A 72,089-nucleotide genomic window follows, 5' to 3' on the forward strand; every position below is an offset into this window, starting at 1 on the left:
GGCGGAAGAGTGGTGATGCGGGGGGGGGGGGGGCGGAGAGGGATATCATCTCTGCTTGCCCGCTCGCTTTTTCCCATCCACACAGCGCTCTCATGCCGGTGTTCTGCAGGCATTATGCGCCGGGGGACAATTCTCGGCAGGACACCGGCAGCCCAGCATCTCCCTTGACCGCCGCCCGCAACCGGGGCCCGGCTGCAAAACCGCCACGGATCGGTAGTGGGCCGGGGATCGGGGGTTGACGACCCCTGGTCTACATGACCGTGGTTTGGTTTCAATAGACCACCTCATTTTCCACTTCTTGATTAGTTTGAACACTGCTGCTTGGCTTTCTCAATACCTTGGATATCTTTTTATATCCCTTCCCTGTTGTATACAGTTCAAATACCTTTTCCCGTGGATCCTTTGACAATTTTTTTCACTTCCAAATGACTCAGAATCCAGAAACGTCAGTGCAGCACTGGATGAAAGATGCAAGGGTCTGTCAGGAGTCCAGAAACTGATAACTTATACACACACACACACACACACACACACACACAAATTATAAGCAAACAGATCACAGGTGAGGATGGTTACCTTTAATAGCCATTTTAACCCCCTTTGTGTCTGTTACGGAACCATGAACCAGACGTACAACAAGAGATAAGTGAAAATAAAAAGGCTTTATTGAAAATCAAGCTGTAAAGCAAAAGTCCAAACGGATGGTGAAACCGAAGCAGAGTCTTGCGAAGCCAGAGGTCAGGAACCAGAAGGGTAGTCAGACGAAGCCAGGATCAGGAACCAGCAGGGAAGTCAGACGAAGCCAGGATCAGGAACCAGCAGGGAAGTCAGACGAAGCCAGGATCGGAACCAGAAGCAGCAGCAGTCTTAGAAGCATGTGAACACAGGAGGACCAAGCAAGGAACTGAAGCCACAGACCTCCTATATATATGAGCCAGGCATCCAGCTCCTCCCAGTGGGAAGGAGAAGCCGCAGGGTGGGAGGCTACAAGAGACCCAGAAACCAAGATGGCCGCCAGCACATGTCAAACGAAGGAGACAGGAGAGAGGTAAGACCATGACAGTACCTCCCCCTCAAGGGCCCCTCCTCCGCGGTGCAAAAAACGGTTTCTGAGGGAAGCGTGCGTGGAAGGCTCGGAGCAAGGCAGGAGCATGGACATCTGCGGAGGGAACCCAGGAACGCTCCTCTGGACCATAACCACGCCAGTGGACCAAAAACTGCACCCGACCGCGGACCAGGCGTGAGTCCAGGATATTGCTCACCTCATACTCCTCATGATTGCCCACTTGGACCGGACGAGGCCGAGGAACCGAGGAAGTGAAGCGATTGCACACCAGTGGCTTCAATAGGGAGACATGAAACACGTTGGAGATCCGCATGCCAGGAGGAAGCGCAAGGGCATAGGCTACCGGGTTTACCCTGCGAAGCACTCGGAAGGGACCAACAAAGCGAGGAGCCAGCTTGGGAGTGGGCACTCGAAGGTTGAGGTTGCGAGTGGACAACCATACACGGTCTCCGACCTGGTAGGAAGGAGCAGGCGCTCGTCTGCGATCAGCCTGGAGTTTCTGGCGCTGCGCAGAGACCTCAAGGAACTTCTGGATCTGTACCCAAGAGGCGCGTAGGACGGAAAGGTGATCCTCCACAGCCGGAATATCCTGGGGAGAAAATGCCTCTGGTAACACGGCAGGTTGGAACCCATAATTGGCCATGAAGGGAGACGTCCCAGAGGAAGAGTTCACCGCCGTGTTCCTGGCAAACTCAGCCCAAGGCAGGAGGTCAACCCAATTGTCCTGGTGATCGGAGACATAGCAACGAAGGAATTGCTCCAAGGCCTGATTGGATCGTTCTGCGGCCCCATTGGACTGAGGGTGGTAGGCCGAGGAGAAGGAGAGATGAATCCCCAACTGGGAGCAAAAGGCGCGCCAGAACCTGGACACAAACTGACTCCCCCGATCCGACACTATCTCCTTGGGCAAACCGTGCAACCGGAAGACCTCCCAGGCAAAAATCGTGGCCAACTCTTGTGCAGAGGGTAACTTCTTGAGAGGAACACAGTGGCACATTTTGGAAAACCGATCCACAATCATGAGAATGACCGTATGGCCTCGGGATGCAGGGAGGTCCACAATGAAATCCATCCCCAGGTGTGACCATGGGCGCTCCCCGGTGGCTATGGGTTGCAGCAGGCCCAACGGAAGGTGCCGAGGGGACTTACTTTGGGCACAAACGGAGCATGCCGCTACATATGCGGCGATGTCGGAACGTAGGGAAGGCCACCAGAACAGACGTGAAACAGCCCAGGACAGCTGATTCTTACCAGGATGCCCCGCGGTCTTGGAGTTATGGTAGGTACGCAACAACCGAATGCGCAACTCCTCAGGCACAAAACATCTGCCGTTGGGTCTCCCAGAGGGAGCACCAGATTGAGCCGCCAAAATCTGCTCACCAAGGGGAGAGGTCAGGCTGGTGCGAATGGCGGCCAGGGTCTGATTCGGAGGTATGACCGAAGTCGGTGTAGATTCCTCCCTGGACAGCTCGGAGTACTGCCGTGATAAGGCATCCGCCCTGATGTTCTTGGAACCGGGTAGGTAGGAGACCACGTAATTAAAACGTGACAAGAACAGAGCCCATCTGGCCTGACGTGGTGTCAATCTCTTGGCCTCCGAAAGGTAGGTCAGATTCTTGTGGTCCGTCAGGATGAGAACCGGAACCACCGAGCCCTCGAGCAAGTGCCTCCACTCTTTGAGAGCCTGCACTATGGCCAATAACTCCCTGTCACCAATCTGATAGTTGCACTCCGCGGGTGACAGTTTCCGGGAGTAAAACCCACAAGGAAGCAGCGGACCCTCTGGTGTTCTACGCTGAGACAGAAGGGCGCCTACTCCCGTCTCAGACGCGTCCACCTCGAGGACAAAGGGCAACCCAGGGTTGGGATGAGACAGAATCGGAGCCGACACAAAGGCGGATTTTAGGGCCTCAAAAGCCCGGATGGCCTCGAGCGGCCAGACCTGGGAATTACTGCCCTTCCTGGTCAGATCCGTGAGAGGCTTAGCCAGCATGGAGAAGTCCCTGATGAACTTCCGATAATAATTGGCGAAGCCCAAAAAGCGTTGCAAGGAACGAAGACCACTGGGCTGAGGCCACTGTAAGACAGCCGAAACCTTCTCAGGGTCCATGGAGAACCCCTCAGCGGAAATGATGTAACCTAAGAAGGTTACCTGGGATCGGTGAAATTCGCATTTCTCAAGCTTACCGAACAGCTTGTTCTCTCGTAACCGTTGCAAAACTCGCTTGACATCCAGAATGTGGGCCTCCATGGATTCAGAGTATACCAAGATGTCATCCAAATAGACCACCACACACTGCTGCAACAGATCACGGAAAACATCATTGATGAATTCCTGAAAGACTGCGGGCGCATTGCACAACCCAAAGGGCATAACCAAGGATTCATAATGACCGGTCCTGGTGTTAAACGCGGTCTTCCACTCATCGCCCGCCTTGATCCTTACCAGGTTATATGCCGCCCTCAGGTCGAGTTTGGTAAAGACTGTGGCCCCCTTAAGACGATCGAACAGCTCGGAAATCAAGGGTATCGGGTAAGCGTTCTTGATCGTGATGCGATTAAGGCCCCTGTAATCGATGCAAGGCCTCAACTCACCGCCCTTCTTTTTCACAAAGAAAAATCCAGCCCCTGCCGGGGACGAGGATTTGCGAATGTGACCACGGGACAGCGCCTCCATCACGTACTCCTCCATGGCCTCACTCTCCGCAACCGACAGTGGATAGACCCTGCCGCGAGGAGGAACGGCACCAGGTTGTAACTCTATGGCACAATCGTATGGGCGGTGCGGAGGTAGGGCAACTGCGCGCACCTTATCGAATACATCCCGGTACTCCTCGTATTCAGGAGGCAACAGAGAGTCCGAGGAAGTACACAGCAACTTGACAGGCCCATGGATGCAACTAGCCCCACACTGTGGTGACCATGAGAGGATCAAGGCCGATCTCCAGTCGAAAGTCGGATTATGCTTCTGGAGCCAGGGGTACCCCAAGACCACCGAGTAGTGTGGAGACGAAATAACCTGGAAGCAGACCGACTCTCTGTGAACGGCACCAATGGCTATCCCCACTGGAAGGGTCTCATGAGTCACGTGTGACGGCTGGAGGGGTCTGCCGTCTATCGCCTCTAGAGCCAGCGGGGAACCTCGAGCCTGCAGGGAATGGAATTGGCGGCAGCGAACTCACTATCAATGAAAAAACCACCAGCACCAGAGTCCACCAACGCCTGGGTCGTCACCGAGCCCCCGACCCAGGAGAGGACAACAGTGATCAGTGGTTTATCAACACGGGAAACCGGGGACGAGGAGACTCCACCCAAGATCTGCCCCCGACAGGATCTCAGGTGCGAGCGTTTCCCGGACGGTTCGGACATGCCAACCGAAAATGCCCACCGAGACCACAATACATGCATCGGCCCTCGCGTCTCCGGAGTACCCTCTCACCCTCAGACAGGCGAGCAAACCCCAGCTGCGTGGGTTCACCCCCAGACAAGTCAACCCCAGGAGGCGTGGGAGGAGAGGGAGGCACGGGTGGGACAGCAAACGTAGGCGCCAAACTGTTAGGAGGCCTCCACAGGCTCTCCTTAAAGGAAGGTCTCTCCCTGAGTCTGGTGTCAATCAAAATCAGGAAAGAAATAAGAGCCTCGAGCTCCACTGGTAGGTCCTTAGCTGCAACCTCATCCTTCAAGGCATCCGAGAGACCATGAGAGAAAGCAGTGACCAGAGCCTCATTATTCCAGCCCACCTCTGCTGCCAGGGTACGAAACTCAATGGCGTATTCGGCTACGGATCGTGAACCCTGTCTGACGGACATAAGGAGCTTCGCAGCAGAGGCGGCGCGAGCCGGCACATCGAATACCTTCCGAAGAGAAGCAACAAAACCGGAAAACTCGGCAACCACCGGATTGTTGTTCTCCCATAAAGGGCTGGCCCAGGTCAAGGCCTTGTCCGAGAGCAGCGAGATCAAGAAGCCCACCTTTGATCTCTCAGTGGGAAAGGCAAGTGGCAGCAACTCGAAATAAATGCCCACTTGGTTAAGGAAACCTCGGCACTGAGTTGGCTCTCCCCCAAATCACTGTGGAAGGGGGGCAGAACCGGTCATACCCCGAAACACCGCAGGCGCAACAACAGGTGTCGGGGTAGACTCTGGCGCAACAACCGGAGCGGCAGTAGGAGCGGGCCCAGGAGCGACAACCGACCCATCGGCAACGGGAGCGAAATGAGCCGTGCGTTCAAGCAGGGTTTGCAACGCCACGGCGAACTGACCCAACAGGTGATCCTGCTGATCAAGTCTGGCAACCAGCGTGGGTAGCGAGGATGGCCCTGTACCGTCAAAATTCATGGCTTGGTCCTAATGTTACGGAACCATGAACCAGACGTACAACAAGAGATAAGTGAAAATAAGAAGGCTTTATTGAAAATCAAGCTGTAAAGCAAAAGTCCAAACGGATGGTGAAACCGAAGCAGAGTCTTGCGAAGCCAGAGGTCAGGAACCAGAAGGGTAGTCAGACGAAGCCAGGATCAGGAACCAGCAGGGAAGTCAGACGAAGCCAGGATCAGGAACCAGCAGGGAAGTCAGACGAAGCCAGGATCGGAACCAGAAGCAGCAGCAGTCTTAGAAGCATGTGAACACAGGAGGACCAAGCAAGGAACTGAAGCCACAGACCTCCTATATATATGAGCCAGGCATCCAGCTCCTCCCAGTGGGAAGGAGGAGCCGCAGGGTGGGAGGCTACAAGAGACCCAGAAACCAAGATGGCCGCCAGCACATGTCAAACGAAGGAGACAGGAGAGAGGTAAGACCATGACAGTGTCAACTTGTGTGCATATTATCAGGCCAAAATCACCAGGGTATGTAAACTTATGAGCAAAACTATATAATTGGATCCAGTGTGTTTCTTATATGTGTGATTGTAATCTTCATACTACAATAGGTAGATTCACAAAGAGTTAGGCCGGCTTATCAGTAGATAAGCCGACCTAACTCTGAATCTACGCCGGCGTTTGTTTAAGTGTATTCTCAAACAGAGATACACTTAAACAAAGCTAAAATAGGCCGGCTTGCGCCGTTCTATCTTAGCTTGCAATGTTTCTGTTGGCTGCTAGATGGCGCTTCCATTGCGGCCGGCGTAGATTATGTAAATGAGGGGATACGCCGATTCACGAACGTACGCCAGGCCTACACCGTCGCATTCCGTTGTTTCCGTAAGGGTTACGCTGCCTAAAGTTATTCCACCTATGAGGTGGAATAACAATGTTAAGTATGGACGCCGTTCCCGCCGCGAGGTTCGCATTTTTTACGTCGTTTGCGCAAGTCGTCCGCGAATCGGGATCTACGTCATTTACGTACACGTCAAAATCAATAGGCCCGTACGGCGTACTTAGCCGCAATGCGCACTGGGAAATGTAGTCGCCCTGCGCATGCGCAGTGTCAAAAAACGTCAAAAAACGTGAGGTCAAGCCTCATTTCCATACAACACGCCCCCCTCCTAGCAATTTGAATCAGGCGCCCTTACGCCCGCTCGTTTTAGGCTACGCCGCCGTAGATTAGCAGGTAAGTAGATTGTGAATCACTACTAGCCTAACTAATTTACGGCGGTGTAGCCTAAATAGGCTAGGCTAGGCCGCCCTAAAGTTAGGCCAATGTGTGTGAATCTACCCCCAAGTGTTTAAGTATTGTATATACAGTTTGTACAAGATTTTTTTCTCTGTGAAATATATATACTTTAGCGTGGATATTTGTACTGAAAAACAGTATGCTAATTGTCACTTGTCAAAATGTGGCCTACTCCAAGGGCCAGATTCTCAAAGGACTTACGACGGCGCAGCGCCATGTACGCCGTCGTAAGTCCTAATCTGACCCGTCGTATCTATGCGACTGATTCTTAGAATCAGTTACGCATAGATATCCATTAGATCCGACAGGCGTAAGTCTCTTACGCCGTCGGATCTAAACTGCAATTTATTTTGCCCGCTAGGTGGCGCTTCCGTCAAATTCCGCATCGAGTATGCAAATTAGCTAGATACACGAAATCCCGAACATACACGCGGCCGACGCAGTAAAGTTACGACGTTTACGATAGGCTTTTCCCGGCGTAATGTTGCCCCTGCTATATGGTGGCATAAGTGCGGCGCAACAATGTTAAGTATGGCCGTCGTTCCCGCGTCAAAATTTTAAAAAGTTACGTCGTTTGCGCAAGTCGTCCGTGAATGCGACGTCATTTGGAGCAATGCACACTGGGATATTTTACGGACGGCGCATGCGCAATTCGTTTGGCGCGGGGACGCGCTTGATTTAAATGATACACGCCCCCTACCCGCCAAATTTGAATTCCGCCGGGTGATTTACGCTACGCCGCCGCAACTTACGGAGCAAGTGCTTTGAGAATACAGCACTTGCCCGTGTAAGTTGCGGCGGCGTAACGTAAATCGGATACGTTACCCCGCCGCATAGATACGCCGATATACAAGAATCTGGGCCCAAGTGTTTGAGTACTGTCTATGGCATCTATACATTATTTCTTTATTTTTAGTTCTGAATTATATACACTGTGGTGTAAATTATTGGATAAAAAATTGCACATTGCGTGCACTTTTGCCCTCTGTCCCGTCCCTGTTTGCCCTAGTTTACAAAAAATACGTTGTCTAGCTTTCTCAATATATAGTTGCGTAACCGCACGGGCCTGTAGTTCCAATGAAGATTGGCACGTGAGGGGTGTGCATTGCACGTCTCTTCCAGCTCCTTCAGTTTAGTCGAGGTCAGTTATATCATTAGTTTGGATGATTGCTTGAACCTATTTATGCATGTGGACAAGATCCTGCGTGCGTGTAATTTAAATGTGTCCCATTGCACATCAAACGTAGACGAGTCACGGTTGTCAGTAGAACAGAACTGTAATTCCCTCACTATAGAATAGTGCTTAGGTAATACAGTCAGCCAATAGGGATTGAGTCTCCACACTTGCGTGGGGGAGGATACGAGCAAAGACGTTGTCATCCAGCATTGGGAGTGGTCAGACAGGGCCCTGGGTGTGAACCCTGATCCCGTGACTTTAGGTAGAAGTGTCTTGGAGACTAATACAAAATCTATTCTAGACATTGTGTCATGGCTAGTAGAGTGGCATGTATATGCTCTGGTGGTTGGATTTTGATATCTCCATACATCTATCAGTGAAAACTCAGTCAGTGTAGAGCATAGTCAAGTTTGTTGTGGTATGTTCATTTGCACCCCAGTTTGTACCGGGCGGTCCTGTGTAGGGGTCATGGTCATATTGAGATCTCCCATCCACATAACTGGGACCTTTGGGTTCTGAGCCATGTAGGCCAGGCCTTCTGCTACAACTTCCAGGCTGTATGGAGGAGGAATATAGCAGGCTAAAATCAACAAAGGTATACTGCCTATGACCGCATGAAGAAAAAAATACCTGCCCTGCTGGTCCGACACCATCGAGATCAGTTCAAAGGGGTAGATTTCGAGATAAGGATAGAGACCCCCCCTGGACAGGTTTGTGAACGTACTATGATACACCCATACGTTCCATGTCAGAAATGTAATTGAAGCCATGGAATCGGTAAACATATAGCATATAGATGGACCAGAAGGGCAGGATATAAGAGTATAGAAGATGACTATATTTAGAATGGTAAATTGAGATAATATAAAAATGTGAACATTATAATGGGAATATGAAAATTATAAAAAATAAAGAATTTATAAAAAAAAGAAGGGCAGTGTTATAACCCCATAAAGGGACCATCACCTGTATGCATACATCCATATAATGCATATTGTATCTATAGGAGTCTTGAAATGCATTCCAATAACATAACTTATACTCAAAGGTGCTGTGCAACCCAAAGCTCTGATGCATTGATCAAGTGTATTCCCGCCCACCCAAGTCCTCACCTCCCCAATATGGTGGGAGCATATGATGCCCAATAGCCATCATAAGAACAGTCATCCAGCATATCAAACCAGCTGGAGGTACATGGCTTAAAACGGGTAAATTGAAAAACACTGAAAAAACTAGAAACATCACTAAGGGGTGAATTCTCACTGCTCAGTGCATGGTAAGGTTGTGGAGGGAGAACAATTCTCCCTGAAGTTCCTTCTGTGTAGATCTCTTGCTTGGTAATTAAAGGTTTGTAGCATAGCATGCTATACAGCAGGGTTAGTTCCATATCAATAGTAAAGAAAGGAGTTCACCAGACCAGGGGCAGGCATGGTTAAAGTCCAGAAGGATGTTTCCTGGAGAGGGCTTGGGACAGGGACATGTAAGGCACATGTTCAGGTTCACCCCCCCCAGGGAAATTACATGGGCTGTGGCTGCGATACCTTGCAGGTTCCATAACAAGGAGAAGAAACAGTACAGGGTGCGGGGGGGCAGCAAGGGAGACAACCATCTCACAGAAACATAATGTGGTCGTACTAACTACGGTGTCTGGTCCATCTGTCTGCTAAGCCAGTCTTCAACACTGATCAAGCCAAGCCACGGTCGCAGGTCAAAGAATTGCACTCGGCCATCTTCCTCTACCCTCAATCTGGCAGGGAACAACAAGATGCAGGACGCTGAAGCGGCACTTGACATCTTGAAACTGGGCTCGCTACGCTACGTGGCCGTTGCCCATCTGGATGTTGCCTTTTTCCCCGGCTAGTCGCAGGATTTTATCTCTGTCACAGAAATGAAGGAACTTGGCAATAAATGTTATGGGGAGGTGCTCCTGCAGGTGGTGGTCTTGCCGGTATGCAGTGCACCCGCTCCACCACGAACATTCCCGAGAAAGCTTCCCTGCCATAAGTGTTGATGAGGAGCGTTTCCAAGTATTCGGCAGGATCTGTGCCCTCTGATCTTTCAGGGAGCCCTATGAACCGAAGATTACAGCTGCGTAGACGGTTCTCCATGTCGTCCTGGTGGGAGTGCAATTGCTGTAGTTGCCTCTGCATATCTTCTGCGGAGTGCTGCAGGGGATATAGGATGTCCTCTGCTGTGCTAATTTGGGTCTCGGTAACTCTGTCCTTGAGTTTTGAGAGATCTTGGCGGAGGAGGAAAATATCAATTTTAACCTCATCTATGTTTGTGGTGAGGGTACCCTACAGCGTTACAATAGCATGCAGTACCCTGGTAGTGTCAGCCATAGGCTGTTCCGTGTCGGGACACATGTCAGCGCCATCTTCGACCTGCTGGTCTTTATCTTGATGGCAATATTTCACCTGTTTTTCTGCCATCTCAGTGTTCCTTTTAGGTGGAGACATGTCTCCTTCAATTCCTTGGACCCTGTGGAAGCTGTGCATGTAATTATACCTTTGGATTCGTGCTCAGGATAGTAAGCATGATAAATGACAAGAGGATTTCACACTATCCAAGACCGACTCCATCACTCTACAGGCCACGCCCCTGCTGTTCGCCCTAGTGATGGAACCTGTGGCCACGGCTCTGAGACAAGTGGAACAGGTAGTGGGTATTACTGTAGATTCTATAGTTGAAAAATTTGCGTTATACCTAGATGACCCAATATTTTTTTTGCATGACCCTGGGTCATGACTCTGCAAGGCTTTACATATTTTGGACCACTATGCAGCTCTCTCGGGTGCTATTTTATTTATCGTTTTCCTGATGTGAGTATATTAACATTTTATAAATGTAGTGTCCACATGCGGCGCTGAACTAAAACTTTGGCAAGTATTTCAGAGGAAGGAAAGTTGAAATCCCGTTGTCAGCTTCAGTATGTAATATAAAGCACTTCACACCACTGTGTCAATCCACTCTCCTTACCAGAAGTATGTGAATAGCAGGCACAATAATAGACCTCAGCAATGGCTCCATAACCTTTGTCTCTGGTCAGATGGGTCTCCAAGAGCCAATAATCTTTGCATGTACCAGCATCTCCTGTTGCATTCTCTTTTAGCACAAAATCAATTAAAAGCTTGAGAGAAACTGTTGGAATTCCTGTTTATGTCCATAGAGGCCCAGGATCTCTAGCGCCTCAAGTGGTACTCGAGGTCCTGGGCCTCTAGGGACATAAACAAACAGGCAAAGATTATGGAGCCATTGCTGTGGTTTTTTATTATACCTGCTATTCACATACTTCTGGTAAGGAAATTGTATTGACACAGTGGTGTGGAGTGCTTTGTATTACACACTGAACCTGGTGAAGGGATTTCATCTTTCCTTCCTCTGAAAGACTGTTTGCCAAAGTTTTAGTTCAGTGCCACATGTGGACACTTATTTAGAACATTTACATAGTTACATTTTTGCTATCAAACAAATTGTGCTGGCTGCTTTTTTAAGAGCAACATTATTGCATAGTAGCGTGGATATCACACCTGTTTTGTATTTTATAAATGTGTTACTGCTTTTGTCAGAGGGTAATATGAGAGTAGGGATGAGCCCCCCGTTCGGTTCGCACCAGAACCTTCGAACGGACCGAACGTTCGCGCAAACATTTAGAACCCCATTGACGTCAATGGGACCCGAACGTTCGAATTCAAAAGTGCTCATTTTAAAGCCTAATATGCAAGTTATTGTCGGAAAACGGGTTTGAGAACCCGGGTCTTTTTTTTTAAAGGTACATTTTTATTTTGAAATTTTTGTACATACAAAACAGACAATACAACAAACACACATCCTAGGCGAACATCGCCCGGTACAATCATTTTACAACACTTTGGTAGCTGGTACACATTGAGCATTTTCATAAAAACACACAGAGAAAGGTGGGAGAAAAACAGAGAAAGGTGGGAGTTGTTAATTTACTCACTAAGATCTATTCAACGGGCAGAGGTATCAGTCATCAGTCAAAGTTCAAGGAGCATGAGGTATGGTGCTCTCGGAATCAACCCAAGAGCCCCAGACCTTTAAGCATTTTTATGTCATCTTTTACAGTGGTATAGCACGATTGATGGTGGTGAGCCAGAAGGCAATGGTAGGTAAGGATGGAGACTTCCAGTGGAAGGTTATAGACTTCTTAGCATAGAACAGTACTATCCGCAGGAAGGTTTGCATATTCTTAGATATAGTCTCATCATCAATGTGGCCCAGTAAACACCTCAGAGGATTACATATATTTGGTAACAGCGTCAGCGAGCTAATGAAGGCCGTGACCTCCGACCAGAAATTTCTAATCGGGGCACACTCCCACATCATATGAAAGAACGTGCCATCGGCCGCGCCGCATCGGGAGCATAGCGCTGAGGGGATTCTGCTCAGTTTGAACAGTAAGCATGGTGTGAAGTAGGATCTGTATAACAGTTTGGTCTGTATTACCTTGTCACGGGATGAAATGACAGAAGAGACCTGGAGGGGCAATACCTCCTGCCAGATCTCCTCCGTCAGCTCAGGGATGTCGGCTCTCCAGCTAGCAGCCGCTTTGCTCAGCCTTTGAGTCGTAGTGTGCAGGAGAGACCCATAATATGTGGAGACTAACTTGGTGTGCGAGGGGTCAGTTAGTAGTCGCTCCAGCCAAGAAAGCTAGACGACTATGTTATGAAGGCCAAACTGCGTTGCTGCAGTGTGGCGTATCTGTAGGTAAAGGAAGTAAGCTGTGCGTGGCAGATTATAGTCTCTACGAAATTCCTCAAAAGTACGAAACACATTGCCTGAGAACAGATGTAAAATAGTTTTTACCCCCCTTTTTGACCAGTATCCCCCATCCGATCTACGGAAAAATTCCGGAAGGTTCGGATTCCCCCACAGTGGAGTGTTCGGTGAGTATGTATTACTGCTGGAGGGGACTTGCAATTTAGTGAGTTAGTCATAGCTATAATACTCGTTCCCTCCCGCCCCCCAAGGGACATACAATGAATCATTTTGCAGGGATTCATAGGAGGTAAGGATGGCTGCCTCCAATGCAGTGGCTGCATTGTTATCTTCGGGGTAAAACCACCAGTGTACGTGGGCCGAGAACCAGGGTCTTGCCCCAGGGAACATGTATCAATGGAAAAAAAAGTTTTAAAACGGTCGTTTTTTCTGGAGCAGTGATTTTAATGATGCTTAAAGTGAAAAAAAAAAAAAAAATTCCTTTAAATATCGTACCTGCTGGGGCCCGGATTCCCAAAGCACTTGCGCTGGCGTATCTCGAGATAACCCACGTAAGTGCAAATATGCGCCGTCGTATCTGTGCGCCGTGCCCACAACACTAGATACGCCTGAAAATAGGCTTCATCCGACCGACGTAACTTGTCTTCAAGCGTGGACAAGCGTGGACGCATGTGGCGCTCCCATTGATTTTCTATTAAAATATGCAAATGAGGGAGATACGGCGATTCACAAACGTACGTGCGCCCGGCGCAGGCTACGCGGGGTGTGCGTAAGTTGTACGTCCGGTCTAAAGTTATTCCCCATAAAGGAGGTGTAACTCAGCACCAGACATGCACAGCAGCTGCAGCATCACCGTAACGGACGAGCTGAGCAACCACACTTGCAGAACAACACATCTGTATGCCAACATGCCAGGCAGGGCCGCCATCAGGAATTATGGGGCCCCTTACACAGCTTCAGGCATGGGCCTGGGGGGGGGGGGGGGTGCTGCCGCGAATTGAGAAGAATTGAGAAAGAAGAAATAAAGAAAAATATATATAAAAAAGGGGGGTAGCCATCCGGGACCTTTAATAAAAAATAAAAAAAATTAACCCCTGGGCCCTTTAATAATATATGTATAGATATATATATATATCTATATATATATATATATATATATATATATATATATATATATATATATATATATATATATATATATAATAATATATTTTTTATTTTTTATAAAAAAAGAAAAAAAAGGGGGCTTGCAATCTGGGGTCCTGTGGGCCTCCGGGCCCCTGGGGACCTCCGGACCCCTAAAAAAACAAAAACATTTTTTTTCTTTTTAAAGGGGGTTGCCATCCGGGCCCCTTACAGGTGTACTGCCTGTACCCCCCTGATAGCGGCCCTGATGCCAGGGGCAGTCATGGTCATAGCACTACTGTGTCCTCAGGCACGGAGGAGAGCACGGGAGAGGATATACCGAACGCGCATGAACGTCTTTGGCATGGGGGAATCGGAGGTGTATCGCATCTTCAGATTCAGCGCTGATGCCATCCTGGAATTAGCCACAGCCCTGCATGATGAAATCACCAGCCAGACAGAACACTCACATGCAGTGCAGCCACTAGTTAAGGTACTGGCAACACTGCATTTCCTCGCCAGTGGATCTTTCCAACGTACAAGTGTCGTGTCTGGGATGTCACAATGCCGGTGCCTGGATAAGTCCGGGGGGACCCTGTTGTATTCCCCAAACTTTGTGTGCCAGATCATCGGTGCATGTTGCGTGCTGCACAACTACGCCATGAGAAAGGGCCTGGAGATTGACATATGTGATGACCTGACCCCCGAACCACACAGTCCCCCCCTGCCCGAGGCTACCCCGTCTGCTGAGGGAACAGCAGTCAGGAGTTGAACGTATCTTTGCACGTTAAACACACACATTCATCATGGCACACGGACAATGCACGCATGCACACCACTGTGGTCCCTAGCTCACACACACCACATCCACCTCACATTGGTTTAGCCCAAGTCCACCGTGCAGGACTAGGGAGCAGCAATGCCACGCCAAGGCCCCAATGATGTTGCTGTCCATTCATACCACATTCACACGGTCGTAGGGATAACCTCTCCCTGATGAACCAAGGTGACACGCCTTGCTGGCAGGAATGTCACCCACACATACACACACTCACGCACCAGTCACACTGTAGCAGCACCGGGCAAACCCTGCCCCTGCAAACGGGTGTCCGGGCACCACTTCTGCACTCCTCACTGTGTGCAGTGACAAAAAATCTAAATAAAATAGGGATCATGCCCTTACAGGAGGACGGCACATACCTCTGTGCACGTCCAAAAAAAAAAAAATAAAGCTCATAAAAAAAGCACAAAAAAAAAGAGAGAAGTCATTTGCCCTCTCGTGAGGCCAGGCCTGGTGCCACGGGTACGGCTCCTCAATTGTCTGGGGGGAGCCTCGGATTGGGGGGGGTGGGGCATCAGGAGGAGGTTCCTCCCCTGGTCTGTCATTCCTGGCAGATGTTGGCTGCATGCCCTCCAACGCAACGGCAATGCGGGTGAGGACAGAGTTCGTATCCGCCTGCATCCGCAGCTGGCGGGTGGTGGTCTGCCGCTGGAGGCGCCTGTTCTGCCTTCCCTCCGCCTCGATGGCAGCAGTGTTGGCCTGTACAGCCACTCCCAGGCTCTTCACCTCCGCCATGAGGTCTGCTGCTGTGGCCTGCAGCTCCCCAATTGACCTGGTATGACGCTCCAGGCTGGCCTGCACATTCGAACCATGGTCCACAGATGGTGAGGGACCCCCTGCCACCATGTGGTGTCGCTTGGATTCAAGGGTCTGGGCTTGGTCACCCATGCATGTTACCATGGCAGTTTGCGCTCACATCCTGCAGGCAGTCAGAGATTGAGCTGGTCTGCTCAGCCTGCTGTGTGAGGCACTGCTGCATAGCAGCTGCGGTGCCCTGCACAGCCACTGTGCAATCAGCATGGGTCTTGGCTGAGGAGGCCAGGCTGTCTGCCACACGGTGCAGGTCACAGGCTAGAGCACCCATGTGGCGTGTCTGCCTTGCCTGCTCCCTCTCCAGTCCTTCTTGGAGGGATCCGGGTACACCCCTGGTCTTCCTCAATGCCTTCCTGGGGGATGGAGAGGCATGTGTCCGGGAGGGGGTTCCCCTGGATGGGGTAGCCCGGGAGGGGGTTCCTCTGGATGGGGTAGCCCTGGATGGGGTTCCCCTGGATGGGGTAGCCCTGGAGGGGGTTCCCCTGGATGGGCTAGCCCGGGAGGGGGTTCCCCTGGATGGGGTAGCCCTGGATGGGGTTCCCCTGGATGGGGTAGCCCTGGAGGGGGTTCCCCTGGATGGGGTGGAGGTCTGTAAGGGTCCGGGGAGGGTGGAAACCTCCTCAAAATAGAGGCATTCCTCCTGGTGGAGATCCACCGGCTCCTCCTCAACTACCTCTAGAGGAGAGGTATGGGCACCCCCCTTCACAGCTGTCTCATGGCGGTCAGGCTGAGGCAGATGTTCCAGGGATGTCGTGGGTCAGACACCGGCAGACGACGGCCCAGCTCCCTCCAGCACATCTGTGGATGACACAAAGCATTCACATGTTGGTGGACCCACACACTTGTCACATATTCCCTTCCACCCCCTCACATGCTACACCCCGGATGGGGGAAAAACACGCTTACCTGTCCTCAAGTCCTGCTCACTGGTCAAAGCCCTCCAGGCCCTCCACTTGCTCCTGCTCCAGACAGCTGGCGATCACCTCCTCCTCAGCTGTCAACCTCAGAGATGAAGCAGGTCCGCCTCCCGTGCCCCTGAGGTGCCTCCTCATCTTGGCCAGCTTCTCCCTGACCCACCGTCTCATGTCATTAATTTTTTTTATAATGTCCTTAGAGGTCCTGGTCTCATGCCCAAGGGCATTGACCTCCAGGGTGATTTGCTGGTAGATCTCAGTCTTCTGTGCCTTGCTGGTCCTGGCACTCTGTGCGCCATGGAGGTACATATCATACTACGCTATTGCAGAGGTCAGGATCGCCCTCTCTTCTGATGAGAAGTTTTTCTTCCTCCTCTCCCTATCCACCTCAGCATCAGACATGTCTGCGCAAAAGTACTGTGCTCCAGGGGGGAAACAAGCAAACTGGTGTACTTTTGCGCTGGACGGGCGTATGGCTGGGCGTATTTATGTGCTCGGTGTAAGCCGGTGGGCCGGCGTATCTAAGGAAGTTGCGCCGGCGTAGTTGTGAGCATGCGCATAGGGGTGCTGGGCATACGTCCGCGTCACGGCGCATGCGCCGTTCATGATACGCCGGGCGTAAAACATTGCACCACGCTCGGACCTTCATTTGCATGGGGTCACACCCACTTCCACCTACGCCGGTCTGCGCCTTCGAAATCCACGCCACGCCGACGCAGCTTTGGGAGCACTGGCTTCCTGAATTCCATGCTTGCCTCTCTGCGCTTCGTCGGCGTAGCGTAAAGAAGATACGCTACGGCGGCATAAATATGCGCCAATTTCTGTGAATCCGGGCCTGGGTGTCTATAGTATGCCTGTGAGGTGGCACGTGTTTAGAACTGTCCCTGCACAAAATGAGATTACTATAAGAAAAAAGTCATTTAAAACTGCTTGCGGCTTTAATGTAATGTCTGGTCCCTGCAATATGGATGAAAATCATTGAGAAAAATAGCATGGGTTTCCCCCCACTACCCCCAGGTCATTACAAATCCCTTTGGCCCTATATACTTTGAACAGCATTATACAGGCGGTGCAAACAAGACAGGCACTGTAGGTTTGTTAAATAGAATCTGTTTGTAATTTTGAACTGGTACTATTTTAAAGTGTAGCTCCATAAAATCTATTTTTAAGCTTTTCTGAAAACATAGAGAAGGGTTATCACCCCTGTAAACATTTGTTTTGCTGTCTTTGTGTATCTTTTCAGAAGATTGCAATTCACTTTCTGTCAATGACAAATGATGTTTTGAAAATTTGTGTTTTTTAGTGAAACAAGGATTGGTGATAAAGCATTGGTGGACAGGAGACACCTCTTACAAAAGAGAATTTCCCTTCCTAGGGGTAGATTTCCTCTCACTTCCTGTTGTCTCCTTCCGTTTGCAAGTAGGAGTCGTTTGTAAGTTGGATGTTTGAAAGTAGGGGCCTGCCGTATATACTCTGCAGAAATTTGGGCCTTAGGTGTTGGTGTTGCCACAACACTGTAAGCCCTCACAGTTAGTCTTGGTGGGCGCTGGAACGCCCTGCTGTGTGAACTATTATATCAAGAATTGTAAATACATGCCATTGTTAAACAGTGGTATAAAAATTGGGCCTTTGGTGCTGGCGCTGGTGCCACAACTCTGTAAGCCCTCACAGTTACTCTTGGTGGGCACAGGAATGGGCCCTGCTGTGAAATAATAGATCAAGAATTGTAATTACATCCCCCTGTTGAACAGGGGCTGAGAAATTGGGCCTTAGGCACTGGTGCTGGTGCCACAACACTGCAACCCCTCACAGATACTCTAGTTGGAGTGCAGGAATGAGCCCGCTGCAAAGTATTGCATCAAAAATTGTAATTACACGCCCCTGTTAAACAGGCGCAGAAAAATTGGGCCTTAGCCACTGGTGGCGGTGCCCAGAACCAAACATTTTCTTACAAGCTATGTGCATTATCATTGAGGAGGAAAAGTATAGTCACTCAGCAAGCATATCAGTATAGTCACTCATCAGCATAGGCAGTCTTGAAGGGATCTGACATTTAAAAAAAATGTATTCAGTTACATCAGCATAAGGTGCTTGGTAGCTGGTGGTGATCCAAGCCTGATTAATTTTTATGAAGATCAGTCGATCCACCGAGTCATTGGAGAGGCACACCCTGTGATCGGTTAAAAAGCCTCCAGCAGCACTGAATGTGCATTCTGAAAGATGCAGGACAAGCCAGTAGCTCAATTTCGCCTTCCGTGATAAAAAGTGGCGTTTGGGAACTTGTCACTGAGGTACCGCACATTCCACAAACTCAAGGAAGGGGGCACAATCTACCAACTGAAAAGGCAGCAGTTGAAGTGCTACAATTTAGCTAAGCTAGCATACAACTGCTGGGCATGTGGATGGCTGGGAGAGAACTTATTTCGGCACTGCAGCAGCTGGGGCAGGGAAATTTGCCTGGTACAATCTGCCATCGGTGTACCGATAGTAGATTGCCCGCATGTACTAGGCTGTGACACACCTAATTCTACACCTTCAGTCCTATCAGTGCAGGCTTCAGAGAGGACTGAGGGTATAGTGGGGTTGGAGATCCCAGCTGATGAGGGGCAAGGGGAGGTCCGCTTTGTTCTTTGGTGTGGGTCTTTGAGGTATGCTTGCCAACGAACTTCATGGCAGGTCGACATATGTCTGGTCAAGCATGTGGTGCCCAAGCGGGTGATGTTTTGGCCATGCAAAATACGCTTAAGACATATGCTGCAAATAGCAGCTCGTCTCAAAAAAGGCCCACACCAAAGAACTTTTGGAATAACGCCCTGCAAATGCGTAGCTCTGCGTTGTGATGCAGTCGGTGTGCTGCCCTTAAGCTGGCCCCTGGAGGGCATCCTACCTTGTTGGGGATGTGCCTGTGCCTCCTCCTCCTCCTCTCTCCTATCAGGCACCCACGTAGAGTCAGTGACCTCATCATCCCCTCCCTCCTCATCACTGTAGAAAACCTGGCAGTATGCTGCAGCTGGGGGAACATGACTAGCAGATTGCTGTCCTTCTTGGGCACCCCCTCTCTCTGGGCTCACGTTACTGCCTTCCCCTAGCTGTGTACCATCATTGGAGCCTTCAAAACGCTGCACATCCTCATGCAGCATGTACCCAACACTGTGGTCAAACAGTTCGGGGGACTCCTCAGAAGGACATGGTGGGGCTAGAGAAGGAGTGACTGATGCCATTGAGCAGAGGGAAGAGGACGCCTTGGCAGCTGCTTTGCCAGACAACGTACCCTGAGCCTGGGTGAGAGAGGATGAGGAGGATAAGAACTACTTGGTCTTCCACTCTACCAAGTCTTTGGCATGTTGCGGCTCAACACGGCCAGCTGCCGAAAACAAGGATGAGCGTGTCCAACGGCCACGTGCTGATGAGGATGCACCGTGTCCACGACCAGCACTGTTGCCTCTAGACGCAGAGCCCGCTTGCCCTCGTGACTCTCTGCCTCTCCTTGTTGTCCTTCCAGACATACTAATGGCCTGCAGAGGACAAAGGCAGTACACACACCTCGTAACTTTAGGTGCAAACTGCAGAGGACAAGGGCAGTACACACCAAGTAGCTTTAGGTGCAAACTGCAGAGGACAAAGGCAGTACACACCACGTAGCTTTAGGTGCAAACTGCAGAGGACACGGGCAGTACACACCACGTAGCTTTAGGTGCAAACTGCAGAGGACAGGGGCAGTACACACCAAGTAGCTTTAGGTGCAAACTGCAGAGGACAAAGGCAGTACACACACTACGTAGCTTTAGGTGCAAACTGCAGAGGACACGGGCAGTACACACCACGTAGCTTTAGGTGCAAACTGCAGAGGACACGGGCAGTACACACCAAGTAGCTTTAGGTGCAAACTGCAGAGGACAAAGGCAGTACACACACCACGTAGCTTTATGGTACACACTGCAGAGGACACAGGCAGTACACACTACGTAGCTTTAGGTGCAAACTGCAGAGGACACAGGCAGTACACACCACGTAGCTTTAGGTGCAAACTACAGAGGACACAGGCAGTACACACACCACGTTGCTTTATGGTGCACACTGCGGCGGACACAGGCAATACACCATGTGAGAATACTGCAGCTAGCACAATCACCTGCCTGCCAGTAAATTAGGAAGAGCTGATCTAGCTAAACTATACAGTGTTTAAATATATGTACAACACCTGGGATGCATATATATCCTCTACACCAGGGGTCTCCAACCCCCGGTCCGCGGCCCACTACCGGGCCGCAGCCTGTTTACCGGGCCGTGAAGACTGCGCTATCTGCGGTGTGGTGGGGGGGGGCAAGCAGAGAGATCCTCACCATTACCGCACTTCTGCCCACACAGCCCCGTCACACTTCTGCCCACACAGCCCTGATGCACTTCCGCCCACACAGCCCCGCCGCACTTTCACCCACACAGCCCCGCCGCTACACTGTTAGGGGTAAAGCAGGCTAGCAGAGAGATGAAATCATCTCCCACCGCCCGCCCGCATCACCGCTGTTCTCTCTCACAAGGAACTCACTGTACAATTTGCATCTAGGAGGCAGGAGACAGTGGCATGTGCAATCTGCATTTGGTGGCTTGGGCAATCTGCATTTGGTTGTATGTGGAAATCTGCATCTGGTTACCATGTGGCAATCGACATCTGGTGGCATGTGGCAAGTGACTGTGGCAATCTGCATCTGGTGGCATGTGGCAATCTGCATCTGGTGGCATGTGGCAATCTGCATCTAGTGGCATGTGGCAAGTGACTGTGGCAATCTGCATCTGGTGGCATGTGGCAATCTGCATCTGGTGGCAGGCGATGTGGCAATCTGGTTACAGGCACCGTGGCAAGCTGCATTTGGTGGCAGATTCTGTATTATGGTGAGTTTGACTATTTAATGTTATATTACAATATATTAATAAACATAATGTGTTTCAATCATCCTGACACCTTATTAACCATGATATTGTGATGATTGAAGTGCTAACACCAGCCATTTCCTAACAAATTGGCCACGAAAAACCACATCGTCACCCAGATCTACCCCCCCCCGGTCCGGGCCTTGGCACAATTTTCATCCACAATGCCGGTCCCCGGTGCCAAAAAGGTTGGGGACCACTGCTCTACACACTGTAACTTTAACTGACTAGCCTGCCTGCTCTATCTACCTAGAAAAAATTACACTCTCTCTCTTTCTCTGTCTCTAACCACCGCCGCAACACACTACACAAGGCCGACCTGCAGGCGGCCTTTTATAGTGTGGGGAGTGTACTAAACCCCCTGAGCCATAATTGGCCAAAGCCACCCTGGCTTTGGCCATTTATGGCTCTCCGTTTTTTGCGCACTGTGATTGGCCAAACATGCGGGTCATAGTGCATGCTTGGCCAATCATCAGCCAGCAATGCACTGCGATGCCGCAGTGAATTATGGGCCGTGACGCGCCACTTGAATTTGGCACGAACGGCCCGTAACATTCGTATTTCGATGAACTGATGTTCGAGTCTAACAACAAATAGGAAAAATCTTTTGGGCCTTGCTGACCCAATGGAACTGGCATGGCAGCACTGTCTGTACTCCTCTACTGCCAGCCCTGGCCACATACTTCAGTCACCATTACCCAGATACTGCCTATTGATAGCTTTAACTTTGTTATGGCTGACAATAATGGAATAGTGACATGACTATAGCATGTGTGGGGGGTGTAAATTATGTAGGGGATTATAGATGAGGTGGGAGCTCTAATAGAAAGCAGTGATGTGACTAGATAGTCTCTAGTTTTATGAGACTAGTTTGGTCTGCCAAAGGGTAAAGTTACTTTCGACAGTGGCACCAGGAAACTTGTATAAAGAGATCATTATCTATACAGTAGATATAACGTGCTGTAGTTCTTGTTATGGTTCAGCTCTGATCACTTTATAGGTGACCATACTGCAGTTGAACTGCTACTCTCAGCACAACCATTGGTCACAAGACCACTGTATGTTGCTAACCTCTCTAAAAATGTTATATGACCTACTGATAGTTCTGGAGAAACCCTATATTATCCTTTTGTAGAAGTCAACACTTAGAATTTGCTGCATTTCTGTAAACTGATAATTGGAAGTAATAGGTGGCCAGCCGAAGCTAAGGATTTGGATAGACACAGCATAAGTATTTGAAGCTGGCATAGTGGCTCAAATGTGAATCAGTCCAGATCCCAGTTTTCATGAACTACTTCCCGTCTATACTTTATACCCCCCACCATGCCAGCTAACACATTGTGTAGACATATCACTATTCCAGATCCTGATATCTGCTGCTGCAAAACCAACAGAATATTGGCATGCATTAAAAAGGGATTCACTCCAGAGCTAAAACGGCTATTCTCCCACTCTACAAAACTCTGGTCCGGCTGCATTTTGAGTATACTGTACAGTTCTGGGCATCAGTCCTCAAGAAGGATGTCCTGGAACTGGAGAGAATCTAGAGAAGGGCAACAAAGCTAATACAGGGACTAAAGGATCTCAGTTATGGGGAAAGACTACAAGAATTAAACGTATTCTCTCTGGAGAAGGGACGATAGAGAGGGGATATTTTAGCAATGTAGAAATACTGTACTGGTGACCCTAGGATAGAGAACAACTTTTCAGTTAGAGGGATTTTAAAAAGACACATGGCCATTCACTGAAATTGGAAGAGAAGCGGTTTAACGTTAAAGGGCTCTTTATTGTCAGAGCGGTAAGGACATGGAATTCTCTTCCACAAGCAGTGGTATCAGCAAGGAGCATCGCTAGTTTAAAAAAAACTATTAGATGGGCACCTTAACGATCATAACATACAGGGTTATACACAGGGATGTACTATTGACATAAACACATACATCCACACACACACACCACAGGTTGAACTGGATGGACTGGTGTCTTTTTTCAACCTTACCAACTATGTAGCCCAAACAAAGAATGGTACATATACCAATAAGTAGTACCTGGAGTGTGATGCCTGAAGCATGCGGCTCTGGTTCAGACAAAGCTTGCATTGCTGACAGTTGCTGCAGACATCTATTGATCCCTGCAGGCTGATATACAGGTGGCAGAGCAGTACCTTGCACATGATAAATAGACAGAGGAGAAGTGTGAACCTAGCAGCTCACTTATTTCTACAGGAAACTCTTGAGTTAGGTGAAGGAGCAACCGGTGCAGGCAAACTCTACCCACTTTACCCTGGGAGGGTTTGTGCTTACCTGTCAGAATGCATATATAGTAGTGATTTAGTATTTAGCATGACAGTACCAGAAAGACCTGTTCTGCCTGGGACTAACCATTCTTTACTCCATAACTAGAGAAATAAATAAAAAAAAAATTGTTGTTCAATTATCTTATTATATTTCTTAATTTTCTAACAAATACTTGAGTGTTTAAATTTATAGTGCAGTCTAAGAAATATAAAGATAATATATTTTCTGTAGTCTAAGCAATTTTAGAGAATCTTACATGAGATTTTGGTATTTCTGCTGTGGTGCTAAAATGTTGTAAGTGCCACATGACTAAACATGCCAACTTCAACTCAAACCCGAAGCTGTAGGTGAGATTACACTTTTACATAGCACACCATATTCAAAAATGTATAGTTTGCCAAAAAATAAAAAGATGAATTCTGGTGTCAAGAATTTTGCTGTAATATTATAAATATATATATATTTTTTTAACCAGTGATGACCTCAATACACTGTTTCCATTTATATATTCTTTAGTTTCCTACTTAAGACACATATGATTTTGTATAAGTACATAATGATAATGGCTACCACCACCCACATCCTGCATTTCAGGGAAATAGTCTCACCACTTCTAATAAGTAAAATGCCATTTCCTGTATCACCAGAACATTAGTTAACTCCATTGGATGCAAGTGAAACAAGCATTTTTCATGTATGCATTTGGTGATTAGGTTAAATAATTAAAAAAATAATAAACTGCATAATATCGCTGTAACAAACTATGGGCACATATAATTACGTAAGCAGTTCCAGCACATGACAATAATACTCTTTAAGCCATCCATGCATTCAAGCACATATTGCGTATTTGAGTTTTAATTGTAATGTTACTTTCATTGTACACATGTACACAACCAATGGTGTCAGCCGGATTTCAAAAACCCACAGAGAAAAATAATTATAGATAAGATCACCTTATTTTTATATTAAGGTTGTCACAATTTATATCTGAACTAGAAATGTTTATTGAACAGCATTAGATATAATGTTGATGCTGCTTTTTCAGAAATGCAAGATATCAATATGTTTTTATAGTATATTCTTTATCATAGACAGTCAATGTTTTTTTATTTTTTTCACTGACAGATCGTAAAAATATTTCAATTTCAATTCAAGCAGCAGAAATGTAAATTTTCACTTTTATTACTTTCTATGTACAGAATAAAGTGACTAAAGTAGGGGAGGCAAGTAGACTGGAGCTACTTGGACTGGTACAAACTGTTCACCCATGCCATAATCACAGGTAATTACTAGGGCTGTTATCTGTCTTTTGCCTTCGTATTGCTTCAAAGTACATTTAATTCAATTGCTGTAATTTTTTGCCCTCCCTCAGTACAGTGACTTGTGGAGTGGAAATGATCTAGTGACGTCTGAGTCCCTTACATGCACCCTTGGGAGGGAGACAAGTCAATATCAAGCTGATGCCGACCATAAATACAGAGCCTCCTGGCTGTTTCACATAACACCCTGGGGAGAATTGCATGCAATACAATGCAGTGAGAATCTTGCTGTGTGTTTTTCTTGGATCACTGCACAACCTCACTCCTCCTGCATGCTAGCTGGGAGCACCTGTAGCACTCCTCTGCAAGATTCAAGGGACAGAAACTGCAAACACACCTACACAAATCAGCTCAAGGTTTGTCCTCTGCTTGATTTTCACTTTTCATATCAATTCTCTGCTGCTAGTTTTCTATTATATTTCTTATTATGTTCCATTATTTTTATTTACTTTAAACAGATTTTATGTAAAATAGAGTGTCAAAAACAATTCAGTGAAAAGATGCCTTAGAATCACAAAGCTTTGTTGTGACAGTATTTTATGAGATGTTTTATGCTTTTTATTAACATTTAGATTATTTAGATTATTATTATCCATTATTATTATCCAAATAAAATAGAACAAAGAATTAAGCTGGAAAGCAGTATATATATATGTCAAATACCCAATATTTATTTATTACTATCAATATGATGTATTCTTTGAAATAACAGTAAAAGTCACGTTTTGCAAAAAAAAATCTTAAGGTTTTAATCAATCAGGGTGGGTTAAATCGATCTTCTAATTCAACTTATAAACAATCTTGAAAAAGTATACAATTTTGTAAAATAAATTTGATATATGAAAATGTAGGATAAAGTTTATGAGCTTATGTTCATAGCACAGTGACAGCACATACATAAACGTAGTTAGATGTATACAACAACTAATAAGACTTTTAGTGCTGATGACCAAACAAACACACAAAACAGCATTTTTATTGCAAGCAGTAGAAGTATTATGGTTTAATTTTAACAGGAGATTAAAAAAAGAATTTGTGAAAAAAAAATCACAAATTTTGAGGGGACTTTGAGCACTTTAAAAATATATCTTATATTTTACCTGTACCCTGGCATAACATAGAGACTGATTGGATCCCTTGGAAGTGTCTGTGGTTTGATTACTATTAGCTGAAGAAAACTCAGAAAGCAGTTACATGCAGAATGTAATGCAGTAATTTAGCATCAGACATGTTCTGTACTAAAATACACATTCAGTACTACAATCTGTATACTCATTTGCGTTCCCTAGCTACCAAATTTTCTGCCAGTCAGGTTTCAGTGTTCATCTTAAATAAAAAAAATATGTAAATAAAAAAGTATACTTATTTTAAGCTATCCATTTTTTACTTATATATGTATACAGATGGAAAAGTGCACAAGTCTGCTTCTGGTGTCTTTAATACTGTGTGCCACAATCTCACAGACATTTGGATTAGTTTTATCAGTAAGTATATTTTCTATATATTTATACATACACAACTAGATCAATTTGCTAAAGTAGTTATGTCTAAGTGAAACTGTTCATTGCAATCATCCAATCACATGCAAGGCACAGTCCTGTGTTTAAATTCCTCTGCAAATGACTGGGTTTACAGAATGAACACAGTTTTATTAAACTGTATGTATATTATCTACTTTTTGGTAAATCAATGAGAAGGAGAAAAGAAAGGAAAGAAATTTCTCTACAATTATGTCGATTTTGCCTTTAGTGACCAATCACTTTTATATTTTCTTATGTGGGAAAATTAAACAAGGAATCTGATTATGCATATAGTCAAGAACTTCAATTTAGGCCTCAGTGAATTATCAATGATTTTAGTTTAGCAAATACACTATTTTTGAGAGTGTTGCTTTGTTCTGTAGAGATTTTGTCTTATGAACTGGAAGCAGGGGTTAATGATGTCAACTCAATCAGAATGAGAACTTGATCTTTGGTTATAGAATATTTGTCATAACTTAGGCTGAGCTTTTGATGTTTAGTGGTATTAAGATTTATCAAACATATGGGCAAAATAGGTTAATACAATTGTAGTTTACTATTTTATTTATAGTATTTTTTTTATTTTAAACAATTATATCTATATGTTCATGTCATTTGTTGTTTTCTGAACTGCAAAGATGACTCAACTTTACTGCTAGTTGTAAAGCTATGTGAACTCTTTCTGCATTTGTATAGGTTTTATTGATGTTATTATATGTGTAAAATAAATTTGTACTACAAAACAGACAATCCCTAGGTGGCCTGTCTTGTTGTCTCATCAGATCTTAAGTAATGGTTCTGAGTAAATATGTTAAACATACATATAGCCACTGGAGGAGGATGGGGGTATATGCAAATATTTTCATGAAATCCCCTAATGAAAATGATTTGGAACAGAAGCTAAGTAAATGAAAGACAAATAAAAAAAAAAAAAAACCACTTTCAAGTAAACTTTACAAAAAAAAAACAGTGTGTCGCCATTGAAAATACATTATGGTTTATCTTTAACTACTACACTGGAAATGTGAATTACAATCTATTTAGTGTACACAGCATATTTGCACATTATGGCAAACGTACTACTCTGTTTACATTGTTTTAGCGATGACAGCTCTGTTTTCCCTTTGCCATGCCACAGCCACCAGTGCCATTTTCTCTTAAAATTCTTCCATAGTTGATGCCCTTAATGAGGCTACTCTCCCCCATGTGTAATTCAGTTGCTTAATCCTGGCATTGGACCCTACTCTTTGGTACCTTACAGATGCCAGGAATAAACATTGCACTGTACATGTTTTGGGAAAGGAGACTTATGCTGAAAAACTGTGTGATCAACAGCAGTGGTTTTTTTTTTGTGGGTTCAAATTGTGAGATCAGATTGTGGAAGAGGGAAAGAAAGCAACCTGATTGAATAGGGGAGGGGATTGTGGAAAAGGGTAAAAAGGCAACGTGACTGAATAGGTGAGGGGATTGTGGAAGAGGGAGAGAAGACTGAATTGGGGAGGGGGTCAGATTGTGATTGAATGAATGAATGACTTGTATAGCGCTACACATGCGAACTAAATCGCCTCTAGGCGCTTTTTCCAGCCACTGCCTGCTTGGCTGGTGCGGTCATTTTACCCCATAGGATCTTGACACGCTTGGGACACACAGTCATACATATATATACTGGTCCAATTTGGACAAGATCCAATTTACCTACCAGCATGTCTCTGGAGTGTGGGAGGAAACCGGAGAACCCGGAGGAAACCCACGCAGGCACAGGGAGAACATGCAAACTCCAGGCAGATGGTGTTGTGGTTGGGATTCGAACCAGCGACTCTTTTGCTGCTAGGCGAAAGTGCTACTCACTACACCACTGTGCTGCGGTAAATATGATCAGCTATTTACTCTACCAGGCCTGCTTGGATAAATGGTAAAGAAGTACTTTGGGGGCCATCACTTCATTGTTGGGAGTCCTTAAACCTGTTTTTTAATTAGGATCCAAGATAGGGATCTTAAACAATGATGGTGCAGTGTACCCGTTAGACTATGGGCTGAACCATACCTATTCTATTGGCCTTTTTCCCATTCATTTATGACTGAAGGGGAGCCCTGCTCTGGAACTGGAAGTGTAATAATAAAAAGTCCAGACAAGACATCTTTTTGTAGCAAAATTATCTGTCATGTGCAGATCACTGGCAAAGCTAACCAAGAGGATTCACCTATAACTGCACCTACTTACTATCTATCTATCTATCTATCTATCTATCTATCTATCTATCTATCTATCTATCTATCTATCTATCTATTTATCTATCTATCTAATTATTTATCTATCTATCTCTCCATCTCTCTATCTAACCCAGCGGTTGCTACTGCACACACATCACAGAGAAAATGGGCCCAGATGTGCAGCATAGTACATATCTATCTATGTATCTATCTTTCTGTATTGTCCTCCCCCCATTATACTTTGTAGTAGTTATATCATATAATCACAATCCAATTCCCTCCAATATCCAGTCGCATAGCTTCCTTTTCCCCTACCACAATCTTATCTTACTGCCTCCTTTCTTTCCACTCCTTCATTGTCTAATCTTCCGGGTTTTTTTTCTCTCTCATCTACAATTTAGTTTTGCTACCAACCCTCACAATGTGACCTCACTGGTCTCTACCTCTGCTTCTGGTCTTAAGTCCCACATTCTCCTCACTGCCTTCCCAACAATCTTATTTGACTACATCCTCTGTCTGTTTTACAATTTAATATCATTGCCTTTTTCTATTTTTGAAGCTCTGGTTCTGCTGCCTCATTTCTCTCCATCCTCTCTTATACTATTTCAATTTTGTTGCTCAACCAACAATCTCGATGCCTCCTCTCTTTTCCCTCAAGTATGTGTTCCGGGACAGGCAGCAAATTGGAGCCTCTGCCTCATACACATATTGCTATAACAATGGGACTTCTGAAAAACCCCATTCTAGTACCTGGGGATTATTTTGTAATAGGATGGACTAGTACAGTTAAAGTAAATTTTTACTTTATGTCTGCTTTGTTTTTCTATTTTTGTATTTCTCCTTTTAGATAAATGCTTTTTCATTTACATGTTTTGGTGGTCAGAGTTTAATAGGTTTTGCTTGTTTTGTGTACAAGAAAGCTGAATGATCAGGCTTGATGTGCTAATGGCATTTAGGTGAGAACATAAATTGCTTCACTGTTTTTAGTTCATCCTTTACATTCTATCTTTTGGTAGTGTGTGTATATATATATATATATATATATATATGTATGTGTATATATATATATATATATATATATATATATATATATATATATATAAAGGTGTGTTACAATAAACCATCCACCATTAATCAGACCTACCAACCACTGCAATGAGGCATCACATTTTGTGTGATGTATTTTCCTTAGCCTGTAGGAAATCACCCTTACCATCAAAGTGCTGTTGTTTTTGCCCCACCACTATCTATTCCCTGTCCTCTCCTACCCACATCCCAGCTGGTTTAGAAGGGTCAATAATGTGGGTTTGTTTTATGCCAGCATCCTCACTATAAAAGGGTCGTCTCCCAGCAGCTATTTGTCAGTGTTTGCAAATTAGGGAGAGCTGATGCTATATGATGCTAAATTGTGTTATACTTTGCTAAATAACTGTGGCCACCTTTGCAGTTTCTTTTTTATTGTATTTCACGTTTAGCCATTTTTTTTTCTGCTAGGTTTTTAAAATGAGCTGAAGTTAGTGTTTTAAGGTTTACTTGTTAGAGGGTATATTGTACTTCTTGTTGCCAGGGACTTTTTAGTTACCTCAGGGTGTGAATGTTACTGACAAACTGCCCTTTGTTTGTATCATTGCATACTTGTGCAGTAAAATATTGTGCACCAAAGCACCACATATTTATCCCTTCTATTTCCATGGTTGCCATTAAATTTAAATAACCCTTTTTATTAAAATAAATTTTGCCTGGGAAGAATTACACCTTAGGTAATTATGAAATACCACGGCTTCAAATAGATCTTTCATATGGTCAGAAGGATTTGTTGCTACTTTAGGAAGTCAAGTCCAGACAGTATTTTCCTGACAGAAATGCTTCCCCAACATCAACTGCCTGCCAACTGCTTCATCTGGGATACCCCAACATGCTAGAACTCGACAATGGCCATCCTGCAGAGGCTGCATCAGCAGCAATTCTCCATAGTTTTAATAGACTTACCAGGGGAGGCACACAAGCAAGAGGAAGAGGAAAGATTGCTGCTCTGTCAGGGCCAGGAGGATTCTTTACCTACTGCCTCCATCCCTGTGAGGTATATGAAACAGGAAGCAAGAGGAGGAAAAGGGTTGGGGTACTGGCAGTGAGGAGGTTGGCCTTGAAGGGAATTTTCACTCCTCCCATACAAAGGTAGGTGATATTGTTAATGACAGTGTTATTCTCAGCGGCACAGAGGACCTCTGCTGCAGGCAATTTTTGGTCAATGGGTCTTTTACGCTTAAAGGCCTGTACAAGAATTGGGGTCATTAAAGAGAGGAACATCTATTAGGTAGAAAGGAGGAGGGGTGGATGAGACAGAGGTCTCAAATAATGTCTTTAAGGAGAATCAACAACAGGATTGAATGGAATAATGAAAAATAGCTTTATTGATGAATACATACACAATTCATTATTAAGAAGTCCAACTGGGGTGGTACATAGACCTCTCTATATTAGGTAGTTACCCTATTAAATTCTCGATATACATAAACATAAAACATTTGATCTATTGCCAGCATTCCAGAGGGAGCCCAAAATGTGACATGTGCCTCTTTGCTGCATTTACTTATAGTGACAGGATCCCCTTTGATATGTCTCCAAATCCCTTGATCTCTAAAATCTCCCAAGCCCTCATAGACTTCAATGGAATTTTACTACAAAATTCAGATTTTGCAAATTTCAAATAGCTTTCCAGGAACTTAGCCCATGCAGTTTGACTCATCCCATTAATAATGGTAACATGGTCACATAAGTGAGAAAGCAGAGTAGAAATCCTGACTGATTAAGACCAAGTTGTAAACTTGGTTCCCATTCTTAATTTTCCTCATTGATACATTGGTTTACAGGAGCCCCACTATTAGAATTACACAGCAGAAGGAAAGAGTTAGACTAACCCTACCATCACAGAATAAAAATGACCGTCTTGTGAGGACACATTGTAGGTGCGACCGGTCCTGCTACTGTGGTGTAAAAGAGTGTAACTGAAATAATTCTAATTAGGATAGTCATATTCAGCTTAGAGGTTGCGGTAAGCAGAGGGCATCATAAACCTAATCCCACAAATATAATAACTCATGTCAGCATTACACCTTAAATTAGGTAATTTATGAATCTCGGGTCAGCCAAGCAAATGTACTTTTAACAATACCCTTAACCTCCTTAGCGGTATGATTATTTCCGATTTTAGGTGCTGAAAGCGGTACCATTATTTGCAAGGAAATTTGGCATTTTATACTGTAGGCCTGTCATTTTTAGGAATAACTCACTTAAATCTGAGCAAACAAGAGTCTAGTAGGCATCCCGGGTATGAAATGTTTTAAAAAACAAAATTATAAATTATAATATAATAAATAATTATAAATAATTCTAACAAATAATAACATAATTATAATAAAAATTATTCAATAATGTAATCAACTCAAAATCACTGAAATTTGCTCAGTTGCAGAATTGTCGCTGTCATTACTTTTATTTTTTTATGACGAATTTCCCCACAAATCGCTATCGCACAATTCTGCAAGTGATTATAATTTATTATCGCTGTTTTCTAGCTGCTCTAAAACCATTTTTGACATAAAGGGACACTTTTGGTTGCTATGGACAATCTACAGTTTGCAGGCAGAAAGAACAGTTTTTATTATATAAAAGAACATGTAGGGCACTGGGCAGACCACTAGGGACAAGGGGGGCGTGTATTTTTTACATACAGTGCTGTAATCTATAAGATTACAGTATACTGTATGTAAGGTGTTTGTTTACCTTTTTGAATTTGGTGCCGTTCTCCGCTCCTGTGCGTCGTAACGTCGCAGGGAAAGGAGATCTGCGGCACACAGAGGCACTGTGTGAATCGAGCGAGCACCCGCTCACTCACACAACGTGGTGGCATCGCTGGATCCAGGGACAAGGTAAGTAAACCCTGCCTATGGATGCTGCGAGGCGAGCCCGAGTCTGACTCGGGCTTACCGATCGCAGCAGAAAAATGTAACCCCGAGTCAGGCTCAGGAATACCGCCAGGGGGGTTAAGGTATTGTGAGTGTGCCTCTAATCTACCTTGGAAACAATTTTCTGATTTCAATGAAATGTCTTTTTAGGGTAAAGAGAAGCGTGGCTGGACATTGAACAGTGCAGGATATCTTTTAGGACCACGTAAGTGATTAAAACAGTTTTATATGCTCCATATTTGGGTGATTTTGTGCTATATTACTTATACAGTATATCTTTACATGCACTTTATATGAGATATTTTTAACATTAAACATTAAAGTATAGCCATTGTTACACCTTGCCATGACTATAAGGTAATAAAAAAATTCCATTCACACAATGTTTTTGAAGTTTTACCATTAGAAGTATATATAGCTATAAACCAACGGAAAAAAAAATATTTTTTTTATAAACACTAATGACCAAAATAAAAAAGATCCAATCATTTAATTCCATTATAACCATTTGGAATATGTAGGCCAAATTAGAAAGGTCCTTCATTGATTTTTTAAATACAAGAAGCTGTCCTACAGTACACATGGCTCGATGAAAGTTCGTATTTGATATTATCTGAACAAGGGAGGATAACCCTGCCTTCACAGTGGAAGGAAGTCGTTGACAAAAATGTCAAAGTTGCAACATCAAAGCCTTCAGTTGTGTACTTTTTGTGTACTTTTAAAATTAACACGTTAACTCATTGAACTACAGTTAGTAAAGCCCCTAACTGTTTTTGTGGCATTTTACCCATGTAAATCATTATGCAGCCAGACTATTCTAGGTCCTTTTTGTTGCTGACCACAAAGCAGTTAAATTGTCTGCTATGTTTGTATAGACACTGATCATTTCAAATTCCAAATGGCTTAATATATTTCTCAGAAATTTAGTGATGAGATTATATGCTTTCAAATCTACCACATTTAGTATCCCATTTTCGCTGTTTGATTTTATACATGTATTAATTAGAATATAACAAGAGTAAGGGGAACTGCTCAAGGTGGATGAGGGCTCGCAAAAGCCAAGATAGGTGGGAAAAGAGCAAGGAACTACGGCATGGTCATAATGTCACTTAAGTTCCCAGGAGCAATAGGAAGCTAGATAATGACTTGATCATTATTCATCTATGATCAAAATATTACGTATGGGCAGGCTAACTGTTTATTTATACAAATATATTCTCTTTGTAGGTTTTTTACTTATTTTTTACTTGTTTTGTACTATTTTGCACTGCAACATTTAAAATGTTGACACTTTTATATCTTTATAAATGTCACATGATTTTCCTTGTTGTCTTAGTGCATGCAGACCAAACTATAGGCTAGATTACAAAGAGGGATCCAAATCAGCTGTGTAAAGCTCCACCTTTTTGACCATTGGTCATGAAAATATGTAAATAGTTTCCCATAGAAAGTTGCTGTAGGACTCCATCTTAGTGACAAACCTAGTTATTATAGGATCACCTGGTTCTCCAACCTCCACCTTAGAGACATGCTCAGAGATGGACAGTCTGAAACAACATTTAACACTGAAGTGCACTAAATACTTTTGTAACAGAAACAAAACAGAACAGAAAGGGATGTCAGTACTATATATACTGTATAGTATGTTAACTTTTCCAAAAATACAATACCATGTCCCATATTCTGATGGACTCCATAGCAGTTACATAGCCTTTTGTAGAAAGAAAGAGATCCATTGTGTTTGAAATTTTATTGGAGAAATTTAAGATACAACTGTGTCTAAGAAATGTCATGCCTATGTATTTCATTTTTATTTAAAACTGTCTTTTTTATATAGTTTTTCCTTTCTGGAACATTAGTTTGAGCTGAATCTAATAAAAGAAAAGTCTTTGGTGCTAAGGAAATTGGAATAATGATATGAAGATGCATAGTAACACCTTTCCTCTATCAATGTTCTCATTCTCCATCCATCAAAATAATTGGATAAAAATGGGGTGTCCTTTGTTGCTCCTTAGCTATCGCTATCAAACCTTACTCCTGAGAAGGGTCCCTGCATGTGAAAAAAATTACCTTATAAATGTAAATTAAAAGGAATCAATAATGATATTGTAAAGATAGTGTCGGCAAACTTTGCTAAAAATGTGACAGTTATGTGTCTGAATTGGGAAACAGCTAAGCCTTAGAATAAAACTGGGAGATGACATTTCTCTTTATGGAAAAATATTGTAAAGTCCTAAAAATGTCACCAAGCTAGCCCCGAATCAATAAAGCACTAACATAAAAATAATAATAAATTAGATTTAAATGTAATTAAATTTATAAAGCAAAATGACAGTATCATTTCAGATATCCCAACATTTAAAAGAAAGTATATAATTGAGAGAAATATGGAGTTCCTTGTCAGGCTTGTGGAGAAACTTGACAAGCTTTCTTTGCGTACACACTGTCAAGACCAAATCTCCTCGTTCTCAAACGCGGTGACGTACAACACATACAATGGCAGGGGAAGTTCGATTCCACTGGCACAACCCTTGGGGCTGCTTTTGCTAATCTCATGTTACTGCCTGTTAAGTAAAAGTTTGCACTTTTCAGACTGTTACAGCGTGACAAATGTGCTATCTCCATTACAAATGCTACTTTTACCGAAGGTGCGCTCCCGTCTCATACTTTATTCTGAGCATGCGCGGGTTTCTTAGCATACACACAAACGTGTTTCTCATCGAAAACAAGCCCGACGAGGAACATGACGAGGAAATTGAGACTCCCGTCGAGGAAAAAGAGAACTTGTTCTCTTTTTTTCTCGTCGAGTTCCTCGACAGTTTCCTAGATGAAAAACATACACACAACCTTTTTCCTCTGCAAAAAAGCTCTGCCACCAAGTTTCTTGATGAATTCTGTCGAGGAAAACGGTCAAGTGTACAAGGCCTCACAGTATTTATTTGTACATGGGTTGCTGACAGAGACATGCACAACATTAACAGCATACATGTGGCTAATTCACTTCCAAAGGCCATTTTCTAAGCAGCACTGGTTCCAGCATTGACGTACGCCTGGGGAGCAGTGACACTAATACAGTGATCAGTGCTAAATAATATGCACTGTAACTGTACTAATGACACTGACAGGAAAGGGGTTAACATCAGGGGCAATCAAAGGGTAAAATGTGTTCCCAGGAGTGCTTTCTAACTGTGTGCCTGTGTGTGTGGGGGGGCTGCTTGTATTGTAATAAGAGAGATCCGTGTTCCTGCTTAGCAGAAACACAAGATCTCTGTTTTCTGCCTTGTTTATATAGGTAGACCGCCATTCTGTCTGTCTTGGAAACAGTTGGCGGTTCTCCTGGGGGACATTGTTGATTGGTTCCCGCTGTGTCCAATCACCCCAGATCCAAGGAATAAAATCACCTACAGGTACATGGTTTCGCACTGAAGGGCCGCCCTGCTGCAGTATATATGTGTGGGGCGGTCCGGAAGCGGTTAAGATTGCATTCTTTACCAGATCAGTTAATCACTGCAAAAGCTTGTTATGTCATTGACAATTTAATTGATCAAATACGACCATATGGCTATTTTAGGTTAACCAGCTGATTGGCAGCCTGCAGTCGTGTGACAGTTTTGAGCAGGCTCAGGCTGAATTAAGTTCATCTTAAGTCAGCAGTGGCAATCTATATGCTTCTCTTAGTACAGTTTTCCCTAAGGCCTTGCTTATACAAACGAATATATACAGTTAGTATAGAGCAGTGTGTACAGCGTGCTTTTTCAAACCATTTGCACAGCTGATGGCAAAATGTGTTGAAGACTTTAATACTTGGTTACACTTGTGGTTGGTGGGTAAAAACACGTGGTTAAGCTGCCCCCCACAACCCCCCCCCCCCTAAGCTACAAAGGCAGTGGAGGGTGTACATATGCTGCACCTGTGTTGCTTTGCATCATGACATGGCAAAAATTAATCCCACTATTGCATTTGACTGAATGCACACAATTACATTATGCCGGGGCGAGGTTTAAGGGGTTTAAACAGGTGGTGAGGAGGCGATCTAACACCTCCTCACTGCCAGTCAAATGCCCTCTGACTGGGCAAGCCCTTAAAGAACTAGTGTTTCTTAGAGGGAGTGCTGACCACCACTTTAAACAAGCTGCTAGGAGGCTTTGCTAAGCTTCGGTACTACTTAAAGTTTGTTGAAAGCCTGCTAGCACCTTGTTGCATGTGACAGTCAACACTCCCATTAGGAAACATTCCCTAATTGGAACTGAAGAGTTCTTTAAAGGCTTTAACAAAGCTGCTCAAAGTTTTTTGTACACACTGTTCCCATACAAGTTGAAGACCATGTGGCCAAGGCTTAAAATAAAAAAGGAGATTCAAGGTTTTCTCAGAACAAATACAAATCAATCTGCAAACTCGCATATTGTTCAAAAATTTCAATCACCCCGGTATTTAAAAAGTTTCAATTGTTAACAAAACTAGGACTATATAGTAGGTATTTTTGTCTCCTAAACACATATTTGGAACATTTTCTATACATATGGATTTTTCATGGATTCCTTATAAATCAGGATAAGATTTTTCAACCATTTTGATAAAGCATGAACAAAGTATAAAAAACAGCTCCCTTTTCTATACCACTCCTAATATGCACATTGATAATATAACCTGTTCAGTGTCAGATGTTAGAGCACATAAGCTTTTTTTCTCCAAATGATTCAGCATAAGATTTAACTGTGTAATTTATAACCTTGTGCCATTTTCTGCAATGAATTCTAAGAGAATTTAATCTCCTGCAGTGATTCTGTGAGCTCATTTTCATTAAGTAGATCAAAGTGGCATAATGATGGTCTGTTTCTGCCAGATGCCAGCTTGGTTAGAATGGCTAATGGCCGCCATCTCTTATTTCAGGTCGTATTGATCAGCATTTACTGGTTAAGGAAATTCCCATTGAAATGGGGAGAGAAGAGTCACCTGGGGAATGTAAGTAGGTTAGGTGAGGGCAGACCCTGCTTCCTTGTGTTAAACAGAATTTAAATTATAATTAAACACGTAAACCGAAATAACAAACTGAATATAAAATATCTAAAATGTATGGTAAAAAAAATGATGAAATAAAAGCAAATGTAAACCAATTATTAATGGATTGGGAAATTCACTCATACAATTCATTCATTCATTCATAAAGTTCATGAATTCAGTCATACCTTTGTTTCTCATAGAACAATTAACATTATGTTGTTGAGAGTTGCAAAGATTTGTCATAGACATTTTAGCCTTTCAACCACAATTAGGGCTTATGCACATGGGCGAATTGGCCCACACGGCATAAAGAAGGGTATATTTTAGTGCCTGGAAGCCCATGATGCTGTGCACAACCATCCATTGATATGAATGGGTTAAAGTAGCTGTATGCACCACTACTTGTGTAAAGTGGCATCTATCCTTTCATATCTATGGGCATTCGTATACAGCAGTGAATGGTTGAAGGTGGCTGTATACAGCTAGGTGACACAACTTGCACATCGTGGCCTCCATCCTTTCATGTTTATGGCAGTATTGCATAGCACCAAGGACTCTGGTGCACTAAATAATAAAAAAAAATTACACTGTGTGGGCAAATACCCCCATGTGCATGAGATCTTACTGTTTAGATAATAAAGCTTTTCATTGCTGCCTGGACCCTCAATTGGGTGATATTTTTCCATCACTTCCTGTCTGTATCCATGTGCAGGAGATCACCTATCACTTCCTTTCAGGTTATAGGTGTCAGACAGAACAGGAAGAGAAGAAAAACATAATCTGTGGGGATACAGGGAACATTTCAAATCTGACAGCATAGGTGGGGGGACAGAGACTAGAGGTCAGCTGACTGGTGAGGAATGTGAAGTGGGAGGGATTGGAAGAGACCCTATCTCCTGATTTCAGCATAGGTGTCACTGCTACAAGACACCACAAAGTCAGAGACACAGTGAGTAACACTACCTGTGATTATACTTGCCATTAAAAGTCCCCACTACAGTTCTCAGATGGGCTGCTGACCTTGATCAAGAGCACCTAAGTTGACTAATCAGAACTCCCCCAGCACTGCCACTGATCCCACGCCCCACCAGCACTACCACTCATCCCAACTCCCCCAACCAAGGAGTAAGATGAGGAATAAATATAGAGAATACATGGAAGGGAGAGGAAAAGAGGGGGATGAACAAAGAAAAAGGGAGAGAAAGAATAAGAGAAAGAACAAGAAAGATGGCTGGGGAAAACAATTCGGATGGAGAGAGATAAAATGGAAAGAAAGGAGAACAAAGAGAACGAGTGGTACATCCTAAAATGTACCATAAGGGGTTATAATACTTGTACGAGTGGAAGGGACTCAGGGAGCGCTAAATATCAGGGGGTTAGGGGTGAAAATTACTTGTCTTTCCTTGGGTGCTGACAACCCCCGCTACAATTGTTTTTTACTGTTAGGGGTCCCCACAACTTGGGAAATTTTATCAAGGGGTCACTGCATTAGAAAGGTTGAGAACCACTGACCTAAGGGTTTATATAGCGGAAATAAGTTCATCTCTAATTGTATAATGGGAGCTGACACATGAAGGACTGTAGGAGTAGCATAGGAAAATAATAGTAACAATGCTATTTAGTAATAGTTTGTAAAGCCAAAGTGGTCTTTAAAGACTTGTATCTCACTGGCTGAGTGATGGGGCTGGGTGGAGTCAGGCAGATTTCACTAGGTGCGCATCTTGTGGTTACTGAGTCTCGCTATAGGCAGATCTTCTAGCCATAGTACCAATGCTAAGGACAGGTTAAGCTGTCATAACTTTAAATTAAGTAATACATTACTGAATCGCAGCACACTCTCTGGCGTGAGTAATAACCCAGATTTTGTTTTATATATAACGGTCCCTATATTGTTATTAGGCATTGAATTATATAGTTTCTTTTTTTTGCCTTCCTCTGGATGGATATAGCTTTCTGTATATGGAGGCTTTCTATTTTTTGTTCTGTTTTTTTTTTTTCCGTCTATTGGTTTAACTAAACGGACCTGTGTCTTTTTTCAACCCGACCCAACCTTACTATATAATTATGTAACTATGAATTAATTTCTTCTCAGCAGCCAATCAGCATAAGACTTGCTCTGATTGGTGAGTGTGGGGAAATAACAACATTTCTTAAAAAAAACACATTTTGTATACAAGGTTTTGAGTCATCGTTGTGTACATACAGATTGCAATTTGGACAGTTCAGCAGGAACCGGCAACATTTTGATCTCGTGTAGCCTTCTCTGTTCGACAGAAGCCGATCATTAGAGTCTCTGTTGAACGATCCTGCTGGAAAATCAGCATTCAATCAGCTGCTGCAGTCAATGGCTGCAGCACTGATCACTGTATTCTGACAGGGGAGGAGTCCCTGCTGTATGGATATAGGTACCCGTAAAGGGTTTTTCGTTTTTGTTCAGCCAGCTGGTTGAATGAAAAAAATCTTAGGGTGCAACCAACATAAATAGCTTTACAGCTTTGTTGTTCTATAGTGGAGATGCTAATCACTTAATTTAAGCTCTCTTAGAGTAAACCTGTTGCTTTGCGCATATAGGGCAAAGCAACAGATTTGCGTTAATCCCACCGCGCCAGCGACAGCATTGAGTCAATCACTTTCACATGAGAATAGTCTATTGCCCTGTAAGGTATGACTTGAGCAACTTGTACCTTACTTATTCTGTGATCAGGGCAACATTTTCTGCTTCCAGCAGCTGAATGGAGTTGTATAGAGCGAAAAAAAAAGGTGAGTATGTACTGCTAGGAAAGAGGGTGGTGGTGTTGTCTTAAATGGAACACTTTGGGGGTTAATTTACTAAAACTGGAATGTGTACAATCAGCTTCCAGATTGTATTGTGAAAGCCTTATTGAACAAGCTAAAGTTAGAAGCTGATTGGCTACTATGCACAGATGCACCAGATTTTGCACTCTCCAGTTTTAGTAAATCAACCTCTTTGAGTTACTTTACATATAATCTATGTTCTACAAATAAATGAATTCAGAATAGACACAAATGATGTATTAAAAGACCACCCACAGCCCACAACAGCTTAGGTTTTCATTAGACATTAAGACGTCCTGGTTAATTTAGTTCAGCTCTCCAAAAGTATTCAAATACAACACACACACTATAAATTTATAATATCCACACATATGTTGTATTATATCACAAGTCTCATTTTTAACATATAATAAATTATGTGTTTTATATTGCTCGCCTGAAGAATGTTTTGTTGTTTCTCAAAATATGTAATGCACCGTTTACAAGTTTTGTATGTTGCTTTCACCAATTTTTTTTTTGTTCTAGAATCTTCTATACAATGCATGTTTCATTATCGGAATCATTACAGTAATTATGCCACATCCTTATCACAGTACACTGATTTGTACTAAGCTACACGGAAGGCAAATAACATAATCTCTCCTATTTATTTCATTTACCAGATGCAATAGATAATCATAGATCATTTAATGACAAACATGGATTAGGTGGAAAACGTGAGCTACAGCCAGAAGAGGATATAAAGTCAGGTAATTTTTACAGCAATTATCAAATGCATTGGGCAGATCTGCTGAAAAACCTCTATAAAGATTGGGAATTAACAGTTATCTGAATGTAGTACTCTGGTGTTTTTTTAATGCCAGAATATGTATAGTAATGCCTAATAACCATATCACCATATCTGTGATCCAAAGCAACAAGCTGGAAAAAAAAACAACTCTCTAATCTATGTTATTAAAGTGACTGTGTCAACCATTTTACATTTTTGAAGATTAAAATTGAGCTTTCAATACATTGAAAATCTGCAAGAATCAGTTCCTAACATGCCACTATACAATACACAAGAACAGTATCATTAAAAAAAAAAAAAAAAAAAAGCATACCTCTCACCTTTCAAAACCTTTTTTTTTTTTTTTTTTTTTTTTTTTGTGCTTGCTATGTGATTTTTACCTAGGCTGAGATAATGTTATCAGTGTTCTGCAAACAGGAAGAGCCATTTTCTTCTCCTCTTTGATCAGACTGTAAAAGTGGCCATACACTGTCATGCAGCTTAACGAAACAAAAAACAATTTCTCCATCCACACTTTCTCCAATTTCTCCATCCACACTAAACAGCACGGGGCTATCAGCTGACAATTTTCCACATGGCTCTTTCAATTTTTAAATTAAAGCATATGAGTTAGAAGGGGCAGGCAAGGCTACCCACTTAGTGAATTCTATCTGGTTCATCAGGAAGCAGGTGCAATTTGAACAGTGTATGGCCAGCTTAACGGTGTAACATTAATATTGTCATGGCAGTTGGGTATTTCTAGTCCAGAAGAAAGAAAAGGATAGTCTGTTTTTAGCAGACAGGATCGGATGTCAGCGGGTGTCAGCAGACGCATGTCCGATGAGATCCACTGCTCCATAGAGTTATGGAGTTATGGATGGTCTGATCTGGTTCGCCTGAAAAGCTGACAGGCGGACCCGATTAATCCGTCAGTATGAAAGGGGCCTAATAGCAGGCATTTTGTAGTGTCTGTAGTTACAAAGTACTTTGACTTTCAAATGTTTAACATCTTCCGGTCTGCCCACCGAACATATACTGCGTCAGCACGGCCCGGCTGCGCGAAACAAAGTACCTGTACATTGTTTGCGCTTCCTGGCCTTGGGCGCGCACTGCCAGCTCCCCTTGTGATTAGACACAACGGTAGCCACCAGCGGGTCTGGTGGCCATGATGGCCGCCGGCCAGCCGCAATAGTTCAGGGGAATGACAGAATGGCGGTCTGCCAATGTAAACAAACAGACCGTCGTTCTGTCACAGAGGAAGAGAGATCTGTGATTCCTACTAATGAGGAACACCGATCTCTATCTTTGTCTAATGTCAGGATCCCTTACACAATTAGAAAGCACATATTTAACCCTTTGATTGCCCCTAATGTTGTCTTCCCTGCCAGTGTCAGTGAATTTGTTTAGCACTGATCACTGTATTGGTGTCACTGGTCCCCAAAAAGTGTCACTTAGTGTCCAATTTGTCCACCGCAATGTCTCAGTCCCGCTAAAAATCGCCGATCACCACCATTACTAGTAAAAAAATATATATTTAAAATATATATTAAAAGTCCCAATCATTATACGCTAATTGGGATTTTTTACCAAAAATATGTAGCAGAATACAAATTGTCTTAAAGTGATGAAGAAATTCTATTTTTTACATATTTTTATTGCATTATAGTATATTGTATTTTTCAAAATTGTTGCTCTTTTTTTGTTTATAGTGCAAAAAATAAAACCTGAAGAGGTGATCAAATACCACCAAAAGAAAGCTCTATTTATGGGGAAAAAAAGGACATAAATTTTGTTTGGGTACAGCGTCACACGGCCGCGCAATTGTCAGTTAAATGGGTAAATCCTTACGGGACTAAAGTGGTTAAAATAGCTGACAGGGTTGATTTTGTGCATTGAGTGATGTCAGCCCTGCTCAGGTTCTTTTGCTAAGCTACTCAACCACTACCACTCTAAAGCCCTGTACACACGCTCGGCGGTAAAAAGTCTGCTGAGAAAACCGAGGGGAAAGCCGAGAACCCAGCAGGAAAACTGCCATGGAGCTTTGGCCGGGAATCCCGGCCCTGTGTATGCTCCATCTGCACTGCCTCGCAGTCTTTCCCATAGGTAAGCAGTAGATCTGGCGGGAAGAAAAAAAAAAAGGGAATCCCGACGGGGAAAATAGAGCGCAGGTTCTCTATTTTCCTAACGGGATTCCCGGCTGTTTTTTTGATGGGAAAACTGCGAGGAAGCATACCGGCCAAAAGCTCTCCTGGCAGTTTTCTTGCCGGGAAAACCGGTCGTGTGTACGAGGCTTCAGACTTCTAGCGTTGTTTGAGATAACGCAGAAAGTTTGCATAGAACAATGGATGGCTCTGAATTTCTAATAAGATTAACATTTTTTTTTCCATTTATCAAACAGATATAAAAATGCTTCCAATGGTAAATTTAACAAATCAAACAGAGCCTAATAAGATACATTTTCTGTTAGGGTCTCTATTCACTTCAATTATTTTAAAGAATTATCCCATGGCCTGTGTTCTCATAGTTACTGATTATCAAAACAAAATAGTGGTTCTCTTTAATTTTAGGTTGAGTTTGAAGTCAATGCAAAAAAGATGTGATAAGCGCTACATCACATCTATTTTCGCATTTTCTTGTTTGTGTACAGAGACCACTATCAGATATAGCAGCTTCTACGTTATTTGTCTTAGCTTCATTCACCTTAACATTCATCTACTCCCAGTAGGGCAATAGTTTTCACCTATTCGTGAGTTTGAAGTCAGTATGCAAGCTCTCATCCAGTCAAAAAAATCAATAATCACACCTGTAAGTCATAAGAGATTTTTTTTTTTAGCAAATACTTTTGATCAGCTTGATTCAGATGTGCAAAATATAAACAATGTTCATTCTAACTATGCTTTTTAAAGGAATGCACCATTGTAGCACTTGCAAAAACACCTTATACATCTGGAGCCATAATAATGACTGTAAACAACTGCTGCTTAAGCATGACTGGATAATTAAATGATAGAGATATTTAACTTTAGCCTGACCTTTCTTGAAGAGGACAAAATATGATTATTTTCATAAAACTAATCATATAATTGCTAGTTGTCATTTTCTAATTTGAATTAATAAACCTCAACTGAACTCTAGGTGAAGAACTAAATAACTAAGGTACAAAACTTGCTGTGTTGTCTGCCAATAGATTTGTGTTTCTATCCATTCGATCTACAAATGTACAAGTCAGGAGACGTGATTTTTCTCTTTTGCAGTTAAATAGAATACAAGGAGAAGCAGCGGATTTATGAGCTCACTTCTCTTTCATTCTGCCCTTTCCTCTTACCAGCATGTAGCACATAAACACTGCAGCCTTGCTGATTTTCTCCTTGTGCTGCTTCTTCGTGTCCCAGGCTGTGCTCTGCTGTACAGAGACTGCCAGAGGCCAATACCAGGTCATTCAGAAAATTATACTGCCTGAATTACAAAATACATTTGATGATGTATTGATTATACAGAGCTGAATTAATTGCGACTTTTTATCTGCTGTGGTTTGAATTCAAAATAGTTATACATTTTTTGGGGTTGTTTTGCTCATTGTACTAAATTGGAACCTCTTCAACGTTCCTCTTCATACTATAAATTCTCAAGCACAATATTTGTAAAAAATTTGCACATGTATCAATATACACAGCTAAATTTTCAGGTATTTTTTAAAAAAGTCAACATTTTAAAAGTTTTTACTTTTCATTGTTTTTGTAATTTGTAGTATTTAGTAAGGATTAACCACCTCAGCTCCCGAAAGGTCTTACCCCCTTTTATGACCAGGCCATTTTTTGCTTTTTAGCATTACACTTTTTTAACTGGTAATTGCGCGATCATGCAATGCTGTACCCAAGCAACATTTTGATAATTGTTTTGTTGTATTTAATCACCATTGGGTTTATATATATATATATATATATATATATATATATATATATATATACAAAAAAATGCAAAAAATGTAAAAAAAATGTTTACTTTCTGCTATTAAAAATCCAATAAAACACTAAAAAATCTAGTCTTCATAGATTTAGGCCAAAATGTGTTCTGATATATGTCTTTGGAACAAAACCCAAAGTGTATAGTCAATGGTTTGTGTGAAAGCTATAGCTTCTACAAACTACACTGGAATTTTTTTTTTTTTTTACTCATAGTGGCGTTTGTCAGTGACATATAGTGGGACGGTGATAGCACAGCTGACAAACTGACACCAACTTACGCTGGGTGTGAACTGACTAACTGCCACTGGTATCACCAGTGACACTAATACAGTGATCAGTGATAATTCTATACAGTATCGCTGTACTAATGACACTGGCTGGAAAGGGGTTAACATCTGAAGTAATCAAGGGGTTAAATGTGTGCTTAACAAGTGTTAATTTTTGTATTGTGTGCTGTTTTTTTGATTGCATTGCAGGGATAATAAACAAAGAGATCATTCCCTCTGTACAAAACCTTGAGTTGATTGTCAACACAGGGTTCTGAGCTGTAATTGGACAATAGGTGATCAGCAGGTCCCAGCCATAAATCACCTGATGACAAACTCCCACTGTGTATTACCACAGCAGATGTTTGTGTGAGGCACACATGTGTGCACTCTAAACCTGGAAGCAAGCGGCGACGTACCAGTCCGCAGTACATTGCGGGTGGGTGGTCTGCAAGTGGTTACGTTTACACTGACCTTATTCCCTAATTAAATTGAAAGTATCAATATATTTCTAGAAAAACAACTCACAATTGAAATGCATACATGAGAATTTTTTTGGCAAAGTATCTATAACTCTGCCAAGCCAGCCTTGTGTTTTACTTACCTCTGCCACTTTGTACAGTTAGGCACATGACAACAGTAATCTTAGGTTAGCTTTGCAGCTTTTTATGTCACCTCTCTGACTCTAGCTTGCTTTTTAAAACATTTGGTTGATATATGTACCTGGTAAAATGTACCTGCAAATTTAGTATGGTTACACTTGTAGTACATCGTACCACTATAGCTGTATTTGCCAACACAAAGGAGTTGATTTACCAAAACTTGAGAGAGCAAAATCTGGTGCAGCTGTGCATGGTAGCCAATCAGCTTCTAACTTCAGCTTGTTCAATTAATCTTTGACAATAAAAAAATCCTGGAAGCTGATTGGTTACTATGCAGTTTTAATAAATAAACCCCAATGCAAGCCATTGTGTCACACACCAGCTGGAACAAGACATTAGGATTAAACAAGTACGTTTATCATTTTCTTATATAAGTAGGAAAATCTATATTTGAGATTATTTGTAAACAATTCTTAATAATTACAAAAAAATTAATGCGTGATATCTGTATCCTTCTAGGAAATTTTTATAGAACTTTGTCCGACGATAATGTCCTGCGCACACTGGTTGAATTTTTAACATATTTACATCTTAAAGGTAAGACTTTTATATTGGTTACCTAATGATCAGAGGAAGTTTTGATCAATAGTACATGGCTGTTCCCATTTACATATCCAACTACTTTAACTTGTTTTAAAAAAAAAGAGATGTGACATTTGTAGCAAAAAGATGAATTCTGAATAGTACAGTACAGAACACAGGCTCCTTTTAGTTTTGACTATGGGTTATATGCTGCCACCTTCAGGTGATAACCCTGGCAAACAGTTTTTAAGCCTATATAACCCCTCCTACTCCCTGCAATCCTCAGTTCTTTGCTAGGGCCCTTAAGTGATGGATGGCCTCTCTCTACTTAAAGCATGTTACTGGCTTTCCTGAAATTACCAGAAGATTGAAGACTTGGCTTGGTCCTTCACACATAAAAACCCTTCTTTGCCTGGCTTCATCAACTCCCCTGAGGCAATATTATTGCAGCTTCCTGATTGGTTGCTCCTATGCAGCACTTTGGTGAACCATACACAGACCCCATTGCAAAAAACATCTAGAAATGTAAACGCAGGGCTGGTCTATAACATTTCAGCAATGGTCTCTGCATGTAGTACTCACCCTCTGTATAACAGTATATCGCAATGTAGGTAGCCGAATAGTGCTCTACAGGTACAGGGCAGTGGTGATCTGGGTCCCGTTAGTTCCAGTCTCTAAAGACCCTCTCCATGTAGAAAAGGGTATGCCAATCCATGGGGAGGTGCGGAATCCCACCTGGTGGCCTGTCCCCTGGGATAGACCACCAGCCTGGGGTATTTCCTGTACACTGGGTCCTGTCTTGGGCAATATATAAGGTGGGCAAGTAGACCAGGAGCAGTGTGTTGCTGGACTGCAACACTCTTTACATTTTTTCATAGCTTAGCCTAACCTGCAAAACTTTAAATTATTTATAATAGCCATAGCGTTTCTGGATAGCATAGTGATTTGAGCCCCGCAACACATTTGGGCTCACAGTAGCCCCTCTCTGTGTGTATATTGCCATGATAAAATTGTTCAGCGTTCCTCTCAAAACTCTGCACCAGGGTCCTTGGACCTCATTCTACAAACTTTGGAGAGTCCCCTTGGGTACTTCCTAATCTTTCTAGGAGGAGATTTAAGTGGAGATTACATTGGTAGTATGGACGAGAGTGGGGCTTTCAAACATTTGGCCCCAGTGTATCATCACACACTAGCAGCAGCCTTTGCAGACTGCTCTCCGTATAGAGACTGATGTTGTGCTCTATGTCCTCCACCTCCCCTTTCCTCTGTAAGTGCATTACCTACTTTTTTTTTATATATAAAAGATTAGTACCCTATGAGGCTGGATACGCCTCTCTTTCTCCCCTGCTTTTGTCTTTCAGCAATCCGGTCTCCCAGACTTTTTCTTAGGGGGCAGCAAAGCCTAATAGCTAGCCATTATTTGATTATCGCACAGTTATTACCTCTGTGATCCATTGTTAGTGTTTTATTGTACCAATTTTTACTATTATTAATATCATGACCCTCATGAACTTCCATCTCACAGGGTTTTCATGATGATGATGTTTATATTTAGACTCTATTCAGTGCATATGCATTATTCAGAGTTAATTACCCCCCTTTTGTGTTGCATGTTTGTTCCCATTTATTGACTACATTATTTTCTATTTGAAGAAGTTGCATACACTACCCACAGAGGCCCTCCAGTGGTCGCTTTTATAATCACCTGTGTATCTGGGCTTAGGAGTGTGTGCTTTTAGCTAATTTCAGTTTGTTTTTCATTACTACCACAAAAAGTGCCTGTGATGCATCCGGCTATTTTCTTCCTTAGTGAACTTAGTGGACAAAAGATTTGAGGCACTCATTAAATCCCACTGTGCTCTGTCAATTGCAGCCATGCAACCTTTGTCAGTGTCTATGGCTGTTTTTCAAACTCTTGCAGCCTGGGCCAAGCACATACAGCAATAATCCAGACTGATCCTGATGGATCCCTCAATACTTTAAAAGTTAAAGTCCTTTCCAGCAGCTTTGAGCTACTGCTTAAACAATTTGGTGGACAACCTGCACCAACACTGCTCATCTGGCATTCTTATCAGTACAGATGCGCATGCTTGGGCTACGGAACTAATTAGCAAAGACAGTTTTGAATAAATATCTAGAAAGGATTTGGTTTGATGAAGAATGATTATTTTGTGAATCACTGGACAGCTGTTTTTAAGGAAGTCAGGGGCAGAAAAAGCACTCCCTGTCAGAAGAAAGTTAAGGTGCCCGCAGCAAAGCTTGCCACTTCTGTGTTCAGAAGACATTCCTTTCATCCCTGCCAGACCTCAATTACAAAAGCAAAATTCCCCAATCAGTTCTATCACAAGTCCTAGAGGTCCAAGCCAGCCAAGTCTGGTGCCCAGTCCTCTTCAGAATGAGAGGCACCCCTACATGTGCAAGTGGGGGAACATCTGTGGCTATTTTCAGCCACCTGAAGTAAAGGAGTTTGGGACCTCATGGGTACTTACTCTCAGGGGACCTCATGCTAAGTGGTGAGATTTTCCTAGTTTAAAAATGACTGCGTGGAATAAGCTCCCTACACCAGGATATCTATGTCCATGTGGCTGGAGTCAAGTAAGTCAATCCTTCCGCTGACCATGGACAGTTTTCAGGACAGATACCAGCCTATGAGGTCAGAGAGGTGTTCTAATGATGAAAATGGTCCGTAGTCATCAGCATCTTTTTTTTTTTTTTATATATATATAAGTTCTTTATTTTTTATAATGTTCACATTCTAATTTTCCACACTATTAAAACATCAAATTTTGCCATTGTCATCTTATATTCCTACTTGGTTCATTACTTCAATGTGAATTGTTTGTCATTTCCTTCTCTGCCTCCAACTCCCTTCTCCCTACCACCCCCCTCCCTCCCAAAAAAAAAAAAAAAACAAGGAGAAGGGTGAAATCACACTCCCTCCTTCTCCCATCCCCCCCCCCTCCTTCGGTCCAACTCAATTTTCCTCTTTTATCACCTCCCTTTACCTCATGTAGGGTGCCCATATCTTACGGTACATATCATCTTGATCTTTCATTGTCATAGTAAGAGTCTCCATTTGTTGAATTTCTGCAATTCTAGCGAACCACTGTGTACTATATGGGGGGCTCTCCTTTTTCCACAGGACAGGGATACACGCCTTAGCGGCTGTGAGACGATATCTGAGCAGTGAGTTTTTATATTTTTACATTGATATAGGGATATCGAGTAATAGAATGGCTTCCAGTCTATTTTCTAAAGACTCCTGTTATTGTTTTTTTGTAATTTCTATCACCGTTCTCCAGAATCCCTTAATTTTCCTCATCAGCATCTTGATGGGGGGGAATGATGACTTTATCCCAGGGTAATCCACAACATCTGTCTGGTGGTGGAAACAGATGTAGATCTGTTGGGATGCCTATTCAACAACAAGGTGGGCAGGGAAACAACACAACACAGGCTGCACACCAATTATGTCCCCTCTTCATAAAGCCTTTTTTAAGCCACAGAAGTATACAACATGTCCCCACCCAAGTACCACCTGTCCTTGACACGTTTCAACCCAATAGGTTTAGTTGTTAGGACAGGTTTGTAGCCAAGATCAGGAATCTAAAAACTTTACAGTGGATTTACTGGTGACCCTGTGGATTAATTTCAGCTAATGCACATCTTCCCTCCACTATGGATTCTCCCTCAACTGCTTTGCAGGATCAAGATAGAGGACATTCCAGTGATTTTTATAGCACCAAATTTGCCCAAAAGGGCTCAGTATTTGATATTATCAGTAGCCAAGAACTACTCTATCATCATCCCAGTTTAGAGAAATGTCTCTCTTTGATAGAAAACTGGATGACTAAGAGTTATCTTAAACTCAACAGTTCAAAAACAGAACTCCTTATGTTTCACGCCAGCCGAAAGAGTCAACTGGCAACAACCTGGACACCCCCGCCCATTCTGGGCCAAATCATCACCCCTAGCTCCAAAGTCAAAAGTCTCGGGGTCATCTTCGACACCTTCATGACAATGGACGCACAAATAGGGTCAGTAGTCAGCGGAGCGCACCATCTGTTGCGCCTACTACGCAGACTTATTCCATTTATCCCCAAAGAAGACGTAGCAGTCGTGGTGGGAACAATCGTGAATTCCAGACTGGACTATGCTAACGCCCTGTACCTCGGACTCCCAAAGTACCAAATCTCCCGTCTGCAAGTCGTTCAGAATACGGCCGCCAGACTGGTGACTGGGAAAAAAACATGGGAATCAATCTCACCTTCGTTGAGAACCCTTCACTGGCTGCCAGTAAAAGACAGAATTGCATTTAAAGCACTCTGCCTGACACATCCATGGGAAGGCTCCGCAATATCTTTGCGACAAGATAGAACCTCACAATTCGAATCGCGTTCTGCGATCCACCGACCAAAATCTGGTCAGGGTACCAAAAACCAAATACAAGTCCAAAGGAGAAAGAAGGTTTGCTTTTCAGGGTCCTAGACTATGGAACGCTTTACCAACCAGCATTCGGTTGGAGGAAAACCACCTGACTTTCAAAAGACAGATCAAAACTCTGCTCTTTTGATGTCATGAGACACGAACAACTAGCGCCCATAAGCGATTCAGTTCGCATGCGCCGCGCTTTATAAGTTTTTCATTCATTCATTCATTCATTCAGTATTCAACCATCCCCTGACTCCCAAATTACACTCATTGGGCATTTCCAAACTTGTCAGACCTGCCCTATCAAAAATTGGACTATCATCTTGCTTCATGGTTGTTGGCTTTAACCAATTGGCTGTTGATATCTATGTCCTAAAAGATTGGGGTCTCTCTAACTCGCAAGGTCTATCATTGCACTTGGAAGACTCACTTTGCATGAATGTTTCATTCTAGATGACATTACATGGGGCGTAACCTGTCCTTTCTCCAATTTGGGCTGGAGCAGCATTTGGCCTTGAACACCCTAAATGGTCAAGTCTTGTAAGTGGCCATTTTGTTTCAGAGACCACTGGTCACTAATTATCTGGTTCCCTTTGTTCAAGGGGTAGCTTGTATTGCTTCCCTGTTAATTCACCTGTTTCACCCTGAGATCTTAATTTGGTCCTATCAGCTCCATTGAAGCATCCCTTTGAAACCAGTTGCGATATTCCCCTGTAAGATACTTGTAGGGTGTTTTTTTCTGGTGGACATCCTTTCAGCAAGACGGGTTACAGAAGTAGCAGCCTTATCCTGTAAGGTACCCTCTCTTGTTCTTCATGAATACAGGATGGTTTTGAGGCCCTGGACCTTCTTCATCCCTAAAGTGGTTTCCTCTTTCTACTTTAATCAGATATCATTCTACCCTCTTGGTGCCCTGCTCTTAAGCACCCCAAAGAGATATCTCTACATTATTCAGATGTGGTACACACTGTTTACCTTTTTGCCCCTGCCTCCATCCAAACTTTATATTTCCTGTTTGTCCTGCATGTTCCACCATCTCTAGATGGATTAGGCATGTTATCACTATGGCTTATGTCTTGAAGGATAGGAGTATTCCATTTCCTGTAAGGCCTCACCTGATGCATTCAGTCAATGCCCTTTGGGCTTTTCAGAATCAGGGATCAGGGATCTGTTTCTTGAATTTTATGGAAGTCACCTGGTCCTCTGTTCCCACATTTGTGAAGGTTTATCAGGTGGATGTTTAGGCCTTTGCTGAAGCCAGCTTCAGCTGTAAGGTGTTTTGTACTGTTCATTTTTATACTGATCTTTGAATTGGGAATTTTATCTTAATTACTTACCTGAGCCCCATCTCTGTCCAGCAATGTTCATGAGTGTCTCTCCCGCCTGATTGGCCGAGACACAGCAGCGTTGCTATTTTTCTCCCGCTGCTGTCAATCAAAGTCAGTCAGCCAATCAGGAGAGAGAGGGGGCAAGCCCGGGCCGCAGCTCCCTGTCTGAATGGACACAGGGAGCTGTGACTCAAGTGCCCCCATATCAAGCTGCTTGCTGTCAGGGCAGGAGGGAGGGGCCAGGCTGCTCTGTGCAAATCCACTACAACTTGTTTGTTAAAACGAGACTTCACAATCACTTTAGGATCTAAAGGTGTCTGTGGCCTGTACTGTGAAATAAGGAAATATGATTTTAGACTTACCTGTAATTTTTTTGCAAAATGTTGAAGTACACAAGACAATAATGAAAACAGGAGCATGTGACTGTTGTCACTGGAAGTAAAATGGGTTCAAAATGCTTGCAGTTCTCACCAGAACATGAATAGAGGAGAAACCTTCCAACAAGGCACTTGTTGTGTCATTAACTTAGTAAGGGTTTTCCTCACTTTGGAAATATTTCTTCTTGTTTTCTGTTGTGTCTCCAGGACAGGAAGTGAAGGGAAATATTTCCCTACCCTCTCCAAATTAAAAATTACTTTGGATATACTTTATATAAAGATCATATTTAAAATATAGTTTAATTTAGAAAAATTATCAAATATTTCTTGATTCATTTAAGCCTGATGATAACCTTTTGGTCATTATACAGTGCCTTTAAAAAGTATTCATGCCCCTTGAATTTTTTTTGAAAACGTCTTGTAGCTGTACAGCAAAAGGTGGTTATACAAAATATTGACTCAGGGGGGCTGAATACAAATGCACGCCACACTTCTCACATATTTATTTGTAAAAAATCTTTAGAACCATTTATCCTTTTCCTTCCACTTCACAATTATGTGTCAATTTGTGCCGGTCTATCACATAAAATCCCAAAAAATACATTTATGTTTTTGGTTGTAACATGACAAAATGTGAACATTTTCAAGGGGTATGAATACTTTTTCAAGGCTCTGTATATATGGAGTACATTGTCATTGTTAATCTTCCCCTAAATGAATGTAAATGTATTTTTATTTTCAGAGTCTGGAGCACTGGATACCTTGTCTTCAACAATGACCTCAGAAGAAACAACCCAATCATGAAAAAGAAATTCTTTGTATTTGACTGTATAATTCCAAATTCAATAAATGTTTTCACTTAATGTTCATACAATTTCAAATATAAATATATCCCAATAATACTACAGTGTATTTTTGCTTAAGTAAAATTAAGCTACAATAAAAAATAGCAGCTGCTGTCTGATGTTTTTCATATACAACAATTATATTACAGTTAATCTAATAAGACTGACTTATAGCAGGAATACACGGTTAGAAAACCGACCGATCACTCGACCGCCGACCAACGAAACAGCGTTTGTTGGTCGAAATCATCGCCAACATTAACCAATAAAAAAAAACTTTTAAAGAGCAATCAATTTCATACGCAGTGTTGACATCTCACATACAAGTGGGGTCGTCTACTAGTTCCGCTTATGCATGATAATGTTCAAGAGATGTTTTACGAACGACCTTCACACCAACAAATAGAATATTGTTCGTTCGCAAATGATATGACACAATTTAAAAAAAATTTCAATCAGTCTTTTTCGTTCACATTATCAATATAGGGTATTACTTTCTTGGCATCAATGAGTAGAAAATCGGCCGATCGTTCGCAGAACAGAAATTTTCACCTGATTTTCTTCTTGTGTATTCCTGCCATTATTCTTGTGTATGTGCAAACAACAAACACACAAATATATCTAAGCCTGGTAAACAAGCCTATTAGTACAGCATGATGATGTATAATGTGCCCATTGAAGCCACAAATGTTGAAAGGAGAAAATCTGAAACAGCAATGACTGATCCTCAAAATCAATTTATGCCTTGTAAAATTATGATTTCCCTTAAATGCTGTAAGTATCTAAAATTTCACTTCCTCTGGCAGCAAAGCAATTAAAGACCCAGCTTCTATGTGGAGAAGTCAAGGTAAATCTAAATCCAAACAAATTTGTAGCGCTTCCCTACAGTAAAACGAGCCTTGGAAAAACATTTTTTTTAAATCAATGTAAGTCTAAAAAGCCAATACATGTCAGAGATTGTTTTCCAATACTGATATCTTATGAAATTTTATGAAAGAGAAAACATATCTAAAAGCTCTAGGAGTTATGAGAATATATTTTGCTTTTACTGTTTCACTTCACTGGAGTTCATCCTTAAGGTATATGAAACAGACATTCTGCAGATGTATCACATTGCACTTTGTCTTATTAAAGAAGCCATTTTGTTGTTATTTCACCTAGCATTCTATGTGTGACTTTGTAGATAAATACAACATTTTAACTAAAATAGGGAAGATGCATATGTGAGTCACAAGATGTCCTACAGCTCAAGTAATAAACAACTGTCTCCTACTTTTTCTACTCTCCTGAATAATTCTGCCTAGTAATATATTACAAAAAAAGGTCACATCTGATTATGTTACATAAAAACCATAGTACCTGGAATTTCATTCTTGCTGGTTAGCACAATTGACCCAACTGCAGGTTGCATTTTCCTCTGCTTTTCAATTTTACATTCTATTGCATTAGGATAGAGCACCTAAAGGCTCTATCAACACTGGTTATGTTCACCAATTTTAGTTATCGTTTTAAATTATAAAGTAATATTGTTAAATGGATATAAAACAAAATTTGAGAATCCTGTATGAGAGGATATCATAATTTAAATATGCATTTGCAAATTTCCTATCCAACCACAAAGAATACACTGCACAGGCAATCGGGTAATTGACTGCTGCAAGTGCTCGACCCAGCTCACCACCAAAGAACGCAATAAAGAAAAGGAAAATGAAAGCACACCACAGTGAAGTCAAAATCTTGAAGGTTCTTTATTGTTGCCAAGCCAGACAGATGCACAGGGACATGGTTGACGCGTTTCACAAGAATCACTCGTGCTTACTCATAACGTATGAGTTATCATGAGTAAGCCTGAGTGATTTGTGTGAAACACATCAACCATGTCCCTGTGCATCTGTCTCGCTTGGCAACAATAAAGAAGATTCAAGATTTTGACTTCACTGTGGTGTGCTATCTTTTTCCTTTTCTATATCAAACTTTCCTATATTCAGTCATAAGATTATAGAAATGATTTCCTAATAGGGTAGAGCAGGTTAACTTTTCATAGCACACCTAGATTTCTAAACATTATATAAGTTATTTTTACTTTCAATAACAAATCACATGCAAGAGAAAAAAAATGAAAATAGATGTACTTACATTGAACTAGATAGAAGAAATATAGAGCATGCACTGGTATAATGTTACATCCAACTGCATCTCCATCCCTAAATGAAGAAATGTATAGAAATCCCCAATACCGGGGTATGGCTTGGGATTTTATGGATGCGTGTTGGAGCATTTGAATATTATTATTGTAGATATTGGCATTTTTACCAAAGACCACAGAAATATTTGAAAAATCACAATTTATATAAAAAATTGAATGTTTATTAATAAATATATTCTATTTTTACATATACACATTTGCTAAAAAAACACAAGAAAGGAGAATTTAGAACAATGTGCACCAACTTTCTTGTGTATCCCATGCTAGTAGTCCTAAATGTTTCACCGTACAAAGGGCTTCTTCAGGGACGCATCGGACATAAAGAAAGATCTATAATAAATACATAAAGATTTCATAAGTAAACAAGGGATTATACCTCATGACCAAGCATGAGTAAGTACACAAACATATCATATTACCTCAAATACTTGTTACAGAGAGAGAGAATAAATAATATATGAAACGTTCACAATTGTCAGAGGAAACAAAACAGTACCTCCAGAGAAATCACAAATCCTCCTATTGAGTAAGGCTTTACCTCTTCCCGTATACCAGGATTCACTGTTGTGTCGTAACAGACCAGCAGTGCATCACATATGACCCATAAATGGCCGTGTCCAGCAATGATCCTATTTGGAGAGACATATAGTCTAAGCATCTATCACATGGTATGAAAAAAAAAAACACCAATACATTCCCATAGTATATGTAGATAATTAAATAAATAAAAGAAAAAACAACATGTCCTATTTGTGTCCAAATTGGTCAATGACTCATATGGAACTTAAAGAAAATACAGAAATACAAAGAAAAAGGGAAACACTTTTAAAGGGGTACTTGGGGCCACTTACATGTGAGTATATGGAATGCTAAAGACCTGTATCGCCGGGAAAGCCAGCAGGTGCACAGATGAAGTGTATACACCTACGGGTGTGTATTACAAAAAGCCGCCAAGGATATAGCTAAGCATCAACCTGTAAATTGCAGTATGCAAAAAATAAACAAAAAATAAAAGAATATATGTTGCTAGGTTCACTTCAATATATTGAAGAAATATTTGCTCAAAGGAGCATTTATTCAGAAATTATTCTTAAATACCTTCAAAAAGTTCAGACTCCAGATAAGGGTACTTTGCTCCGCAGACACCTTGTATAGATAAATATCTACAAATAAAGGTGTATAGATGAACAAAGGGACACACCATAATCTGTAATCAGAACGATACTAAGTTGGGTATGAAACACAGGGGGGCAGCTAAAAGTGCCCCAATTAGTGCTAATAATATTTACCTTTGCGGCGGCTGTATTACAGTTTGGCTTCCCCGGTCGGGCTCGTGCAGCTGGTATGCTCTGAGGGAGCCCTTTATATGTCCCCACTTAATGCGGTGAAGTGGCATTGGCGTGTGACGCATCTAGCGTCATACACGTCTGTGGGCGCAGAAAGAATGACGTGGGAGATACGCGACTCCCATCCAGGGAAACCCGCCACCCGTGCATGCGCATAATGCACGTGTGATGTATTGGATCGTCACAAGGGGCGGTGAGTGAGCGAAGCGGAGCTGCCCACTACCATACGCAAACTCTGAGCGCTCTGGACTGTCAACACAGAGCAATCACAACACCTGTGCCTCCGCTAAGGTTCAACACTGTAATGTTACAGTGCTGGCGGTTGCCCCTACGCACCCATTGAACTAGTGTACTTGAAATTACAGCACAGTTAACAGTCCGTATAAACTCCAAAAACTGGTATGTTGATGTGCAATAGCCATGGATTTTAAGGAGAAGTAGGGCCAAAGCTCCTTTGGCCCTACTTCTTCAGTGGATCACAGGAGTGCATTTAGTTCTGCACTCCTGTAACCCATATTCGTCCGCTGTCTGACGTCACTCAGCCAGTCCAGGCTTTGAAGCTATCCTAACTTTATTGTTGTGATCCACCCAGATGCCTGAACCGGCAGCTGTCTCAGCCTCTCAGCGAGCCTCTAAGAGCCAGCCATTCCCACCCTCTCCACTGCCCACTGAGGGAAAAAAACATAAATCATAGATCCATCTCCTTTACTTTTTTGATATTGTTATTTTGCTAGAACTTCCCCTTCAGTGTTGGATAAATTTGTCTATCCCCAGGAATAGAGTCCTAGTTGGGTCTTTATTGTGGATAAGTGCATAATGCTTTGACACGCTGTGTCCTCAGAAACCCCATCTAATATTCCCTACATACTTGTTTAAATTAACATGCAGAGCTCGGGTGGTCCTACCTACATATTGCATGCCACAAGACCCCTGCCCTTCTCACCAACTCGTGACAAAGACTGGCCAATCTCACACTGCACTGTCACTTATGTAACAATGCCACTGCACCCTGCACAAAGATTTTTCAGCTTGCAGGACCCCAATCTAGGTGCCAGCAGCCAGAGAGCGATTGTCCCTGGGTTATGTTAATTAAGCATTTAACCCTTTAAACAGCCACCACTCTCTTTTTACTGAGAAGGAGGAAACTCACAATCTTAGCAATAATAGTTACAACTTTAGAATAAAGAGATTTGTACTACAGTAGCTCCTTCAAGAGATGGGATTATTTTAGTTTGCATTAAAAGCTTTAAAGACAATTTCAAAACTTTTCAAAATAGAGTTTATGAATGAATAGGTCAAAGTGGTGCAAATAAAATTACAGAAGAAAGGATCACTATGGTATATGGAAGAAAGGAAGGAAGCATCACTATGGCACATGAAATAAAAGAAAGGAGGGCTCACTATGGTACATGGAAGACAGGAAGGATCACTATGGTACATAGAAGAAAGGAAGATGGGTTTACTATGGTACATGGAAGGCAGGAAGGATCACTATGGTACATGGAAGGCACAGGGGTGACATGGGGAGGAGGTGGGGTAGACCTAGCCTACCTCCTCCTCCCTCCATGTACGGAATATACAGCGGGTGCCGGGCAAGGGATGTGCAGCAGGCGAGCCTGAACTATACCAGGCCACATGAGCTCAACATGGTGGTGCTTCAGGGCAGGGGGGAAAGGGCCTATTCCCAACAACCCTGGGCTGTGGTTGTGGGGGTCTGCAGGCAGGGGGCTTATCAGGATCTGTAAGCCCCCTTTAACAAGGGGGCCACCAGATCCTGGGACCCCTTCCTACGTAAATGAGTATGGGATACATTGTACCCCTACCCATTCACAAAAAAAGTGTAAAAAATAAATAAAGACAGGAGGCAGTTTTTGGAATTGTCTGCCTCCTGTCTTTATTTGATTTTGGGGGGATGGGATCTGGAGGCCCCCTTGTTAAAAGGGGTGTCCAGATTCTGATAAGCCCCCTGCCCACAGACTCCCACAACTACAGCTCAGGGTTGGTGGGAAGAGATCCTATGATTCAGGAGAGGGAGGGCGAGGCAGTTCGCTCATCCCCCTCTTTCCTGTCCTGCAAGGCTGCATTCACGGATAAGGGCGTGGTATGGATATGGGGGAATCCCGACGCGTTTTTTTTTTTTTTTTCATTTTTTTCTATTGCCGGCAATGTTTTTTTTTTCTCATTCAGCTTTCAGTGCAGAAGCCCATTGACAGCTGATGACTCAATCATTGTTAAAGACGCCACAGCCAGCTTCCCCACGGCCCACTCCTTAACAATCAACTGTTTACTGTGCCATGATTGGGCAAAGCTTTGCCCAATTAGGGCTTAGAATGCACTGTGCAGCACGCAGAGCATTGTAGGTTGCTCTGCGGGATGTTCTCCCAATCTAGTGTTCACACAGTGCTACTTCATATGAATGTGCACATACTATATATGGTTTGTTTTCATTTTTAGTGCTGCACTATTTCCATATACACAATTTTGATGTCAATGGAGGCGCTGGCAGCTGTTTATACCCTCAAAGTGGAATTTCTTTTTTATTTTTAGTGACATATCAGTTAAAATATAACGCAGTATTAGAATGTCTAGAAAGGGAGACCTTGGGGGTTATTTACGAAATGACAAATCCACTTTGCATTACAACTGCAAACTACAAGTGCAAAGTGCACTTGAAAGTGCACTTGAAAGTGCAGTCGCTGTAGATCCGAGAGGGACATGCAAGGAAAATAAAAAAACAGCATTTTAGCTTGCAAGTGATTGGATAATAAAATCAGCAGAGCTTCCCCTCATTTTAGATCTACCCCTCACTTTCAGTGCAATTTCAAGTGCACTTGTAGTGCAAAGTGGATTTGCCTTTCATAAATAACCCCCCTTGTTTTATGACAGATTTAGTTTAAAGGGTACATTTTTTCCAACATGTTATATGTATACCCGTATTTAGGGTGTGATATGTAACATATTACTTTGGAGCAGTCCCACACACCCCTCCGATACCTCCGATAACCCATAACTCCCAACCATCCCGGATTGCTCAGGAAAGTCCTGCCTTGGGAGGTCTGTCCCAGGTCCCTTCATTCCGGGACAATACAGTGCCCCTGGGCCGTTCTGATGCCCCCTAAAAATGCTGTCGCTTTTCCTCTGCCACTCACTGCCCTGTGTACACCTGGCCAAAACCTGGCCATGACCTGCCTGAAGCTCCACAGTCATCAGTACCTAGGACCACTGAATCCTCCCCTAAAATCCGCTCCTGGCCTCACCTGCAGGCTTTTCCTGCCGCTGCAGGATGCTCATGGTCACTCTGCTCCCTCCCATACACTGCCCCCATCCAGTCATGTGTACAGGGCCTCCATACTGCCCTCCACTATCCCCCCTCCCAATATAGTGCCCCCATTACCCCCCTCCCATCATACTGCCCTTCACCCCATCATACTGCCCTTCATTGCCACCCCTCCCATCATACTGCCCTCCACTACCCACCCATCATACTGCCCTCCACCCCATCAGTATGCCCTACACTGCCATCCCTCCCGTCATACTGCCCTCCTCTAGGGAAAGGGAGTCACTGCTCTAGGTGGATCCTGTTTGTAATGAACCTCTTCTCTGAATCAGAAGCCACAGGTGCTGGCAACTATAACTAAAAAACAATAAAATTGTAAAATAAAATATAATGGTAAAAAATAATAAAAAAATAAAATAACAAAAATTAAAAACGACTGATTCCGTCCACTTCCCTACTGACAATGTGCACTGCTTTCAGGACCTGGGCTTGAACCTGGGACCTCTTCTGTGTCTGGCATTGACTCTTTCCCGGGAGCTATTTGGGATGCTGGACAGTTCCCTTCCTGATCTATTGGACAATCCTATCTGATTCATTGGACAAACCTGCCTTGTCTTGATTGCTGTTGAACCTTGAACTCTTTGCTCCTCCCATGAACTTCCTATATAAGCCTTGTCTCTGCACTTCCTCTTTGCTAGGTTATTGTGCCTTCTCAGCCAGTGCCTTGCCCTTGACGTCCCTGCTGCTGTCTGTATTTTGCTACTACTCGTGATTGACCCTTGGCTTGTTTCTTGACTACTCTACTGCCTGATCCCAACCTGCAACTACTCGTTGCAGACGTTTTGGCCTGTTTACTGACCACGCTGCTGTTTAATCCTTATCTGCTCATCCACTACTGGACCCCAGTTTGCTCTCTGCCTGGTGGGGCAAACCTGAGGACCGCGACCTGGTACTAGTACGCAGCTAAATCCATCTCCACCATCAGGAGCTCCGTGAACACCGGCTAGTACTTAGACTGTGCACCTTAGGTGAGCCTGTGTCATCTGCCAGAGTGACTGCCTATGTACATATCCTGCTGGTTAGTGGTAGTCCTGCAACTGCTATAGCAACTGGTCTTCAAGCTCTGCAAAAACAATTGCTGGACCTACGTTCTCGAGATGATGCAAATGCACATATGCCTCACCAACCCAAGTTTAATGGAGATCACCGCCATTACAGAGGTTTTCTTAACCAGTGTCGCATATATTTTTAAATGCGACCCGCTGCATTCACTTCTGAAAAAACAGAAGGTAATGTTTGTTATCAATCTTTTGACTGGGAAGCTCTAGCCTGGGCCTCCACTTATATAGAACAAGACAGTTCCACGCTGAATAATTTCCAGACTTTTGAGGCTGCGATGAATCAGGTTTTTGATGATCCCAATCGCTGTGCTACTGCTGAAGCAAAGTTGCATAGTTTACAGCAGGGTAAATGTTCTGTTGCCGAGTACACAGCTGAATTCAGACGTTGAATCACAGATACCACTTGGTACCCAGCTGCGCAAAAAAGTCAGTACCGCCAAGGGCTTTCTGAACAGGTAAAAGATGAGCTTGCCAGAGTGGAGACTCCTAATGATCTTGAGGCCTTCATCCAACTATGTATTCGAATTGATCAAAGACTTACCGAAAGGAGGAAGGAGAGACTGGGAATGTGTTTCACTGCTAGTCAATTTTGTTCAGAAGGCTCCAAGAGTTTCTCCTGATTCTGACAAAGCTGAACCTATGCAATTAACCACTTGACCACTGGGCACTTAAACTAAGGTGCCCAGATTTTTTTAATTAAATCTAGGGACATAATTATTATTTTTTTAACTAGTAATGGCGGCAATTAGCGACTCTCTTCCTGACGCCACCGTCTCACAGCCTGTCGAATCTTAGGCCGCGTACACATGGTCGGTCCATCCGATGAGAACGGTCCGAAGGACCATTCTCATCGGTTAACTGATGAAGCGGACTGATGGTCTGATGTGCCTACACACCATCAGTTAAAAAAACTATCGAGTCCAACGAGGTGACGTAAAACACAACGACGTGCTGAGAAAAATGAAGTTCAATGCTTCTAAGCATGCGTCGACTTGATTCTGAGCATGCACGGGTTTTTAACGATGCTTTTGCATACTAACCGTCGGTTTTGACCTATCGGTTAGGCGTCCATTGGTTCAATTTTAAAGCAAGTTCTAAAATTTTTGACCGAAGGATAACTGACCAATGGGGCCCACACACCATCGGTTTGGACCGATGAAACGGTCCTTTAGTCCGTTTCCATTGGTTTTGACCGACCGTGTGTACGCAGCCTCACTCTCCGGGCCCCCCCGGCTACTACTGGGTGGGGAGCGGAAGAAGATCACTCCACCAGGGAAGGCAAGGAGATAATCAGGCAGGCGGCTGGCCGGGACTTGAGCCAAGGCAGAAGAACATGCGATCGGAGCTGAATGGGCATATACCGGAAACTGAAGAAAAATTTTCTCTGCTCCAACCAGCACATGATCATCAGAAAGGGGCACAGATAATGGAAAACAGTACACCCCTTTAAGCTAGTAGGAGCGGCGGAGGTGTGCAATTCTGATTTATTTATTTTTTATTATTATTCTGCACTGAATGTCTTTGAAATTGCCCCAGCCGCTGTTTAAATCCAAAACAGGGACAGACTTGGTTTGGGGACAGTGTCATCAATCTGGGGACTGTCCCAGAAACCGGGGATGTCTGGTTACCCTAACTTAAACCCCCTTCCTAACCAGACCAATTTTCAGCTTTCGTGCTCTCATATTTTAAATGACAATTACTCATACAACACTGTACCCATATGACATTTATTAGACCCTCAACGTCTCCTGCAGGGGCAGCCCTGTTGTTTGTTGTTCTTTGTTGCAAATAAAGATTCCACCTTGTGGCCATGCATTGACTACCGGGACCTGAATAAAATCGCTATAAAAAACTGCTATCCACTTCCTTTAATCTCTGAAATGTTGGTAAGACTCCGCTCTGCCAAAGTCTTCACAAAACTAGACTTACGGGGGCCATAAAACCTCATCCGCATGCGTCAAGGAGACGAATGGAAAACCGCCTTTAGAACCAGATATGACCATTTTGAGTCTTGGTTATGCCTTTTGGCCTCTGCAACGCCCCTGCCACTTTCCAACACTTCATCAATGATGCTTTTCGAGACCAGTTTGTGATTGCTTATATAGATGATATTCTCATCTTTTTTAACAACCTGGAGGAACATCGCAAACATGTTTGCACTGTCTTTGAAAGGCTAAGGAAGAACCAACATTATAATAAATTGGAGAAATGCGAGTTTGAACGAAACCAGATGCAGTTCTTGGGATATATTATTTCTCCTAAAGGAGTAAGCATGGATCCTGAGAAGATCGAAGCAGTGGTGGAGTGAACTGCCCCTAGTAATGTTAAAGAGATACAACGATTTGTTGGTTTTGCCAACTTCTACAGAAAATTCTCTAAGATGATAGCACCAATTACACAGCTGACAAAGAAAGGGATGCCCTTTGTGTGGTCAGCTGAGGCGCAGACTGCTTTTATTAAGCTAAAGACTCTTTTCACTTCTGCACCAATATTAGTACATCCTGATCCTGGAGTTCCTTTTATAGTGGAAGTGGATGCCTGACTCAGACTCTGCTGTGGGAGCTTTCCTTTCTCAGCGAAAAGGAGAAAAGGTGCCGCTTAATACTTGTGCGTATTTCTCTCGCTTAATGTCATCAGCCGAATTAAACTATGACATCCGAAATAAAGAGTTACTGGCAATTAAGGAAGCCTTTTCTGAATGGAGGCATCAGCTGGAAGGGGCTAAGCATCCAGTAACTGTTCCCACTGATCATAAAAATCTAGAATTTATTCGTTCTGCCAAGAGCACATTGTTCACTGTTCTTTTCCAGGTTTAATTTTATCATCTCATATAGACCTGGGTCAAGGAATGGTAAGGCCGATGCATCATCAAGTATGTTTACTGAACCATGCCAGGAAGACAACCCTGAAAGTACTATCCTGCCTCAAAAGAACTTCATAGGGGCCACGGGTTTCAAGACATTCTTAAATCTCCTAAAGGAGGGGTATAAAAATGACCCTCTTCTCAATAATCCATCTACGGATATTAACCTTGTGTACAAGAATGGCTTTTGGACTCATGCACATAGTCTCTATGTACTTGAATCTGCTCAGATTGAAGCTCTCTGGTTGGTTCATGACTCAAAACATGCTGGGCATTTTGGGATTTCCAAAACAGAGGAGTTCTTGTCATGTTCCTTTAGGTAGCTCACCTATAAGAAAGATGTCAAACACTATGTAGCCTCATGCCTGACCTGTGCACGCAGTAAGACACCCCAAGCTTCTCCTTTTGGGGTTGCTCCAGCCACTCCCTGTTCCATCAAGACCAGGGGGCTCAATTTCTATGGACTTTGTGGTAGATTTACCCCCTCAAAAGAAATGACCACCATCTTGGTTGTTGTTGACCGTCTCACTAAGATAGCTAATTTCTTACCTGTTAAGGGGGTACCTTCTGCTGAACAAACTGCTGAGTTAATGGTTCAAGAAATATTTAAACTACATGTAATTCCCGACGATGTTTACTTCAGTTTACTTCAAAATTTTTGGAAAAACGTTTGCTCAACCTTAGGTATAACAGCTAATCTGTCTTGTGCTTTTCATCCCCAGTCTAATGGTCAGACCAAGAGGACCAATCAAACCTTGGATCAGTACCTTGATGTTTTGCCAGTTATCCTCAGGCTGACTAGGTGGATTATCTTTCTACAGCAGAGTTTGCATATAACAATTCTAAACATAGCTCCACTTCTCAAAGTCCTTTTTATTTAAACAACGGTATCATCCAATTTTTATTCCTGATATCCCTATCTTAACTCCAATCTCTTCTGGTACCAACAGATTAACTACTCTGCAGGAGATTCAAAATTTTTGAGGGAGGCTCAGGAATGTTACAAGAAGGCTGCTGATGGACATCGCAGATCACTTCCTACCTTTCATGTGGTTGACAAAGTTTGCTTATCAACCAAAAATTGGAAGGTCCATGTTCCGTCTGAAAAGTTGGGCCAGAAGTTTGTATGACCATTCAAGATTCCTGCTCAAATCAATCCGGATACCTTTCGCTTTTAACTTCCTGATAGTATGAAAATTTTCCAATTTTTTTTACAAATCACTACTTAAACCATTTAATGAAAATCCCTTTTCTGGAAGAATTCTTCCACTTCCTCCACCTGTTGAGGTACAGGGTGAAGTAGAATTTGTGGTGGAGAAAATTCTTGATTCCAGCATATTTAGAAACGAGCTACAATATCTGGTCCAATGGGAAGGATATGGGCCAGAAGAGAATTCTTGGGAGCCTGTTCATGCCCCTAGATTAACAAGAGAATTCCACCAGAGGTTTCCTTACAAACCCAGCCTAAGACATCCAGAGGACGTCCTGAGAGGAGGGGAGTACTGTCAGGACCTGGGCCTGAACCTGGGACCTCTTCTGTGTCTGGCATTGACTCTTTCCACTGAGCTATCTGGGATGCTGAACAGCTCCCTGCCTGATCTATTGGAAATCCTATCTAATCCATTGGACAAACCTGCCTTGTCTTGATTGCTGTTGAAGCTTGAATTACTTGTCTCAGCGCTTCCTCTTTGCCAGGTTATTGTGCCTTCTCAGCCAGTGCCTTTGCTCTTGACTTCCCTGCTGCCGTCTGTATCTTGCTACCACTCGTGATTGACCCTTGGCTTGTTCCTTGATTACTCTACTGCCTGATCCCAATCTACAACGACTCTTTACCAACCTTTTGACTTGTTTACTGACCACGCTGCTGTTTAATCCTTATCAGTTCATCGGCTACTGGACCCCAGCTTGCTCTCACCCTGGTGGGACAAACGTGAGGACCGCGACCTGGTAATAGCATACAGCTAAATACATCTCCACCATCAGGAGCTCTAATAATGGTGGTGGGGGGTATCAGTGGCAGTAATGGTGGTGGGGGTATCAGTGGCAGTAATTGTGGTACGTGGGGGGTATCAGTGGCAGTAATGGTGGTGGGGGGTATCAGTGGCAGTAATGGTGGTAGGGGGTATCAGTGGCAGTAATGGTGGTGGGGGGTATCAGTGGCAGTAAGGGTGGTGGGGGGTATCAGTGGCAGTAATGGTGGTGGGGGGTATCAGTGGCAGTAATGGTGGTGGGGGGTATCAGTGGCAGTAATGGTGGTGGGGGTATCAGTGGCAGTAATGGTGGTGGTGGGGGGTATCAGTGGCAGCAATGGTGGTGGGGGGTATCAGTGGCAGTAATGGTGGTGGGGGGTATTAGTGGCAGTAATGGTGGTGGTTGGGGTATCAGTGGCAGTAATGGTGGTGGGGGGGTATCAGTGGCAGTAATGGTGGTGGGGGGTATCAGTGGCAGAAATGGTGGTGGGGGTATCAGTGGCAGTAATGGTGGTGGGGGGGTATCAGTGGCAGTAATGGTAGTGGGGGTATCAGTGGCAGTAATGGTGGTGGGGGGTATCAGTGGCAGTAATGGTGGTGGGGGGGGGGTATCAGTGGCAGTAATCGTGGTGGAGGGTATCAGTGGCAGAATTGGTGGTGGGGGGTATCAGTGGCAGAAATGGTGGTGGGGGGTATCAGTGGCAGTAATGGTGGTGGGGGGGTATCAGTGGCAGAAATGGTGGTGGGGGTATCAGTGGCAGTAATGGTGGTGGGGGTATCAGTGGCAGTAATGGTGGTGGGGGGGGTATCAGTTGCAGTAATGGTGGTGGTGGTGGGGGTATCAGTGGCAGCAATGGTGGTGGGGGGTATCAGTGGCAGTAATGGTGGTGGGGGGTATCAGTGGCAGTAATGGTGGTGGTGGGGGTATCAGTGGCAGTAATGGTGGTGGGGGGGTATCAGTGGCAGTAATGGTGGTGGGGGGTATCAGTGGCAGAAATGGTGGTGGGGGGGTATCAGTGGCAAAAATGGTGGTGGGGGGTATCAGTGGCAGTAATGGTGGTGGGGGGGTATCAGTGGCAGTAATGGTGGTGGGGGTATCAGTGGCAATAATGGTGGTGGGGGTATCAGTGGCAGTAATGGTGGTGGGGGGGTATCAGTGGCAGTAATGGTGGTGGGGGTTTCAGTGGCAGTTATGGTGGTGGGGGGGGTATCAGTGGCAGTAATGGTGGTGGTGGGGGGCAGCAATGGTGGTGGGGGGTATCAGTGGCAGTAATGGTGGTGGTGGGGGTATCAGTGGCAGTAATGGTGGTGGTGGGGGTATCAGTGGCAGTAATGGTGGTGGGTGGGTATCAGTGGCAGTAATGGTGGTGGTGGGGGGTATCAGTGGCAGTAATGGTGGTGGTGGGGGTATCAGTGGCATGTAAAAAATAGAAGGATGAGACAGAGGTCTCAAATAATGTCTTTGAGGGAGAATCAACAGCAGGGTCAAATGGAATGGTAACAAAACCTTTATTGATGAATACACATACAGTTTAATAAATAAAGGTCCAACTGGGGTGGTACAGAGACCTCCCGAGTGGGACCCGTTCCCCCAATGTACAGTTATCTATAAAAATGCAAAAAATGACAACGTTGTATAATAATAAAAGTTTGCTAAAAGACTGACCAACCGCTACTTCAAACCCTTCAGAACCTTCAGAGCCTTCAGTCGAAAGGGCCTCAATACTGAATTCAGTCTTAAAATCTTCTTAGAGCCATAAATTGACTGTATAGGCCCTTGTCTCACAGACGTGGCACACGTTGTTCCCTTGTGTGCTTTATTGACACAGGGGGTAACAACATGTGCCAAATATCCTTTTATACACTGCAAGACAGTATACAACATATAATAATCTCAATAGTGTCTGTTGTGGTACATGCATTCCATCTATTTTCCCTACGTGATAATAGGTGACCTATCTTAGCAACTGCTTTATTAGATTTGATTCTAGGCGTTTAACATTAATGTCATAAGTATCCTTGTTAACAAAGCCAGCCCTAAATGATAAACCACATTCCTTCCCCCCCCCCCCCTCGTTTGATCTGATTTTAGTTCTTTAAGTAAAGTACTCTATATTAGTGAATAGCGTTGCCAATGAATATTTAAATTATAAGAGCAACTGTTTCAATGCTAAATCGCTGTTCACTCATTCAATCAAACAGATTTATCTGTCTATTTACAACATTCACTTTTAGTTGTGGCCACTAGATGGCAATATACAATTAATGTGTCTTTGGGTCCTGATCTCTGATTGGCTAATCTGCCCTATTTAATGATCATAATAACCCTGACACAACATCCAGACGAAGTGACCAGTTTGGGTCACGAAACTAGTCGATGTATGATGCGTTTGCTACTTGACGACCACTGCTACACTTACTGGGTCAGATTCAGATAGGAGATACGACGGCGTATCTCCTGATACGCCGTCGTATCTCTAAGGCCGGCCGGTCGTATCTATGCGACTGATTCATAGAATCAGTTACGCATAGATCTCCCTAAGATCCGCCAGGTGTAAGTGACTTACACCGCCGGATCTTAGGCTGCAATTCCAGGCCGGCCGCTAGGTGGCGCTTCCGTGTCTTTTACGCGTCAAATATGCAAATGAGCATTTACGCCAATTCAGAAACGAACGACCGCCGCTTTTTTTTTACGTCGTTTGCGTTCGCCTTTTTCCGGCGGAAAGTTACCCCTGCTATAGCAGGGGTAAGTGCGGCGTATCCTATGTTAAGTATGGTCGTCGTTCCCGCGCCGAGTTTTGAATATTTTACGTCGTTTGCGTAACTGGTTCGCGAATACGGCTGGACGTAATTTACGTAAACGTTAAAACCAATGAATCATTTGGAGCAATGTATGCTGGGAAAATTTGTGGACAGCGCATGCGCTGTTGGATCGGCGCAGGGAACGCGCCTGATTTATATAGTACACTCCCCCTAGCCGCGGAATTTGAATTCCGCCGGGGGATTTACGTTACGCCGCCGCAAGTTTTGAGGTAAGTGCTTTCTGAATTAAGCACTCGCCTCAAAAACATGCGGCGGCGGATCGTAAATCAGATAGGTTACGCGGATCTAAAGATCCGCTAACCTATCTGAATCCGGCCCACTGAGTAATCCATCTGTGTCAGCATGAATCTCCTTTGAAACACGGAAGTGCTACAGCTCACTTTGCTCTGCAGTTCAGCTTTCTTGAATCTTGACTGCCATCTACTGGCCACTGGAGGTACACTTGTTCCAGTTTTGTACCAGAGAGGTTGCCTTACATCTCCACACATGTTTTACAAACGCTGGCCCAGATTCAAGTAGAATTGCGCGATATTTGCGGGGGAGCAGGGCAACGATTTTGCCCTGCGCCCCCGCAAATATTTTGCGCTGCCCTCGATTCACGGAGCAGTAGCTCCGTGAATTGCGAGGGCGCGCCGGCAAATTTGGGGGCGGGAATCATTTAAATTATGCGCGCTCCAGCGCCGAGCGTACAGCGCATGCTCCGTCGGGAAACTTTCCCGACGTGCATTGCGGCAAATGACGTCGCAAGGACGTCATTTGCTTCTAAGTGAACGTGAATGGCGTCCAGCGCCATTCACGTTTCACTCACGCAAACGCCGTGAAATTCAAATTTCACGGCGCGGGAAGGCCGGCTATACTTTAGCATTGGCTGCCCCTACTATTAGAAGGGGCAGCCTTGCGCTAAAAGTAGCCGTACGGATACTCCGTACCCCGTTTGGCCGGGCCCGCGCAAGCTTGTGAATCAGTGGTAGTATGCAATTTGCATACTACACGCTGATACACAATGGGAGCGCCCCCAGAATGCAGCCTAAAATCTGCGAGGCATAAGAGCCTTATGCCGCGCAGATTTTAGCCTGCAGTCGGTGTAACGAGGTTCCTGAATCAGGAGCACTCGTTACACCGGAGCAAGTAAGCACTTGCGCTGCGTAACCTATGGTTGCGCGGGCGCAAGTGCTTCTTGAATCTGGGCCGCTGTCTGTGTCTGCCAGGACTGTCTGAATACAAACAGACAACTGCACTGCACGGCTTCCAGACATCCTATGGAGAGAACTGTGGCAGACTTCAGCAAGGGTAAGAACCCTCTATACATCATTGGATCTCAGGATCTACATGTGGGAACAATCCTGTGAGATTACATAGGAGACATATTCCTTTTGAACTAATCACTAGTTGACTGTACCCCCCCCCCTCTCCAACCTGCATTTAACACTGAGACTACCCATTGTGTTTATGCTGTTTCAAGCTGAACCTGCAGTCTAAGGCCTTGTACTCATGAGCAGACATGTCCGATGAAACCGGTCCGCGGACCGTTTTCATCGGACATGTCTGCCCGGGGATTTCTGTTCGATGGCTGTACACACCATCGAACAGAAGTCCGCGCGTAAACAATATACGGGGCGTGTACGCGCCGTCGCCGCGTCGATGACACGGCGATGACGCAGCAACGTGGGCGGGCCTGCCTTTTAAATGCTTCCACGCATGCGTCAAAGTCATTCGACGCATGCGAGGGATGGCGGGCGGCCGGACATGTACGGTAGGTCTGTACAGACGACCGTACATGTCCGGGCGGACAGGTTTCCAGCGGACTGCTTTAAAGCAAGTCCAGGAAACAGTTGTCCGCTGGAAACCTGTCCGATCCGCCCAAAAATGGTCCGCTCGTGCCTACACACGGCCAAACATGTCTGCTGAAACTGGTCCGCGGACCAGTTTCAGCAGACATGTTCGGTCGTGTGTACGGGGGCTTACAAGTCCAAGGAAAATCTATTACCTTCCAAGCAGCAAAATCACTTCATAATATTTCCATATTGAGGTTTGATAAGTGCTTCAAGTTTGGCAGAGACGGTGATTTCTATTCCCTGTATGTTCATGGCAGCCATATGCCTTTATGAATGGACCTGTTTGAGCTTACTTTGCACAGGATGCGCTTATGGACTATTTTTGTTTGATTTTTATTAATCTGAGATCGATCAATTTTTGTTCCATTGCATTTGGAGACATCCAGCAATCTATTGAGCACTTCCTGGATACCTTCCTTGAACTGATTGGCTGTACATACTCAACATGTGTGTTTGAATCTGCATTCGCTTCCCCCTTCTCTTTTGCCCAGATCAGTGGGGCCAGCCACACATATATTCACATATATACTTTTTGCCAGCGATCAGTTTGTATTTTGGAGGTTTGTGTTTATCTCCCCAGTCAGTAGCGGTTGGTCAGTCTTTTAGCAAACTTTTATTATTATACAACATTGTCATTTTTTGAATTTTTATAGATAACTGTACATTGGAGGAATGGGTCCCACTCGGGAGGTCTCTGTACCACCCCAGTTGGACCTTTATTTATTAAACTGTATGTGTATTCATCAATAAAGTTTTTGTTACCAATCCATTTGACCCTGTTCTCTTTTTTACATGTTACCCAGTGTCTATTGGGAGGTATCCCGTCTTGTATAGACGTATCAGAGGTTTGGAATATTTATTACACACCCCAGATTGGATTCCATTATTTTTACTTCATTATTGGGTATCAGTGGCAGTAATGGTGGGGGGGTATCAGTTGCAGTAATGGTGGTGGGTGGGTATCAGTGGCAGTAATGCTGGTGGGTGGGTCTCAGTGGCAGTAATGGTGGTGGGGTATCAGTGGCAGCAGTGGTGGTGTGGGGGAGAATCAGTAGCAGTGTTGATATTGACTGTGCCCATGAGTGAGGGCGGCGAGGATAGGCAGAGCCGCCCCCACCCCTTCACCCACTACCGAGACTTTACAGTATACC

The 72,089-nt window shown here is 43.6% G+C and overlaps 1 protein-coding gene across 2 annotated transcripts; it reads left to right on the plus strand.

The window, feature by feature from the left end:
* Window positions 1-24,734: 24,734 nt before the first annotated feature.
* Window positions 24,735-53,609, plus strand: GAL (galanin and GMAP prepropeptide). 2 transcript variants are annotated; one of them, XM_040328927.1, is made up of 8 exons: window positions 24,735-24,802; window positions 24,893-25,195; window positions 26,243-26,323; window positions 32,686-32,740; window positions 37,426-37,497; window positions 40,995-41,081; window positions 46,454-46,531; window positions 53,395-53,609. In XM_040328927.1, the coding sequence occupies exons 2-8, from the start codon at window positions 25,112-25,114 to the stop codon at window positions 53,454-53,456; spliced, it is 519 nt and encodes a 172-aa protein (XP_040184861.1). In that variant the 5' UTR covers window positions 24,735-24,802; window positions 24,893-25,111; the 3' UTR covers window positions 53,457-53,609. The 2 variants fall into 2 exon arrangements, with proteins under 2 accessions (XP_040184861.1, XP_040184862.1); XM_040328928.1 differs by lacking the exons at window positions 24,735-24,802; window positions 37,426-37,497 and having other exon boundaries at window positions 24,908-25,195.
* Window positions 53,610-72,089: the final 18,480 nt, after the last annotated feature.

Source organism: Rana temporaria, chromosome 11, assembly GCF_905171775.1.
Source record: "Rana temporaria chromosome 11, aRanTem1.1, whole genome shotgun sequence".
Taxonomy (NCBI): domain Eukaryota; kingdom Metazoa; phylum Chordata; class Amphibia; order Anura; family Ranidae; genus Rana; species Rana temporaria.

Bases quoted from the DNA above. Each gene is read 5' to 3' on its own strand.
- GAL (XM_040328927.1), top strand. From the start codon at position 25,112: ATGCTAGCTGGGAGCACCTGTAGCACTCCTCTGCAAGATTCAAGGGAC. The intron at 32,741-37,425 runs GTAAGTGATTAA...CTCTTATTTCAG, and splicing joins AGGATATCTTTTAGGACCAC to GTCGTATTGATCAGCATTTA. The intron at 37,498-40,994 runs GTAAGTAGGTTA...TTCATTTACCAG, and splicing joins AGAAGAGTCACCTGGGGAAT to ATGCAATAGATAATCATAGA.